The 50,673-nt window shown below is 46.3% G+C and overlaps 1 protein-coding gene across 2 annotated transcripts; it reads right to left on the bottom strand.

The window, feature by feature from the left end:
• Positions 1 to 2,205: 2,205 nt before the first annotated feature.
• Positions 2,206 to 26,467, bottom strand: agk (acylglycerol kinase). Of its 2 annotated transcripts, none has more exons than XM_007905094.2 (15): positions 26,293 to 26,467; positions 17,613 to 17,652; positions 16,188 to 16,267; positions 15,185 to 15,260; positions 13,604 to 13,696; positions 13,119 to 13,151; positions 12,189 to 12,283; positions 11,002 to 11,071; positions 10,221 to 10,300; positions 6,347 to 6,404; positions 5,696 to 5,843; positions 5,078 to 5,175; positions 4,685 to 4,755; positions 4,258 to 4,342; positions 2,206 to 3,003 (listed from the first exon to the last, which is right to left on the bottom strand). In XM_007905094.2, exons 1-15 carry the CDS (start codon positions 26,391 to 26,393, stop codon positions 2,878 to 2,880), a joined length of 1,254 nt encoding a protein of 417 aa, XP_007903285.1. In that variant the 5' UTR covers positions 26,394 to 26,467; the 3' UTR covers positions 2,206 to 2,877. The 2 variants fall into 2 exon arrangements, with proteins under 2 accessions (XP_007903285.1, XP_007903286.1); XM_007905095.2 differs by having other exon boundaries at positions 5,078 to 5,172.
• Positions 26,468 to 50,673: the final 24,206 nt, after the last annotated feature.

The following is a 50,673-nucleotide window of genomic DNA, read 5'->3' as shown; positions in this document are numbered from 1 at the left end:
CATTTGTCACCTCCCTCCCGGATTACTCAAACCACTCCTCGCTGGTCTCCCAGCTCCACAATTCAAAACATTCAGCTCATTCAGAACTCTGCTGCCCGCATACTCTGTTACTCGATTATTCCAAATTCTGTTCCGCCATCTCACCAGTTCTGGCCGGGCTCCACTGGCTTCCCATCACCGAACAGATCAACTTCAAGATCCTCATACTCGTGTTCAAATCCCTCCACTCCCTGGCACCTCCCTATCTCTCTGACCACCACCCTCCCCAATCCACCACCCAGCACCTCCGCTCGACTGGCACCTGCCTGTCCCTCGCACCCTTGGCTCCACCATGGGAGGTTGCGCTTTCAACCACTACTCCCTGAAACTCTGGAACACTCTCCCTCAATCCCTCCGCCTTGCCCCCTCTCTCCCCTTTTTCAAATCCTGTCTTATAGTCCCTCCCCAGTTCGGAGTCAGGCTCTGCCACTGCTAAGCTACCCTGTGTGGATGGTACTATATAAATGCAAGTTGTTGTTGTTGTTGACAAAGGAAGTAGCCTTAGACAAGTTTCCTTACTCCACGCACCTCCGTTTACCTAGCAGTAAGTAGGAATCTGGCTGTTGGTCGATAGAGTAATAATCCCTCTCCCTGTTTGTGAGACCCTGCTGTGCACAATTGGCTGTCGCATTTTGCCCATAAATGCACATTCAATCCACTTTACAATATACAGTATTCTGTGAAGAGTTTTGAGACATCTCAATGATGTGATAAGGTGCTATATCAAATGTAAGGTGTATTATTATTATGCAACAAGCATATAATAACCTGACAATCTAGGAACTAGGGTAACATTCTTAACTTTTGTGGATTGTGAAACTCATTCTTTAATTTCCTTTCTCTCCCCACCCATCCCCAACACCCTGCTTGCTGACCTCTGCAGTTCCACCTTCCACAAACTCCAGACCAGTCTGTATCTTCCTCACAATTTTCACCTTATCTTTGTATGGCTCTGATCCCCAATTGGATCAACTTTTAGATCTTTTTCCTTGCTTTCAAATACCCTTGTACCTATACACCACACAATCTCTGAAACCTCCTGTGGTCCTCCACCCTTTGCCTTGCCAATTCAGTCTGCTTCATGCTCCCTGCCCACTGCCTCACCATCATGTAAGCCTTTAGCCACTGCTCCCTCTCTCTGGAACTCTCCCAATATCACTCCTTATCCCTTCCCTCGGTTTTTAAATCCTGCCTGCAGGCCTACTTATTTGAGATAGTAAATCTCTTAACTGCACATAGCCTGCAATAAAAATATTCCTTCACAATTCAGCTGTTTGAATGCACATTAGTGGCTACATCGCTCTGATTAATCAGGAAGTGGCTTAATTGTAGCATGACGGCTCCTTCACTCTGCTCACTCAAAGGCGAATGACTGACACCTCAGTATACAGTCTGTTTTAACTGGTCATCAATATCGCGGAATTTTAACACATATTATGAATGTTACCAGACCTAAAAGGGTTGTTACGAGGAAAGACTACGTCAACTTGGAGTGTATTCCCTTGAGTTTAGAAGGTTGCGGGGTGATTTGATTGAGGTATTTGATAGAATAGATAGACGCTATTTCCTCTGGTGGGGGAATCCAAAACAAGGGGGCATAGTCTTAAAATTAGAACCAGGCCATTCAAGAGTGAATCAGGAAGTATTTTGTTGCTCAAAGGGTGGTAGAAATCTGGAATTCTCTCCCCCAAAAGGATCCATCCACACCTTCAAGAGTGAGGTTGATAGATTTTTGGTAGGTCAGGATATTCAGGGATATGGGGAGAAAGCGGGAAATTGGAATTGAAAAGATTAGTTGAGGTACAAATCAGCCATGATCTAATTAATGGCGAACAGGCTCGAAGGGCTGAATGACTCCCTTCTGTTCCTATGTTACGTTGCTGTGTCCAAACTGTAAATTCTTTGGCATCACTGGAGATGCGAAAGGGAGCAAAACGTAGTGATTTTGCAGTCCACATCATCACATGGAGGAAGCACAGAACATTTTACTGCAGTTGCACATTTCATCAATTCAGCAGATAATGTAAGGAGGCAAGTCGGTATCATCCTAGTTAAATACATTTAGTGTTGTGCTGTGATAAGTCAGAAGCTGTTGTCCCTTTGCACATGATCAAAGAGAAATTCCGTTACAGCTTGAATACAATAAAGCATCTTTCACACGTTTTAGAGGTTTCATTACCACAGTAATTTTAATGCCGAGCAGTTTCTTTTTCCTTTTTGTGCACGTGCATCAACTCATTCTGAAGGGTTTAAACCATGGAGACATACATATCAGGCACACGCAAGTTACAGTTATCTCATTTACAAGAACATTGACCACAAAATATACATTCCAGTATATTCTGTGAAGCGCTTTGAGGCATCTCAATGACATGTTAAAATAGATCTATTTCACCTCCTGTGGAAAGTCTGGTGTAACTCAGTATGAGACTGAATCACCAATTGCACAGTCATTTAATGTGTAGTGTGTGGGATTCAGTGCTGTGGACAGGGAATGTTCAGGAGCAGTAAGCACAATTTCTGAACGTACTGGGAATCTCACAATGCTCTTGTTATTTTCTGCTTTCAGACCTGCTGCAGAGGCAAGCCCACGAACCAGGCAGGGACGATGGCAATGTGGGCAGGAAAGCACCAAGGTGGAAAATGAGTGGGCAGGGCTCATTCTTCCCCCACTGCATCATTTCCATACATTAACAGGGTGAAACCCAACTCTGATCATTATATTGAAAGGCTGCGTATACGAGAATAAAACACTCCATTTCATGTTGAAAGCTTTAAATTCGACTGACAGCAACCTACGGTTTGGACACTAATACAGATCAGGCTCGGCACCTGGAACTATCGTTGCATCTGTTGCTTTTTGATGGAATCGCAGAAGAATCGGAGTTTACGTGGCAGCAGCTTCACGTCCACGGACATGGCCTCATAATCCTCGTTATCTATGCTAAAGAAGCCTTCTGTTCCCTGAGGAGACACAAGGGATCAGTCAACAATTCTGTTTGAGGCTGACACAACACTCTGCAGGACGTGGATTAAAACAACTCTCAGGGAACTTCTTAGTCCGTTCTTTGAATGAAATGTTAAACCGAGGTCCCGCCTGTTTGTTCAGGTGGATCCCATGGCACTATTCAAAAAGAGAAGGCAGTTTCTCCTGGTGTCCCCCCAAAGAAAAATTGGTCACTCCATGGCTGTTTGTGGGACATTGCTGTATGCAAAATACACAGTCAATCCACTTTACAGTATCTTCTGTGAAACGTTTTATGATGCCTCAACAGGGTAATATGGTGCTATGTTAAATGCAAGATTTATTATTATTAGCTCAGTTGCAGAGAATACAGTGGAAATTCACCTCACCAACATTATCACCAGGAATAATGTGGTTAGTTTTTCCAGGTGTTTTATTTCAATAATAAATGTAATCCAGAAATATGACCTCACCAGAGGGGGCAACTCACTGTAGTGGACCAAATTCCAGAGTTCATTTACTGACCTCCTGAATGAGTTTCCACTGAAATCTACATTGGGGAATCCTGGCTTGTTTGGCCGTACTCTTGCCTCCAAGTTACAATGTTGTGGGTTCAAGCCAGATTGGGACTTCGAGCTCATAGTTTCAATGTTACACTGCAATGTGACACTGAGGTGGCCCTACAATACTGGATGTGGCATCCTTTGGATGAGCTGTCCTTCAGATGAGAAGGTTACTGAGGTCCTATCTGCCTGTTCAGGTGTCTTTAAAGATCCCATGACACTATTCAAAAAGAGAAGGGAGGTTCTCCAAAAAGAAGGGACTTCAGACCTTCCAAGGCATTGAGCTGGAAAGGAGCCATGTGCAAGCTTACTCCCAGGTGCTCACTTTAATCCACGGAGCAGCAATGAAAGTCATAGTACTGCCATATCATGAGATCTCAGCAAGAGGCACCTGAGCTGGGAGTATAACACACCCAGTCTTATAAATGCTCGTAATCTCTGACCAACAACGTTTGTATAACGGCCTTTATATAGGGTAGCATCTCGGAGTGATTAACCAACAGAGCCATTCACAGACACTGACTGCTAACTGTCTGTTGAAGGTCACACCTACTCCTGTACGATCATACATCAGGCTGCCACTTAACACTGCTGGTTTAGGAGGCTGCACTCACGGCAACTCCACCATGAGCCCCGCCAGCGGCAGTTTCCCAGCCCACAATGCAATGCTGAAGGAACCCTCAACCTCACCTGTGGAAGCTGCAGCCTGCAACAACTGGCTTGGAGAATCTGGCTGCCCTCAGGACACATGTGTGGCTCAGAGATCTTCTGACTCCTGTCAAGAATCAAGAATAAACTCTGCTCATTACCCTGTCTGGGCCTTCTCGCGCAGTGAAACTTGTTGCGAAAAACAAGTTGTGTACAGAAATGCCTCACAAACAGCCAGGTACGCAGCTGGCTGCCGTGTTTCGGCCACAAAATAGTTAATTCACTTTACAATATATTCTGTGAAGCGCTTTAAGACGTCTCAACGACATGATAAGGCGCTATATCAAATGCAAGGATTATTATTATGACCATTAAAAGGAGCTCAAGCATTGCTACTGTTGCCTCACCCAGGGCATAGCTGTTGTTTCTTGGTTGATAAGCTTGAGACATGGAAAAAAATGATGCTTACCCTGTTGCTAAGAACTCCTCTTTGCTGAGAGTGGCGGGCTCAATACAAACAGTCATGGCATCTTGTGTACGCTGGAGAGACAGGCACAAGCAGTGAGATTGCTGGTTCCATACAAAGCTAAGCAGCACATGATGCAAAGGACACAAAACGATCCAGGAAGTGCAGCAGAATGTTCAAGAAAAACACAAGCTTTCAGCACAGGTAGTGGAGCAAGTAATGACATTGGGTTTTAAGAAACAAAGCACATTCTTGCAAATGAAAAGGACGAGATTGTGACATTGAAGGACTCTTTGGTAACTTTATCGATCCAATGAAACCCTCCCGCCTGAACACCGTGTCGTGCAACCCAAAGCAGGTGAGAGGAAGGGCAGCCCAGCTCCCGCGAGGTCTCACCGTCAGGTCCATCTGCTTGTTCAGTGTGCTTATGGTCACTTCAACTGCAGATGCCTCCACTTCATCCCAGTGCTCTGGCTCCATGGGCACCTGTTCTGCTGCAGAACAGAGAAGGAAGAGTAAACCACAAGCTAACGCTCGCCAGAGATCCACTTCTTTCAATCAGATTCTCCCCTTTTCTAAAGAATTCCCAGCTCCACCATCTTCTCGTCTCCTAAGGAGGTCACTCTGAAACTAAGCGCAGGAATCCTGGGAAGCAGTGAGTGACATCCAGCAGATGAGTATCTGTAGCAGAAAACCAAAGAAGTTAACACGAGGACCCAACTCCCCTCGAGGTTTCATCACATTTAGAGCCGCCCAGCCTCTGCCAGAACGCCCCCCTTCTCCTGTGTCATTATTTCACCACCACCCAACCAATAATAATAAGAATCCATGGATTTGATAAAATACCTTATCACATCGTTGAGACGGTTCAAAGCGCTTCACAAAATACTGTAAAATGGATTGACTGAGTGTTTTGTGGGCAAAACAGGCAGCCAAGTGCGCACAGCAGTGTCCCACATACAGTCAACCCCTTCCCCCCCCCACCCCGAGTGTATTATATTAAAAGTATCTCACCCTCTTTTGGAGATGAGAAGTACAACTCCAGTCTCCTCAAAATCCGCCTCCACAGTCCTGGCCTCGGGGGTTTCTCATCAGATTCCTCTGGCGGTCTCTCTGTGGGGCCCAAGTATGCCAGCGAAGCCCGGTAAACTTGTGGCCATTCCTACATCACAAAGGGTAACAAGATTTGGAGCTAACCATCTACAAGGCAACCCAATTCTAAAGAGTCTTTCTGGGGCACGGGTTTGCTTTTAGCCCGGGACCGCTTTTAATGCGGTCTCCTCTGAATCCACAATTTACTAAACATGCAAACCAGGTAACGTATTGTGTTACAGAATAGTCACCAGGTACAGTTCACTCCAGTTGCACACCGGCCTGTCTTCTCTGGGGCCCCAAGCTGACCAGGAGAATGAAAAGAGCACTTACTCTCCCATGAGCCATTCTACAAAATAGAAATGACAGAACAAGGATGCTGACACAGAGTACCTGAAATGGAAAGCGTTCTACAGGGTGACCAAAAAGTCATGATACCATTACATTGTCTAATAAGTCTTAAAGAAATGATTTGTTTTAGATAATAGGGTAGTTGTCACGATGTTTTGGTCAGCCTGTATTTCCCAGCAATAACACCCCTCACTCTGGTGAGAAGGGAATATGACCACTTACCTTATACATACTGAACAGGTGACAGGCCTTGTCTTTCAGAGGCCCGAGATACCAAAACCTGCAATGAGACAAAATTCAAACAGCAGTTACATGGTGCAGCACAGAGTGCAAGACAGACACAAGGGTAAAGGAGAAATGTGTGATCAACACTGAGGGGATTCATGGCAGAGAGGAGATTTACTCCATACATCTACTCTGTAAACACCCAGCACCTGGCTGGTGTGGACAGCAGTTTGACAGATCCCGTAGACACTCAATCACGATGAGATGTCATTGAAAATGTGCTATTGCTTTGCATGATTGACGTGAAAAGGTACAGTGCACAAAGTGACACAAAGTCACAAGGCAAAGCTGCACCATGGAAAGGGAGGAAGAATAGCTATCTCACAAGTCTGATGGTCTCTAGATCACCTGTGTTCAGTAAAAGCAGCATCCCGGCTCAACAGCGCCTAGGACCGAAGGTGTTGCACAAAGACACTCACACTACGCACAAACACACACATATACACAACAAAATTATATTTATAGAGCGCCTTTCATGTTGGGAGGATGTACCATTGCGCTGGACAGTCAAGGGTCAGGACCCGAGCATGGGGGAGGCGTGAGGTAGGGGTGAGGGAAGGCAGAGAGGTGGGAGGGCAACCAAAGGCATGATTGAAGAGGAGGGTCTCGAGACCGGCCTAGGAGGAGGCAAGGGAGGAAATGAGGCGAAGGGTCTGTGGGATGGAATGTGGGGGCAGAGAGGCTGAAAGCCCGGCCGTCGATGGTAGGGCGGGTCGGGCGGGAGACATGGAGCAGGCCGGAGCCCGCTAAACGGAGGGAGAGGGCAGGTAGGGAGTCGGCAGGTCAGAGAGGTAGGAGGGGGCAAGGCCATGGATGGCCTTGAAAGTGAGGACGAGGATTTTGAATTCTATCCTCTGAGGGATGGGGAGCCAATGGAGTCGGGCGAGGGTGGGAGTGATGGGGTCACGGAGCCTGGTGCGCGAGAGTACATGAGCTGCAGAGTTCGGATGATCTGCAGCTTGTGAAGGGAAGAGTTGGGAAGCTCGATGAAGAGGTAATTTCCATAATCGAGCCTTGATGTGACGAATATGTGGGTAAGCAGCCTGAGGGGTGAAGCAGTGATGGAGTCTGGCAATGTTGTGGAGGTGATGGTAGGCAGTGCTGGTCATGGCGTGGATGTGGAGGAGAAAGGGCAGTTCAGGATCAAACAAGACACCCAGGTTCCTGACTGGCTTAGTGAGGTTGAGTGTGCAGCCGTGGAAGCTGATGCTGCCAGCGCCCGAGGTGCGGAAGCGCTGATGCTAGCCAATCAGGAGGGCCTCGGTCTTGCTGATGTTGAGTAGGAGAAAGTTGTCCCTCGTCCAGGACTTGACGTCGGACAGGCAGTCGGTCAGGACGCCAGTAGTCCCGGAGTTGAGGGTGGAGGTAGAGAGATAGAGTTGGGTGTCAACCGTATACATGTGGAAATTTACCCCATGTCTGCGGATGATGTCACCAAGGGGGAGCATGTAGAGGGTGAAGAGGAGGGGACCGAGACAGAGCCCTGAGGAACACCGCACGAGGCGGTGCGGGGGCTGGAGGAGAAGCCGTTATCTGAGTCAAAGTTGAGGCGGTGTGAAAGGTAGGACCTGAACCAGTCAATGACAGAACCTTGGAGGTTGAGGTGGGAGGAGAGGTGGTGGAGGATTGAATGATCCAGTGTCAAAAGTGGCGGAGAGGTCGAGGAGGTAGAGGGAGCCCTGGTCACACATGGTCAGGACGTCACTTGTGACCTTGACCAGAGCAGTTTCCGAGGTTGGAGATGGGCCGGTAGCTGGATAGCTGTGTTGGGTCAAGGGAAGGTTTCTTTAAGGGGGGGGAGGTGATAGTGGCTGTTTTGAGGGGGTAGGAACAGTGCCAGATGACAGGGAGAGGTTGATGATGTCGGCAAGTAGTGGGGCAAGGAGGTGGAGCTGGAATTTGAGAGGGGTGGGGATGGATTCCAGGGAGCAGGTAGTGGGCTTCATGGAGGATATGGTGGTGATGATAGAGTAGGGGATGACGGGTTCAAAGGTTTTGGACTCGAGGAAGTCCAGCATTTTCTCGCAGTGAGAGTCGGAGGAAAGGATCTGCGAGGCGTGGCAGGCAGAGGAGCCGGGTGGTGGTGGAGATCAGGAGCCTGGGGTTGCCCTTCGCCTTGGCCGAGGCGAGAGTGGAGCGGTAGGTTTTGATGAGGTCCAGCCAGCTGTGCTTGAGACAAGTGTATTCGGCAGCCCGCACCTGGCCCTTGAGTGAGGGAAGCTAGAAGAGTGGAGATGTCAGAGATGAAGGTGGGGGAGGATTTGGGGGGGCAGTAAATTGGGAGAATTTTTAGTGAGAGATGGGAGGGATGGCAGAGGGTAAGGTGTTCAAAGGAGGGGAATGAGCCAGTGGAGTGGGGGGTTAGGGCAAGTGACGCCCTGGAGATGAGGGCCACACCACCGCCACGACGATTGGGGCATGGTAGTGGGTATAGCCGGGTGGTGTGGCCTCAGTGAGGGGGAAGGTTTCCGTGAAGGCCATAATATCAACATTCTCATCGACAACATAAACCCAGCTGAATGACAACAACTTGCACTTATATAGCACCCTCCATGCAGGGCAGATTCTCAGAATGCTTAACAACGGTGGAGTCTGACTCCGAGCTGGGGTGGGAGATGACCGGAAAAGTTGGGAGAAGAGGCAAGGGGGAGGGATTGAGGGATCGTGTTCCAGAGATTCAGGGCGTAGTGATTGATTGCGCAACCTCCAATGGTGGAGCGGAGGGTGCAAGGGACAAGCAGGAGGCCGGTGACAGTTGAGTGGAGGCACCAGGTTTTGAATTGGGGAGTGAGGAGGTTGAGAGATGGCGAGGTGCCAAGGAGTGAAGGAATTTGAACACAAGAGTGAGGAGCTTGAAGTCGATCTGTTCGGTGATGGGGAGACAGTGGAGCCTGGCCAGAACTGGTGAGATGGGGGTACGGAGTTTGGTCCGGGTCAGTATGCAGGCGGCAAAGTTCTGAACGAGCTGGATTTTTTGAATGATGGAGCTGGGGAGGAGTGAGTTTGAGTAATCCAGGCGCGAGGTGAAAAACACATGCACGAGGGTTTCGGCTGCATTTCGGGTAAGGTACAGTTGGAGGTAGGCAATGTGGCAGAGGTAGGCGGTCCTGGTCAAGGACTGGATGTGGGTAAGGAAGGACAACTGGGGTATCTAGATTGCGTACTGGTTCAGTGCATCTGAGGGAGAGCCCAGGGAGATTGTGGAGTTTACATCCGCAGGAGTGAAGACCTTGATGGGAGCCAAGAAATATGGCTTCCATCTTCCACATTCAACTATAGGAAGTTTACGCTCATCCAGGCCCTTATGTCTACCAGGCAAGTGATAAAACATTGGTGGACCTGGAGTTGGTACTGGAGGAGGCAAAGTAGATTTGTGTGTCATCCGCATACATGTGGAGGTTTACCCCCTGTCTGCAGATGACATCGCTCAGCGGGAGCATATAGATGAGGAAAAGAAGAGGGCCAAGGATGGAGCACTGGGGACCCCGCAGGTGACTCCAAGGGAGCGAGAGGAGAAACCATTTGCCGAGATGAAGTGGAGATGAACAAAGTGTTCAAAGGAATGAGCATGCTGGACACACTAATATTGGACAATGTTATCTGCACAGGCCTCTCTTCTCTCTGTCTATGTCAGTGGACAAAAAGTACAGAACATTGAAGTACATTTCCCTCTTCAACACTGCACAGCAGCAGCACTCTGGGACTGAGATCACGCTCCCCAGACAAGGGCACAACCATTTGAACCACATTTACATTTGAGCTTACCATTAACACAACACATTAACGCAGACGTTAACACATGTATACTTACTTGCTGAGTTTGCTACTCGCGTCTCTGTATGCTCCCCACCGGAGGCCAGTCACAGCAAACACTGGCTGCTCTTTGTCACCCTTGAAACAAGATGAGAAAAGCAATGAGTTTCACTAGTCGTTACACTTCATGTGGCCAGGAACAACAGGGCGAACAGGACTCACCGACAGCTCACTGCCCTACAAACCACTCTCCCCTCTGCATCTTCTGTTATTGTCCGAACACCCCTGCTCTGCTCCAAAATGTGAGTTGAAAGGTACAAAGCACACCTGATGTGTGGCCATTTAAACCCAGTGCCAGATCAGCAGAACAAGATCAAAAAGATCCCTGGTTTCACATAGGTCAACTAGGATTATGCGAATGTCATTGTTCTAATACCTCACACTGTAAATTGGTCTGACTGATTCTGGAGATTTGATGAATGTGCTCCCCATCATCTCCTCCCTGATCTGCTGCACACGCTGCTGTATGCTTCACACTGGATCATACCGCTCATTGTACCAAGGATACACATTAGGTCACACATGGGGTGCTTTCCACGTGGGATGTTAAAAATCCTGTGGCCCAATTGGAAAAGGTAAGAACTTCTCCAGGTGTCTTGGCCAACTATCCTTCAATTGTTCATCCACCAGTGGTCATTTGTGGGACAATGCTGTGCTCAGTTCTCAGGAGGGGTAGGGATAGAGAATGGGTAACTATTTGTTCTGGTCAAGATTGGGCCAAAATAAATATTTTTAAGTAAGAAGCATGAAATGAAGGATAAAATAGTTTACTTATTCACCTTAATCTCCAGGACATCCAAGGTAACAGTCTCTCCCTTCAGGATGGCAAGTGTAGCGTGCACAATGTGTCTGCAACAAGCAGAAATGGAGAGAATGACCAATAATGCGATAGTGACTGAAAATGGGGTGTTTATTAGCGCTCAATATTAATCCTTGCATTTGACAAGCACTGTCGGGAGGACACCTCAAAGCACTTCACAGGGTTTACTACAAGGTAATGTGACCCTGGATTTTGCAGACAGCATCACTATCCATGGTTGCACGTTTGCACACTCCACCTTACCAAGCTAGTCTGGAGCCTTGGTGTCTTGTTTGACCCTCATCTATCCTTTCCACCCCACATCCGTGCCATGACCCGCTCTGCCTTCCCCCACCTCCGCAACATTGCTCAGCTCTGCCATTGTCTCACACCGGGCGCCGAAACCCTCATACATGCTTTCATTACATCGAGGCTTGACTATGCAAACTCCTTGCTTGTCGGCCTCTCCAACTCTCCTCGCTCCATACCCTGCAGATCATCCAGTACTCATGTCCTCATGCCCATGTCCTCTCCCATACCAGGCTCCATGACCCTATCACCCCATCCTCGCCCGACTCCACTGGCTTCCCATCACACAGAGGATACAGTTCAAGATCTTGGTCTTCACCTTCAAAGCCCTTCATGGTCCCCAATAACTCTGCGACCTCCTAACCCCCTACCATCCTGCTCGCTCCCTCCGCTCAGCAGGCTCTGGCCTGCTTCACGTCCCCCACCTCGCTTGCCCCACTATTGGAGGCGAGCCTTCTGCCCCGCTGCCCCCACCTTCTGGAACTCCATCCCGCAGTCCCTCCGCCTTGCCCCCACCCTTGCCTCTTTCAAGACCCTCTTCTTCGACCTTGCCTTCGATCATCCTGCTGCCCCCCGCCCTCCCCATCCCAATCCCCCGTTCGGGTCCAAAACTCTTGACTGTCCAGGGCCTTGGGATGTCCTCCTGATGTGAAAGACACTATACAAATATAATTTTGTTATTGTTGTTAAAGGCTGGCCTGCTTCCTGTTGGGAGGCTACACAGAATTCACAGGCCCCTGCGCGCACATAAAGATCACTTGAGCAGCTGAGAATCACACCAGGTGGCTGCTGAAGAACAGAATCTTCATTCAGGACTATACATATTATTATTATTATTAATTCAGGACAGTAACTCACCGGGTTTTCTCATCAATGGCAGGATACAGTGTCTGACTCAGAGAGTTCATGTTCCCCAGTGGAATGAATCCAATGGGGATTTTGCTGAAGTTATTCTAGAAAGTGGAGTCGAAGCACAACAAACTCACCGTCAGTGTGAGTGAGGCTCAGGGGCGCCGGGGCGAGTGAGGGGTGCCAGGGAGGCTCAGGGGCGCCGGGGCGAGTGAGGGGCGCCGGGCCGAGTGAGGGGCGCCGGGGAGGCTCAGGGGTGCCGGGGCGAGTGAGGGGCGCCGGGGCAAGTGAGGGGCGCCGGGGCGAGTGAGGGGCGCCGGTGAGGCTCAGGGGCGCCGGGGCAAGTGAAGGGCGCCGGGGCGAGTGAGGGGCGCTGCGGTGAGTGAGGGGCGCCGGGGCGAGTGAGGGGCGCCGGGGCGAGTGAGGGGCGCCAGGGAGGCTCGGGTGCCGGGGCGAGTGAGGGGCGCCGGGGTGAGTGAGGGGCGCCGGGGTGAGTGAGGGGCTCCGGGGCGAGTGAGGGTGAGGATGTCAGTGAAGGTCAGGGTGTCAGTGGGAGTGAGGGGTGTCAGTCAGGGACGCAGGGGTCTCAATCAGCATTTGGATGGAATGGGAGGACACAGCACAACAGAGAAACGTTACAGGAATGTTCCACATCCCCTGCTATTCCCGCCTTCAGCCTTTCTGCCCCCATCCTTTGGAACTCCATCCTTGGATCCCTCTGCCTTGCCCCCTCCCTCACCTCGTTCAAGGCCCGTCTCTAGACCTTCCTCTTTGATTGTGCCACCCCCACACATTCTCGATTCCAATCTGTAGCCTGGGTGCAAACTCTTAACTGTCCAATGCCTTGGGATGTCCTTCCGACATGAAAGGTGCTTTTCAAATGTGATTTGTTGTTGAAAGTGACAGCACAAAGATGGAAGACAAGTGAACATAGCTTACCACATCTGCTCGCCGGAGTAGTCCTGTTACAACCTAATAATGTGAGAGAGGCAGGCAGTAAACATGTGCTACACAGTCAGTAATATCGCAACCCACTCGCACTAATCCCTTTCTATTCCACCAGCTGCAGACAACCCATCTCAAATCTCAAATTTGGTTCAGTGCAGATGTGCTAGGAAAAATCTTGACGGATTTACTGTATTTGAATTTATGTCAACTCTCTGCTCTTATACGTCAGTGACATCAGCTGCAGCTTCCTGCTCAGAGATTTCTCAGCACAAACCCACACAACAGGCAGCCTAGTATGTCCGCACTGTGTGATTTTTTTCTCCTTCACGGTATGGTACTGGCATATCATGTCGTCACACTGACCAAAAAACTGATGAAAATATTCCCTATCAGCTGAACTGGGACCCTTCCCCAGCACCCACACGCTGCCCCACTTGAAGCACAACCACAACAGTTGTTCTGCCACCTGTTCCTACCTCCTGCAGAGTGCCATCTCCACCAGCAACAATGATCAGATCAGTGTCTTCAACCAGCTCCAGCAGCTTCTTTGCCTGTCCTTCATAGTCTGTCTGTAACACAAGCCAAGGCAGACTCAAAGAGGGATACGAGGTGTCACTCGCTCCTTCCATAACAATGGTGGCATTGAGAATCATTTTAACCACTGTTTCAACCAACCAAGGGGAAAATAAGCAGAATGTATGTCAGTCAGCTGCTCCTTCACAGCAAACATGGACAATAGTGAGGGAGACAGCGAAGACCTTCAGTATGGCAGCATAGACAGAGATGCTAGTGAGGAAAGGTAGTAGTTTCATTTCTTTCACACTGGCTTGGTTTACTATCCAGTGAAGAGCCTCAGCTGATCTTAGCAACTTGCTGTATGGGGAATCATAGATTCCCAAACGTATAGTGACAATCCTCAGCACAGTGCTGAAGCCCCAGAGGGAACATGTGAGCCAGCAGGTTGCAGGTGGTGGCATTCACCCATCAGAAATCCAACAGTGCGATCAGGAATTGAAAGAAAACAAGAAATGCATCATTTATTGTCGTCATAAAGCGGTGAGTCACAGAGCTCCACCGACAACACTTACAGCAGAACGCAAATCTTCAAAAAACAAAGGCCCTGCAGCAGAGCACTCCTTTTCAAGCACAACAGTCCTGACTTCCAGTCTGAGGAGAGGGAGACCTGCACTTTTAAAGGAACATATTTTCAAACCGTTTCCCCAAACATATTTTCCCTCCCTCCATCTGTCCGCTCCCTCCGCGTAGCTCTGCAGGCACTAGCTCGCTCCATGTCCTCCGCCTTGCCCGCCCTACCATTGATGTCAGGCCTTCAGCCCCATCCACTGGAATTCCCTTTGCTTAGCCCCTTCGCTTCATCCCCTCCGTTGCCTCCTTCAAGGGCTTGCTCTTGCAAAGAGCTCTTTGATTGGGCCTTTGGTCACCCTCCTACCCTCCACCCCTCCTGATCACAACCTCCAGCTCCAGCTGACTGTCCAGTACCTTGGGACATCCTCCCAACTAAGTGTAATTTGATATTTGTGAACCCATTATGAAATTAGGGGCCAGAAGTTCCACCTGTGAAACCATTCTGTCCTAAAATTTACGAATTGTGTAAAAATATTAAATTGTCTATATTTGGAAACAAGTTCCTTCTCAAAATGGTGGAAAACTAGCTTCCAAATTAAGAATTTTAGCCTATTCCATCAAACTTAAATTTTAAGATGAGTTTAAGACATGGTAGAATTCTGGAGAAGAACATTTATGGGTACAAATATACGGCATATATATATTTATATAATCCACTTCACAGCAAATCCTGTGAAGAGCTTTGAGACGTCTCAATGACCGTGATAAGGCGCTACGTCAAATGCAATGATTATCATCATTATTATTAATAAGGGGCATTTGGCTCAATACACAAAACTGTGGAATTCACTCATGCAATCTCAATCGGGTGATCTCTCATTTTCTATACAATATCTCTTGGTTTCTTGCCCCTCACTCCCAGGTTTTAGCATTCTCAGTGTTATTTTAGGCATATAAATTCCTGCCCTTACCTTAACTACATTTACATCAAATCCAGAGAGGTGTAAAATTGGTGCTGCATTTTTCTCAAAGAGGTTTCTTGCTTTCCTACAGAGACGAAACGTACAAAACATTATCAGTCAGAGTATACTGACAGAAATACTGTTCTAACAGTAATAGTTGACAAAGGCAACACATGTTGTAACACTGTTATTCTCTTTATTGGCTGTTGGTGGGACATTGCTGTGCATAAATTGGCTGCTGCGTTCGCCTACACAAATACAGTCAGTGCACTTTACTGAAAATGCTTTGAGATGTTTTGGGACGATAAAGCACAATATCAATGCAAGGAAGATTCTGATGAAACAGTTGATGGCAAGCTGCTTCTCTAACATACAAAGGTCCATACTGAGTTAATAATAATGCTTGCATTTGATATAACGCCTTATCAAGTTGTTGAGATGTCTCAAAGCACTTCACAGGATATTTTTTTGGGGGCGATTTATTGGCCAGGACACGAGGAGAAAGAAATTCCCTTTTCTTTTCAATTAGTGCCAGGGGATCATTATATTCAGATGGGGCATCAGTTTAACGTCTTGTCTGAAGGACGAAACCTCCGACAATGCATCTCCATCCCTCAGAGAATAGAATTAAAAATCCTTGTCCTCACTTTCAAGGCCTTCCACGGACTTACCCCCTCCTACATCTCTGACCTGCTGACCCTCTATCAACCTGTCCGTTCCTTCCGCTCAGCAGGCACAGGCCTGCTCCATGTCTCCCATCCGACCCGCCCTACCTTTGGTGGCCAGGCTCTCAGCTTCTCTGCCCCCACTCTTTGGAACTCCATCCCCCAATCCCTTCTCCTTGCTGCCTCTCTTACCTCCTTTAAGGCACGGTTCAAGACCCTCCTTTTTGACCTTGCCTTCAGCTGCCTTCCCTCATGCCAACCCTGCCCCCCACGCTCAAGTCCTGATCCCTGACTGTTCAGCGCATTACAAATGTAATTTTGTTGTTGTTGTTGAAGGCATTACTTACCCATTGCAAGCAGCAGGATTGAGAAAGACTGTCGCTTTCTTAACTTTGGCACTGACTGGCAGAAGCTGGTCCCCATATTCCTAAACACAAACATAGAAAACTCAGTTCAAGAGGTAAATTCTAGGTGTTGACCCTGGATGCGGTCAAAGATAAAATTAAATCTTTCATTTGACCTGTAAAATTGGAATTTAAATATCTCTACAGTATTACGCAACAAACTGGCCTTACCCCAGACGTGGGGAGAAGAAGCAGTGATTTAATTACAATTTATTAATTATTAATTAAATTAATCACATATTTTAACAACTATCCAATCCGTTGGCTGAAAGGATTAGATGCTTACGTCTATATGGCTCCCAAATATTTAAATTCCAATTTCACAAGTCAAATGAAAGATTTACTGAACGGATCGATTTCAAGATCAATCTCTCAATCGTTTTTAAATCCCTTCATGCCCTCGCACCTCCCTACGTATCTGACCTGCTTAAACCCCAGGCCACCACCGCTGCCTCCAGCCTCCTGTTTGTCCCTCGTCCCCTCTTCGCCACCATCAGTGGCTGTGTCTTCAGCCACTACACCCCGAAACTCTGAAACTCTCTCCCTCAATCCCGCTCCATCTTGCCTCCTCCCTCCCCACCTTCAACTCTCACCTAAAGATGTTCCTTTTTGATCGTGATTATTGCCAGGAAGGGAAGGACCAATTTTATTGAGAAGATTGTGGCCAGAACACCAGGGGGCAATGGGATCTTTAAAGTCCACCTCAACAGGATCCTCAGTTTTTAACATCTCATCTAAAGGACAGCAACTCTGGCAATGCAGCGCTCTGCCAGCCCTGCCCAGGAGTGTCAGCCTGGACTGTGAGGTCTAAGTCCTGATGCGGAGACCTGTAGCTCAGTGGTTAGAGCACTCACCTCGCAAGCAAGAGACCTGGGTTCGGTTCTCGGCAGGGGGCGGAACCTTGGGTAAGTAAGTTTCCTTACTCCACATGCCTAATAATAATCCCCCAAGAAAAAAAATAATAAATTGGTCACTTCAATCCACGCCTGTTTGTGGGATGCTGTTGTGCACAATTGGCTGCCGCGTTTTGCCCACAACATACAGTCAATTCACTTTACAGTATATTCTGTGAAGCGCTTTGAAATGTCTCGAAGACGTGGAAAGGCATTATATCAAATGCAAGGATTATTTATTATTTTGTGCAACTTGAACCATAGCCTTCTGACTCAATGGTGAGAGCGCTATCGACCTGGACAGATGGACACGAATAGAAAATAATGAACTTATTTCCCAGAAGACAGCACAAAGAATAACACAAACTCCCTCCCTTTAAGAAATGCTCCTCCCCCACATGCTGACCCTGAATTGTTTGACTCAAAAGTGGCCAAGGGAAATACTACTCAGAGGAGAGTTCTCAGGCAGACTTACCTTTGCTTCCTGACATGCTGCCCTGCGCAAGAGGCTGTCACTGAATCAAAAAGAAAAGTGGGTTAAGAAATGCTTCAAGATTCACATCGTCTAAATCAACTGACTGAAAGGGTATCACCTGCAGGGCTTCCCCCAACAGCCACACTCACGGAAGCCATGCTGCATGAGCCAGAATCATACTCAGCTCACCATAGACCTCAACGTGTGAAACAACACTCCACTCTGATAACAGTGGTGAACATCCCAGATACTGCCAGTTATCATCCAGCGTTACTAATAAATAATATTTGAAAATGAATGACTATTATTACTTGGTTCAGGCTTTGTTTCAGCAAAAAAANTCCTGCACGAACAATACAATTATCTCAGTACCTCACATCATTGCAATATTAATCTATACTAATAAAGACAAAATGTTTGTCTGTGTGTCTGTCTGTCTGCCAATAATGCAATAACCGATTGACGTAGAGACATGATTTATACTTTATCGAAAAGGTCTTGCAAGGGCATGGACATATTTTCATGTCATGGGCATATTTTCAGGGATGTCTTATTGTTGATGAGCTGTGACCTAAACAAGATCATCACACATGTATGGACTCCAAAAAAGGATTCCTTCCAACAGGAGTCTTCCCACTGAGTCCTCCCAATTGGAGTCCTCCAACTGAGTTTTCCCACTAAGTCTTCCCACAGGAATCCTCCGAATAACATATTTTCTTAATCTTATGGGATAAAGATGCCTAGGAAGTGAAGGTAAAATCTTTCAAGGACAAATAAAAATGCCAAACGAAAGGGCAAAGGCCAATTAAATGAAACTGAAGAACAAAGAACATCACGGTTAGACTTCGACACAGAAAGGCATCCAAGAACATGGCAAAATGAGTTGCCTGCTCAAAGAACAGCACAGCCGGACTTGAATGCTGAAAAGCATGCAAGAACACAGCAAAATGATGCCCAGCAGCAGAGGTCACTCCATTTAGCTGTGCTCAACTATGCCTTGCAATAACTCGAGGACCTGGTGGATCATACAGTACGCCCCGTCAGTTATCATAGCTTTCATAGGATCTTCTATCGTTGATGAGCTATGACCCAAACAAGCTCATCGCACATGTATGGCATGTTTGTGAGTGGTATCACTGAAACCCATTTTCAAGATTGGATCCTTTGGTTGCAAGCATAGCTGCAATGGGTACAGCTAGCAACTAATAAAACAAGAAAACACAACACTGATATCCTCACTGGAACACTGTCTCCAATCACAGAAATACAGTGATACCCTCACGGTCTGCACTCACAGTAGCAACAATGATAAATTACATTTGTATAGTGCCTAACATGTCAGGAGGCTGTCCTAAGGCGCTGTACAATTAGGGATCCGCACTCGAGCTGGTGGCTGCGATTAGGAGTGGAAGGCGGAAATGTTGGGGGTAGGAGGCTGACCAAAGGCACATTTGAAGAGGAGGGTCTTGAGATGGGTCTTGGTGGGGCGGGCAAGGTGGGGGACATGAAGCAGGCCAGAGCCCGCTAAGGGGAGGGAGCGCATGGGTTGGCAGCGGGTAAGGAAGGAGATCACAGAGGTAGGGAGGAGCAAGGTATGAAGGGCTTTGAAGGTGAGCACCAGGATCTTGAACTGTAACCTCTGAGTGATGAGGAGTCAGTGGAGCCGGGCGAGGATCATAGAATCATAGAATTATACAGCACAGAAGGAGGCTATTCGGCCCATCGTGTCTGTGCCGGCTCTTTTAAAAGAGCTTCCAAATCAATCACACCCCCCGCTCTCTCCGCATAGCCCTGCAAACTTGCCCCCCCCCCCCAGATAATTATCTAGGGGGGTGATAATGGAGCTGATAGGGTCGCGGAGTCTGGTGCGGGAGAGAACACTACCTACACTCACAGTAACACTGTGATACGCACTACCCCCACTCACAGTAACATTGTGATACCCACTGCCCACACACAGTAACACTGTGATACCCACTGCCCACACTCACAGTAACACTGTGATACCCACTGCCCACACTCACAGTAACAGTGATACCCACTGCCCACACTCACAGTAACACAGTGATACCCACTGCCCACACCACACAGTAACACAGTGATACCCACTGCCCACACACACAGTAACACAGTGATACCCACTGCCCACACTCACAGTAACAGTGATACCCACTGCCCACACTCACAGTAACACAGTGATACCCACTGCCCACACTCACAGTAACACTGTGATACCCACTGCCCACACTCACAGTAACACAGTGATACCCACTGCCCACACTCACAGTAACACAGTGATACCCACTGCCCACACACAGTAACACAGTGATACCCACTGCCCACACTCACACAGTAACCACAGTCACAGTGATACCCACTGCCCACACTCACAGTAACACAGTGATACCCACTGCCCACACACACAGTAACACAGTGATACCCACTGCCCACACTCACAGTAACACAGTGATACCCACTGCCCACACTCACAGTAACACAGTGATACCCACTGCCCACACTCACAGTAACACAGTGATACCCACTGCCCAACACTCACAGTAACACTGTGATACCCACTGCCCACACTCACAGTAACACAGTGATACCCACTGCCCACACACACAGAACAGTGAAACCCACTGCCCACACTCACAGTAACACAGTGATACCCACTGCCCACACTCACAGTAACACAGTGATACCCACTGCCCACACTCACAGTAACACAGTGATACCCACTGCCCACACTCACAGTAAACAGTGATACCCACTGCCCACACTCACAGTAACAGTGATACCCACTGCCCACACTCACAGTAACACAGTGATACCCACTGCCCACACTCACAGTAACAGTGATACCCACTGCCCACACTCACAGTAACACAGTGATACCCACTGCCCACACTCACAGTAACACAGTGATACCCACTGCCCACACTCACAGTAACACAGTGATACCCACTGCCCACACTCACAGTAACACAGTGATACCCACTGCCCACACTCACAGTAACACAGTGATACCCACTGCCCACACTACAGTAAAAAAAAAAAACACTGCCCACACTCACAGTAACACAGTGATACCCACTGCCCACACTCACAGTAACACAGTGATACCCACTGCCCACACTCACAGTAACACAGTGATACCCACTGCCCACACTCACAGTAACAGTGATACCCACTGCCCACACTCACAGTAACACAGTGATACCCACTGCCCACACTCACAGTAACACAGTGATACCCACTGCCCACACTCACAGTAACACAGTGATACCCACTGCCCACACTCACAGTAACACAGTGATACCCACTGCCCACACTCACAGTAACACAGTGATACCCACTGCCCACACACAGTAACACAGTGATACCCACTGCCCACACTCACAGTAACACAGTGATACCCACTGCCCACACTCACAGTAACACAGTGATACCCACTGCCCACACTCACAGTAACACAGTGATACCCACTGCCCACACTCACAGTAACAGTGATACCCACTGCCCACACTCACAGTAACACAGTGATACCCACTGCCCACACTCACAGTAACACAGTGATACCCACTGCCCACACTCACAGTAACACAGTGATACCCACTGCCCACACACAGTAACAGTGATACCCACTGCCCACACACAGTAACACAGTGATACCCACTGCCCACACTCACAGTAACACAGTGATACCCACTGCCCACACACACAGTAACACAGTGATACCCACTGCCCACACACACAGTAACACAGTGATACCCACTGCCCACACTCACAGTAACACAGTGATACCCACTGCCCACACTCACAGTAACAGTGATACCCACTGCCCACACTCACAGTAACACAGTGATACCCACTGCCCACACTCACAGTAACACAGTGATACCCACTGCCCACACTCACAGTAACACAGTGATACCCACTGCCCACACTCACAGTAACACAGTGATACCCACTGCCCACACTCACAGTAACACAGTGATACCCACTGCCCACACTCACAGTAACACAGTGATACCCACTGCCCACACTCACAGTAACACAGTGATACCCACTGCCCACACACAGTAACAGTGATACCCACTGCCCACACTCACAGTAACACAGTGATACCCACTGCCCACACTCACAGTAACACAGTGATACCCACTGCCCACACTCACAGTAACACAGTGATACCCACTGCCCACACACAGTAACACAGTGATACCCACTGCCCACACTCACAGTAACAGTGATACCCACTGCCCACACACAGTAACACAGTGATACCCACTGCCCACACACAGTAACACAGTGATACCCACTGCCCACACTCACAGTAACACAGTGATACCCACTGCCCACACTCACAGTAACAGTGATACCCACTGCCCACACTCACAGTAACACAGTGATACCCACTGCCCACACACACAGTAACACAGTGATACCCACTGCCCACACTCACAGTAACACAGTGATACCCACTGCCCACACTCACAGTAACACAGTGATACCCACTGCCCACACTCACAGTAACACAGTGATACCCACTGCCCACACTCACAGTAACACAGTGATACCCACTGCCCACACTCACAGTAACAGTGATACCCACTGCCCACACACAGTAACACAGTGATACCCACTGCCCACACTCACAGTAACACAGTGATACCCACTGCCCACACTCACAGTAACACAGTGATACCCACTGCCCACACTCACAGTAACACAGTGATACCCACTGCCCACACTCACAGTAACACAGTGATACCCACTGCCCACACTCACAGTAACCAGTGATACCCACTGCCCACACTCACAGTAACACAGTGATACCCACTGCCCACACTCACAGTAACCAGTGATACCCACTGCCCACACTCACAGTAACACAGTGATACCCACTGCCCACACTCACAGTAACACAGTGATACCCACTGCCCACACTCACAGTAACACAGTGATACCCACTGCCCACACTCACAGTAACACAGTGATACCCACTGCCCACACCACAGTAACACAGTGATACCCACCCCCCCGCACTGCCCACACTCACAGTAACACAGTGATACCCACTGCCCACACTCACAGTAACACAGTGATACCCACTGCCCACACTCACAGTAACACAGTGATACCCACTGCCCACACTCACAGTAACACAGTGATACCCACTGCCCACAACACAGTAACAGTGATACCCACTGCCCACACTCACAGTAACCAGTGATACCCACTGCCCACACTCACAGTAACACAGTGATACCCACTGCCCACACTCACAGTAACACAGTGATACCCACTGCCCACACTCACAGTAACACAGTGATACCCACTGCCCACACTCACAGTAACACAGTGATACCCACTGCCCATCACAGTAACACAGTGATCACCCACACACAGTAACACAGTGATACCCACTGCCCACACTCACAGTAACACAGTGATACCCACTGCCCACACACACAGTAACACAGTGATACCCACTGCCCACACACAGTAACACAGTGATACCCACTGCCCACACTCACAGTAACAGTGATACCCACTGCCCACACTCACAGTAACACAGTGATACCCACTGCCCACACTCACAGTAACACAGTGATACCCACTGCCCACACTCACAGTAACACAGTGATACCCACTGCCCACACACACAGTAACACAGTGATACCCACTGCCCACACTCACAGTAACAGTGATACCCACTGCCCACACTCACAGTAACACAGTGATACCCACTGCCCACACTCACAGTAACACAGTGATACCCACTGCCCACACACACAGTAACAGTGATACCCACTGCCCACACTCACAGTAACAGTGATACCCACTGCCCACACTCACAGTAACACAGTGATACCCACTGCCCACACTCACAGTAACACAGTGATACCCACTGCCCACACTCACAGTAACACAGTGATACCCACTGCCCACACTCACAGTAACACAGTGATACCCACTGCCCACACACACAGTAACACAGTGATACCCACTGCCCACACTCACAGTAACACAGTGATACCCACTGCCCACACTCACAGTAACACAGTGATACCCACTGCCCACACTCACAGTAACACAGTGATACCCACTGCCCACACTCACAGTAACACAGTGATACCCACTGCCCACACTCACAGTAACACAGTGATACCCACTGCCCACACTCACAGTAACACAGTGATACCCACTGCCCACACTCACAGTAACACAGTGATACCCACTGCCCACACTCACAGTAACACAGTGATACCCACTGCCCACACACAGTAACAGTGATACCCACTGCCCACACTCACAGTAACACAGTGATACCCACTGCCCACACTCACAGTAACAGTGATACCCACTGCCCACACTCACAGTAACACAGTGATACCCACTGCCCACACTCACAGTAACACAGTGATACCCACTGCCCACACTCACAGTAACACAGTGATACCCACTGCCCACACTCACAGTAACACAGTGATACCCACTGCCCACACTCACAGTAACACAGTGATACCCACTGCCCACACTCACAGTAACACAGTGATACCCACTGCCCACACTCACAGTAACAGTGATACCCACTGCCCACACACACAGTAACACAGTGATACCCACTGCCCACACTCACAGTAACACAGTGATACCCACTGCCCACACTCACAGTAACACAGTGATACCCACTGCCCACACACACAGTAACACAGTGATACCCACTGCCCACACTCACAGTAACACAGTGATACCCACTGCCCACACTCACAGTAACACAGTGATACCCACTGCCCACACTCACAGTAACACAGTGATACCCACTGCCCACACTCACAGTAACACAGTGATACCCACTGCCCACACTCACAGTAACACAGTGATACCCACTGCCCACACTCACAGTAACAGTGATACCCACTGCCCACACTCACAGTAACACAGTGATACCCACTGCCCACACTCACAGTAACACAGTGATACCCACTGCCCACACTCACAGTAACACAGTGATACCCACTGCCCACACTCACAGTAACACAGTGATACCCACTGCCCACACACACAGTAACACAGTGATACCCACTGCCCACACTCACAGTAACACAGTGATACCCACTGCCCACACTCACAGTAACACAGTGATACCCACTGCCCACACTCACAGTAACACAGTGATACCCACTGCCCACACTCACAGTAACAGTGATACCCACTGCCCACACACACAGTAACACAGTGATACCCACTGCCCACACTCACAGTAACACAGTGATACCCACTGCCCACACTCACAGTAACACAGTGATACCCACTGCCCACACACACAGTAACAGTGATACCCACTGCCCACACTCACAGTAACACAGTGATACCCACTGCCCACACACACAGTAACACAGTGATACCCACTGCCCACACACACAGTAACACAGTGATACCCACTGCCCACACACACAGTAACACAGTGATACCCACTGCCCACACACACAGTAACAGTGATACCCACTGCCCACACTCACAGTAACACAGTGATACCCACTGCCCACACACACAGTAACAGTGATACCCACTGCCCACACTCACAGTAACACAGTGATACCCACTGCCCACACACACAGTAACACAGTGATACCCACTGCCCACACACACAGTAACACAGTGATACCCACTGCCCACACTCACAGTAACACAGTGATACCCACTGCCCACACTCACAGTAACACAGTGATACCCACTGCCCACACACAGTAACACAGTGATACCCACTGCCCACACTCACAGTAACACAGTGATACCCACTGCCCACACACACAGTAACAGTGATACCCACTGCCCACACTCACAGTAACACAGTGATACCCACTGCCCACACCCACAGTAACACAGTGATACCCACTGCCCACACTCACAGTAACAGTGATACCCACTGCCCACACTCACAGTAACAGAGTGATACCCACTGCCCACACTCACAGTAACACAGTGATACCCACTGCCCACACTCACAGTAACACAGTGATACCCACTGCCCACACTCACAGTAACACAGTGATACCCACTGCCCACACACAGTAACACAGTGATACCCACTGCCCACACTCACAGTAACACAGTGATACCCACTGCCCACACTCACAGTAACACAGTGATACCCACTGCCCACACTCACAGTAACACAGTGATACCCACTGCCCACACACACAGTAACACAGCGATACCCACTGCCCACACGCACAGTAACACAGTGATACCCACTGCCCACACACACAGTAACACAGTGATACCCACTGCCCACACACACAGTAACACAGTGATACCCACTGCCCACACTCACAGTAACACAGTGATACCCACTGCCCACACTCACAGTAACACAGTGATACCCACTGCCCACACTCACAGTAACAGTGATACCCACTGCCCACACTCACAGTAACACAGTGATACCCACTGCCCACACACACAGTAACACAGTGATACCCACTGCCCACACTCACAGTAACAGTGATACCCACTGCCCACACTCACAGTAACAGTGATACCCACTGCCCACACTCACAGTAACAGTGATACCCACTGCCCACACTCACAGTAACACAGTGATACCCACTGCCCACACACAGTAACAGTGATACCCAGTGCCTTCTCTCACAGTATCGCTGCCCCTCACCAGTGTCTGTTGTACACCCACTTTGCTCCGCAGCTGAGAGCACAGACCCCGAACGTGCTTTTTTTCCAGTGGTTGCGGACGGTCCTGAGGAGCCTCGCCATGTCCGCTGGTGTGTGTGAGGCCCTGTGAGCGCCGCTCCCGCCGCTCCCCCCGACAGTCCTGTCCGTCCACAAAGAGGTCCGACGGAGCGCGGTGCGCGCTCTCTGTGTTCCGCGGTGTCCCCGCAGTGCTGTGTATGGAGGGCTCAGCAGCTCAGGCGCTTCTGTGGAGAAAGGAACTTAGGCCAAACGTTGACTCGCTTTCCCCTCTCCGCAGCTGCTGCTGAGCTGCTCAGTCTTCACAGCTACTTCTGTTTTTCTTTCAGATTTCCAACATCTGTAGTATTTTGCGTTTTGTTGATATTCCAACTTATACTTAACTTAAAACCCAAAGCCCTTCGGTGGATTGTGACCGAATGATCATTTTTTTTTGAAGAGGTTATGATCCCCAGAAAAGCGATCCACTAATCCACTGACAACCGGGTTCCTATTTATTGCGGTAAACAAAGGTGTGTGGAAACCTTGGGACGAGAATGTCTGACAAACCTCTGTAATTACCACATGTTACAGCTAAAGCAGATGGTGAACAGCACTCACTGACATTTTCGACCTCAAGAAAACACCCAACAAAGATCCATGTGAAAGATCTTATTGTTAACCTAAAAGGCACAATAATCAAATACACGGTTACAATGTGGGACTGGAGAAGAAAAATAGAAACCTTCAGCAATTGTGAGAGGTGTAATACTCGCCTGGTGACTGTGTTGAGTGAAATCCTGCAGGTTTGATGCTTGAATCCTAATACTTTCCATTCGTCATGAATGACATGGATATTGGAAGAATTGTAAGCTCGTCAGGTGTATGGACAACATAAAATGTAGAGGCTGAATCAAAAGCTTTGCAATCGGATTAAGATCAGTAGTCAAATCCCTGACATTCTAGGACAAAAAAGGACAAAAGAAAAGTAGCTCAAGAGTTTGTACATTTAGAAACAATTTCAGGACCATGTTAAAATAATCACACACAAACTCCAGCTATCAGTGATTAACCAGTTTATTAGCTACAGAGAAACGTGTCAGTGAAGAACAATTTGTGTGTGAATCACAGATGTATGACTAAAGAAATCAACATCTGTTTAATAATCACTTTTAATTCATGAGAAACTAAACCCAATCCCTGCTTTGTTGAGGAATGAAGCTATCTCTTACAATGTCCACTTTAGAGAATGACTGTTATCGGCTAGTGGGAAAGAAAAAATAGCCTGTTAGTGGAGTTATAGCCAGCAAGAACTCTATACAGGCATAATACAATACAAACAACCAGTACAGACATAGTACAGTACAATAAAACAGGGCAGGCATGGTATAGTGCATGCTACCAGTGCAGGCACATACTATCTACAATCAGCTGATATTTGTAATGAGGCAGTACTGGTAGAGATTATATTGTACATATACAGTATAGACAATGCAGGTAGAGTTAATAACTCTGTATACACACACACAAAATAATACTTACACTGCACTTTCATACCAGGGATGTACATGCTACAGTTCTGTTTCAGGATCGTTCCAATACAATAGTGGGATTCTCTTGGTGCGCATAGAGTGGTTTTGGCTACACCGATGCTCTGTTCTTGAAATCATCCATCAAATGCCCACAAGTGCCAAGATTGCACCTCCAGCAAACAACATACCATGTATATAAATTAACAAGAGGCTTCCTTAAGAAACACCAACTTCAACTCGCAAGATGTTCACTCTTCTCTCCTTTATGATACGTTTCTCTTTGTCTTTCCTGGTTATTATGTCTCTTTACTCACGTTACGCACTCTTAAGAAAGTGTGTAACATGAGTAACACATTCGTTGCACACGCCCACTGCCAGGCACCTGTCTCCCTGCTCCAGCACTCACAGATCATTGAGGTTGAAGCTGAGCTTTCACAGCAGCGCTTTCCAAATAAAAGAGCGAGAGCAGGTGTTCAGAGCAACAAAGGAGGCCATCCTCAGCCATTTCATCTTATTCAGAAATGTCTCTGGGTCTGGACACATGTGATAATATCACTTCTGATATTCCTGCTGCCTCTCTGCCAGTACTGATCAGCTGCATTTTCCTCTGCTTTCCCAAGTCTAAGCATAAAATGAACTCTGAATGATATTTTTGTCTTTGTGAATGACCTGATACCTGATAAGCAAACTCTGAGGCTTCGGGCGACAGCTGCTGGAAGGCTATACCTGGAGTGTGAGTTCATGGACACGTTCGTAAATCCAGGGCTTGGGATCCACCTTGATTGGTTTGCAGAGTAGTGAGCAGCTGCTGCTACAGCTCCACATCTCCAAAGTGCAGAACCATCATTCAATGGGTAGGCATGTGTAACTGAGCTGTGGGAAGCAGGATGGTGAAGAGCTGTGCAGAGCTCTTTCATGCGGAGCTGTGCTGCTCACCAAGAACCTCATAAGGGGTTTCTCGTACCTGCCATCTACCTTGCGAGAGCACAAACCTGCACTGGTCTGATATCAAATAACCAACTAATAACTATCTTCCTAGGGTTGGGGAATAATAAGCAGAGTTTCCTTGTATTTGAGCTGGCTCCAAGGTGATGTGCTTGATGTGTTTATATCAGAATTGAGTCAATCCTCTGTGGTGGTCTTGTTTGTTTGTTTTTTAAACCAGGTGTGTCCGCAGTATTCCAGGACACTGCTGATAACAGACCAGTTAACCTGGCTCATCGGCAGACTTGGAGGGGCAGATCGTTATTGGGGACACAGACTCTTTCCAATCAGGTCCTGTTGACCCTGCAAGCCAAAGCCCAAATGGGTGGCCTACAGTGAACAAGCAGGAGGAAGCATGTCAGACAGCACTTTCAATGATTGTTTCACTGGAAAACCAACGCATACTCTGAGGTCTCTAAGCCTTGGTTCTCACCAACTTGCCTAATACTTGCTGGAATTAGGTTAGCAAGGTGTGCCCTCCAGGGAGAGAGTGTGCATTCCATTCCAGACATGGAAAAATCTGCACATGTAGGTGAAATGCATGTAAGGAACTCTCAGTCTGATTTGGATGCTATTTAACATGGTGGTGGTCTCTTGACCTGTCAGATACTGACCAAAACAAACAAACTAATATTTGTTTTATTTTCATTCATTCAGTTCCTCAGCCAAAGAATTGGTTAGTCCTGTTTGCAAGAATCCAAATGATAATCTGTGGCGAGTCTCAGGTCTTTCATTACTCTCAGCTCAGCCAGCTATCATGCTGCAGGGAAAGGCGAGTGTTTGTTGGAAAGGGGGTATCAGGAAGGACTACATTGTGACACGATCACTATGGCAAGGGACCTCTCCTGAGGTAAAAGGATAAGATGGGATAAAAACCATGTGCGAGGCTCTAGGCTCAGTAGAACACAGTTGTAAGGAAGCTGTGGGTGATTGAGTCAGGTGGATGATGACATGAGGAAAAACATGGATCTCCTGACTCGAAATTTGAAGGCAGTTTCCCAGTAGATTGTCCAGGCTCCTGTGGAAGAAGCACACAGGAACCATCATCAGATTGTTTTTCTCAAATTCTTTTCTGAAAACACTGACTCCTTCTGTCCCATAGTGGTTAGTGTGCTCACCTTGCAAGCGAGAGGATCTGGGTTCTATTCCCAGCCTGGGCAATGTTGGACAAGCTTCCTTACTCCACACGTCTCTATTTATTTAGCAGTAAGTAGGAACCTGGTTGTTAGTCGATTGGCGGATTGCTTTCCTGGGGGTAATAATCTCTCCCCCTCAAAAAAAATTGGTCACTCTATGCACAATTGTTTGTGGGAGACTGCTGTGCGCAATTGGCTGCTCTGTTTTGCCCATAAAATACAGTCACTCCACTTTACAATATATTCTGCGAATATATTTGAGAAATCTCAAGACATGATAGGGTGCTATATCAAATGCAAGGATTATTATTATATCAAATGTGAGGATTATTATTATATATAAAATGCAAGGATTATTATTATTGTTATTTTGTATTCTAGTTCTATGGGATCTGAACCTCACCCAAGGGACTATTTACATGCTTAAGTTGAGACCATAGTTTGGAAGAACTTAACTTCACTTCAAAGACTAATTCTTTTAAATTGTATATTCTGAGTAATGGTTGGTAAACAAACACGATGGAAATGTTACTTTCTGATTCAAATTCCATCTTTTCTGAGGCTTTGACCAGTGTTCATATATGATGTGTGTTCACAAGCTATTGGCGACTGTCCAAGCAACTATCACAAGATTAGTTTGATGAAGAAGACCCATCTGACCTCATCCCTCCAGAATACTGCTACTGCCCTCCCATCCCGTCACTGTCCGGCCTCAACCATACTTCCTGGCAATTTATTCCAGGCATTACTTGCCCTGGAGATAAAGTTTTGATCTGAGTTGACTTTTCAATCCCATTTAAAATTTGATAGACCTCTACAAGGTCCCTTCTGAGTCGTCTTCTCTCAAGACTAGCTTGTCTAATCATTGCTCATAGCTCATTCCTCCAACAATGAGGACCATTGCTCTTCTCCACAATGCCTCTGGGACCTGGGCTGACCCCATGGCAGACATAAATATCTGTCTTTTGCAGTGTCCATGCAGCTAGAAGCAACTCCTCTAATTACAGATTTCTCTCAACCTAGCACAGGGTAGATTCTTTATTCCATGGCATGTTTGAAAAAGAGAAGGCAGTTTCTTCCAGTGTCCTAACCAACAATCTCCAAAATAAAATGAGTCACTCATTTCATGGCTGTTTTGGGAACACTGCTGTGTGGTTTGGCTGCTGCCTACAAACTTGACAGTACATCCTGTGAAGTGCTTTGAATCATCCTCCTGCCTTGAAAGGCACTATGTTATGTGTAAGAATTATTATCATTGTGAAAAACAATTATGAAGAAGAAGATACAAACACCTTAAAGGAACTTCTGCAGATTCACAATCCTTTGATATATACATTATTTCCAGCTGCTGATGAAAGTTGTCATAATTCTACAATTTTTTTCAATTTTTATATGTTTGTGGTCATTTCTTAGGTATATTTACATCTTTGAGTATTTATTTAACATGAACACTCTAAACTTATGCTTATGTAAGTGACATAAATGTGGTGTACAATGAAATTAATGCATTATTTATCTTAAATTGGCCAACAATTTGCTATTGTCTTCGCAAAATCCTTCCTGTCTAATTCCCATTTTTGTAAACAACAGATACTTTGAATAAATACTTTATTTGATTTTGATGTATGCAAGTTCAATCTACTCAGGACTGTCTTTAGATTTTCTTTAATTGATGACATTTGCCCAAACCGTTCGTTTACTGACAATTATTGTGATCTGAAATTTAATAAACGTAAATTGACTCGATAATGTACATTTTTCAAACTATCTTGTGCTATTCGGGGCTACTTTGTAGGATATGGACAAGCTGGTTTGGTACATTCGCCTACAATATACAGTCATCACAACACCTTATAGAGTGATAGGGCAGTGTCTAACCCACTGCACCACCAAGTCCCAGAGGTGCCAATTTTTATCCTGATGCTGTACAGCATGTCTACCTACAGTCAAATTGCAAACGTTCAATAATCAAATGTAAACTGGAAGTATCTCAGTACCTTTGATATCCTCTATTGGCAACACCTCCGAGTCCCTGGGTACAAACTGGGCTGCTGTATACAGCAATGTCCCTGGCAGCTGGCTCTCCTTTCCCAATGGCATTTCCTTGTTCCTGTGAATCTCCTTCCTCAGAGCCGCTGCTTGCCTGCTGCCGCTGTTTATCCATCCGTTGCCTGCAGGTAATCAGGAAACAGACACCACTGAGGCATATTGGCTGTTATCACACTAAAGAATAGTGTATCAATGTGCTGCACCCCATAATACAGGAGAGGCCCATTCTTGCACTTTGCAATATAATAATAATGAACCTTGCATTTATCATGCCATTGAGACATCTCAAAGCACTTCACAGAATATATTGTCAAGATCCTCACCCTTGTCTTCAAATCCCTGCAGTCCTCTGTACCCCCCTACCTCTCTAACCTCCTCTCTCCTCAACACAGTGCCCATTGCCTTCGTTCCTCTGGGTCTGGCCTCCTCCTTGTCCCCCGAGTCCTCCGCTCCACCCTCGGCGGCCGTGCCTTCAGCCACTATGCCCCGAGGCACTGGAACTGCCTTATTCACTCCCTTCGCCTCGCCCCCTCTCTTCCTATTTTCAGATCTCTGCTGAAGACCTTTCTTTTCAACCGCACCTTTAATAATAAAAATAATAATCCTTGCATTTGATATAATGCTTTTCACGTCTTCTAGATGTCTCAAAACACTTCACAGAATACGCTGTAAAGTGAATTGACCGTATATTTGTGGACGAACGTGGCAGCCAATTGCGCATAGCAGTGTTCCCCAAACAGCCTTGGTAGGAGGGGGCAAGGCCATGGATGGCCTTGAAAGTGAGGACGAGGATTTTGAATTCTATCCTCTGGGGGATGGGGAGCCAGTGGAGTCGGACGAGGGTGGGAATGATGGGGTCACGGAGCCTGGTGCGCGAGAGTACACAAACTGCAGAGTTTTGGATGAGCTGCAGGTTGTGAAGGGAAGAGTTGTGAAGGCCGATGAGAAGGGAGTTTCCATAATTGAGTCTTGATGTGACGAATGCGTGGGTGAGGGTTTTGGCAGCCTGAGGGGTGGGGCAGTGGCGGAGTCTGGCAATGTTGCAGAGGTGGTGGTAGGCAGTGCTGGTCATGGCGCGGATGTTGGGAAAAATGGACAGTTCAGGTTCAAACAAGACACCCAGGTTCCTGACTGGCTTAGTGAGGTTGAGTGTGCAGCCGTGGTGGCTGATGCTGCCAGGGCCCAAGGTGCGGAGGCGCTGGCGTGAGCCAATCAGGAGGGCCTCGGTCTTGCTGACGTTCAGTTGGAGAAAGTTGTCCCAAGAGACAGAAGTTTCTCTTGATGTCCTGGCCAACATTCCTCCAAATTAATTGATCATTGGCTTTGAAGCTGTTTGTCGGTCTGCTATTTTAGACACTCACTGCACCTCACAACAATTATCCATGAAATGTTTGGACATTATTGACGTGATATCAAATGCAAGTATAACTATAAATTATCTTTGAAACACTTCAAGACGTTTTGATGAGATAAAGCACCATTAAAATCTCCCAACTACTGTTTAATTACCCTGTTGTTCATTTTGCAACAGTCATGTGAAGTAATATTTACAACAACAACAATTTGCATTTATATTGCGCTACTCACTCAGGTTTGGGTCCCAGAGCGCTTAGAGTTGCATTACAACAAAATGTAAATGCAACATATAAATAGCACTCTCTGCAGGGTAAGCAGGATGATAAAGTAACTGTCTTTGCCCTCCCTGCCAGGGAGCATCATACAACAGTGATATGGTTCTACACCCTTAATTTGTATCTCCACGATATGGCTCACACCCCATTTGCAGATTGTACTGGGTGGCCTCTGTAATCAATTTTCACTAATGTGTGCAAGAGCATATTGTTAAGTGTTTCTTGCTAATTGAGTTTGTTTCACAACGACAAGTACTACCAGATTGATCTTTAATGGATGCAAACTGGGAAGCTTCAATCAATCAGAGGTTTATTTTTGAATACCTCTGTGACCTAGGCTGAACCTTGTTTGTGTTACATATATTGAAAAATAACAGAGAGCTTGAATGAGGCAAGGTTAAGAAAACTCAACAGTTTGTAAACAAACTTTACGGTTTGTTCAGAATCCCAAACTCCTCGGAAATAGTTATCAACGTATTTCAACAAATAACAATGAATTACACAACCGTGAATTATACAAATAACTAATCAACTTTAAGAAATACTAGCTAACAGCCAATTTGTGGAGTCCTGTAGCTCAGTGGTTAGAACACTCGCTTTGCAAGTGAGAGACCTGAGTTCAATTCCAGGCAGAGGGCGAAACCTTGGGCAAGTTTCCTTACTCCACACAGAGCCTAATAATAATCCCTCCAAAACCAAAAACAATAATAAATTGGTCATTTTCAAGCTACGACTGTTTGTGGGACATCGCTGTGCACAATTGGCTGCCACGTTCGCCCACAAATATACAGTCAATTCACCTTACAGTGTGTTCTGTGAAGCGCTTTTGGACGTCCTCCCGACTTGAAAAGCGCTATATCAAATGCAAGGATTATTATTATTATTATTAAATATGAGGTTAATGTATACGCACTGAGCCAACTCTTGATTCAGAGGGTTTGTTCCTCTAACGCATACCTTTCTGATGTTATCAAGTAAAAAGTGAACAAAAGCAACCCTGTGCTCTTCCTTTTAAAGGCATTGTGACCATCCCCATTTTAGGGTATCCACTCCGAATGTATCTGCACCAATTACTTAATGTAATTGATGCCCTTACAGTGCAATCAGAATCCTCCCCTCAGTTGCCCAAAAAATACGCTTTCCAATCCTTCAGTTGCATATTAGAAAGTTAAGTTACCCGGCCCCGCCAAATTGTTGCAGCCGACGCCTTTGGAATCTTGACCGCACCATCCGGGTCACAATCTATTTAAATATTATTTGAACATTACACTGAAAACTGATGTACGCACACGCTAGTTCTTTTTCGAACATTTGGTATTTTGTCCAGTTTACCCAAGCTCATTCGGGTCAGACAATAACCACATTTAAACAATCAGTGCTTTAAACTACATAACAGAAACATTAAATACTTTCAACAGGTTAATGTTTCCAACACATACATCAAAGAACAGAACATATAATTATGAAAGACAGACAGGTTATCTAAAGGAGGGGTGACCTTGACAACACTTGCAGAGATCCCATGTCATATGTAGCAGGCAGTCCATCAGCTGGAGAGCTCCAGGCTCCACGTATGCTGCCATTACTATACTGATGCATTTTACATAACATCTTCCCTGAGAGCTTTTTTTTGTAACGAGAGTGCCTATTTATAGATACAATTCTAGGCGCATTAATAAAACCTCTCCACCCTGGAGGAACACTCCTAATGAAGAGACAAAATTCATAATTTAAATACCTGGGCTTCTCTCAAACTCCTTTCACAATAAGACACTACCATAATACACTGCAGCAAATGAGGACATGTGGAATGCCAAAAGGCAATTCAGAACACTGTGCCCACTCCTTCCACAAACCTTTCATTCAATCACCTTTTCAATTCCATTTTAAACCTCCATAAGGTATATAACCTTATAAGACAGTATATACCTCTATGTTGTCTTTTCCAAAGACTGAAGAGCCCTAGCTTGTCTAACTCACTTACCTTTCTCCATAGATGCTGCCTGACCTGCTGAGTGTTCCCAATGACTTCTGTTTTTGTTTTCCAGCATCTGCAGTATTTTGAGATTTATCTAACTATTCCTCATAGCTCATTCGTCTAACACCAAAGATCATCATTGTTCTTCTCTGCACTGTCTCTAGGGCTGAGGAGGCCCTCTTATGTCATGGTGACCAGAATTGTATGCGGTACTCCAAGTGCGATCTGACCAAAGCACGTTACAGCATGTGTATAATGTCTGGGGATCTAAACTCAGCTGATCCTCACATGTGAGATTTACAAATGGCACCAAATAGTGCGAGACCTAAGCCTCAGCATTAATGGATGTGTATGAGTCATGTGGATGAGTCATGTGACATTTCAAACGTGACCACTAATATTTGCATTTGATCACGTCAAAACATCTTGAACACTTCACACAATTCATTACTTTCAAGTGATATTATGTTGGAAAACAGGATATCTGATCTACTCCAGCAGTGAGATGAAAGACCAAACGTAATCATCCTAGTTATGGTGAAATTTGGATGAGCATTGTCCCAGACGCTGCCATTGTACCATACATACACACAAATAGATATACACACAATTACGCACAAGAGCGTGCAAAAATGTACACACATAAACAATAACACAGACATGAAAACATACCTGAGTGCCCAATTGCTTATTCAGAGCACGCTCGCACTTGTACACACATGTGCACACACACAAACACTCAAGCACACACACACAACAATAACAACAACAGCAGCAACATGCATTTATATAGCGCCCTCTATGCAGGGCGCTTAACAGTAGTGGGATGAGCAGGAGGCTGGTGCCAGTCGAGCGGAAGCGCCGGGTAGTGGATTGGAAAGTGAGGAGTAAGGAGAGGTAGGGAGGTGCCAGGGATGGAATGGATTTGAACACAAACCCTGGAGCACACACAAACAACAACAACAACAACAACAATAAGATTCCATTTGTAGAGCGCCTTTCACGTCGGGAGGACGTCCCAAGGCGCTGGACAGTTGGGTCAGGACCCGAGCAGGGGGGAAATGGTCAGGGTGAGGGGAGGGAAGGGAGGGAGCGAGGAGGGGGTAGAGAGTCGAGAGGAGAGCTGAAGGCACGGTCAAAGAGAAAGGTCTTGAGACCGGCTTTGAAGGAGGAAAGGGAGGAGGCGGCGATGGCACTGTGGGATGGAGTTCCAGAGCCTAGGGGCTGAGAGGCTGAAGGCCCGGCCACCGATGGTAGGGTGGTTGGGGCGGGGGATGTGTAGCAGACCGGAGCCAGAGGAACGGAGGGTATGGGCAGGTAAGTAGGGGGATAGTAGGTCGGAGAGGCACTCGAGTACACACACACACACAAACACTCAAGCACACACTCAAACTCTCGAGCACACACAAAAACACTCGAGCACACACACACTCAAGCATACAGGTCTACCTCTCTTGTGTCTTCCTCTGCTGCCGTCTCTCCTTGTTGTGGTTTACACAAGAAGTGATGAATGAGAGGGACATGGCCAGGATGACGATACAGCTCACCACAGACATGGCCACCGCCACACGGAATCCCCTGTCCTCTGGCTTCGGGATTGCTGAGGGAGTTAACCAGGACAGGTAAACTATAACAACTTACAGTTCAAACTCATACCTACCCAACTCATTCTTACGCCTTTAACGTAAAAGAACAGCATATATCGCCTCACAAAAATGAGAATAATTTGATGCTAGGTAAATGTCAGGTAGGCAGCAAATCTGCAACAATCTCCCAAGCAATGAAATGAAGAGCTCATTACTCTAAAAGGATCAGTGCTGAATTTGGATGAGAGATAAATATTAACACGGAGAGGTTCGAGAGAAGTTCCCTGAACTTATCTGAAATAATTAGAATAATAATCCTTGCATCTGATACAGCACTTTCATGTTGGGAGGATGTTTCAAAGCCCTTCATAGATTCCCTCTAAAGTGTTGTAACTATTTGTTGGTAAATGCAACATGAGAACTTCTAAAAACTGATTTGCAAAACAGATGTTGTCCCAGAATAAATAAATCAAACTTGTATTTTTATACATTAAAGCTACAAAGTGTCAGCTTGGCACAGTGGTAGCACTCTCACCTCTGAGTCAGGTTCAAGCTCCACGTCAGAACTTGGAATCACATAGACTAAGTTGACACTCCAATGCAGCGCTGGGGGGGGCTCTGAATTGTCAGAGGTGCAGCTCACCACAGATGAAACGTTAAACTGAGGTCCCATCTACTTGATTGAGGTGGATGTTAAAGATCATGGTGCTATTCGAAAAGAGAAGGGAGTTTCTCCTGGTGTCCTGGCCAACCATCTCCCACATAAAATTGGTCACTCATTCCATGGCTGTTTGTGTGACACTGCTGTGTGCAACTGATTGCTGTGATTCACCCACAAAATACACAGTCAATCCACTTTACAGTGTATCCTGTGAAGCGCTTTGAGACGTCTCAATGATGTGAGAAGGCCCGATGTTAAATGCAAGTATTATTATCCTGATTATAAGAAAAAAATATTTTGTTTCATCCTCTCATCCACAAGCAACGACAACGTATTACACTTGTATAGCGCCTTTCATGTCGGGAGGATGTCCCAAAGCACTGGACAGTCAAGGATGTGCACCCAAGCTGGGGGTTGGGATCAGTAGAGGTGGAGGGTAGCGAGGGTAAGGGTAGGAGAGTGACCAAAAGCATGGTCGAAGAGGAAGATCTTGAGATGGCTCTTGAGGCAAGGGAGGGGCGAGGCGAAGGGACTTTGGGACGGAGTTTGGGACTTTGGGACGGAGTTCCAAAGGGTGTGGGCAGAGAGGCTGCAGGCCCGACCACCGATGGTGTGGTGAGCCGGGTGGGGGACGTGGAGCAGGCCAGAGCCTACTAAGTGGTGGCAGTGGACAGGTTGATAAGGGGTTAGCAGATCACAGAGGTAAGAACGGGCAAGGCTGTGGAAGGCCCTGAAGGTGAGGATAGTGGTGATAGGGTCACAGAGCCTGGTGCGGGAGAAGACACAAGCTGTAGGTTTCTGGATGATCTATAGCTTGTGGAGAGAAGAGTTGGGAAGGCCGACAAGCAGGGAATTAGTGTAGTTGAGCATTCTTAGGGAAAAAAAATTGTTTGGTCCAGTGAAGTGCAGCTCAGGTTACAGAGTGAAGCTCCCTCGACACTATCCAGTTCAGGACTCCCAGACCAGTACAGCACAGATGAGATTCAGAATAAAGCTGCCTCTGCAATGCCCAATCCAGCGGTACCAGGTCAGGAACAGCACCAGGTAGATAAAGAGTAAAGTCCACACTTCACCATCTTATCCAAACATCCCAGGTGAAGTGCAGCACAGGTTACACAGAGAAAAGCTCCCTCTACACAATCCCATTAATATTCTGGGTATGAATCTAGGTATCAGTTGCACAGGTGCCCTCAGCTAATAATAATCCTTGCATCTTGTATAGCGGCTTGTCACGTTGGTAGGATGTCTCAAAGCACTTCAAATCAAACATGCAGTACAATTTCAGCCATGAAGCAAGTGATCAATTTTTGGGGGGTGAATTGTTAGCCCATGGGAGAAAATCCCTCCTCTTTTTGAATAGTAACATCGGATCTTTAACGTTCACCCAAACAGGCAGATGGAACCTAGGTTTAACATCACATCCGAAGAATGGCACCGCTGAAATGCAAAACACCCACAGCAATAGGATTATTATTAGCTGAGGGCACCTGTGCAACTGATACCTAGATTCATTAGAATATTAATGGGATTGTGTAGAGAGAGCTTTACTCTGTGTAACCTGTGCTGCACTTCACCTGGGATGTTTGGGTAAGCTGGTGAAGTGTGGACTTTACTCTTTATCGACTTGGTGCAGGTGTCAGCTCTGACTATGTGAGTTCAAGTCCCAACGTGGGATTTGAACCCATAACTTTCTGACTCAGGTGAGTGTGCTATCAGCTGAGCTAAGCTCACACTATGAGTGTGGTGATCAGTTTGTGCTTCATTGATCAGTGCTTTATCAAGACCATCACCCAATTAAATAGGATAGAGTTATGCAGTCTGTTGAATGTTCATTTACCTTCACAATATGGAACCTGAGTGCTCCATTCTGGCTTCCCGTCTACGAGGTGACAGGTAATCAGGAAACTACCCATTATCTGGTAACCTTCCTCACAGGAGAAGCTGACAGTTGATCCCAAGGAGGTGTCGGATGCCCCTTGAGTGAACAGAGTGCCATGGAGAGGAGTAGAAACAGCATGACAGTGACCTGCAAGCATATGGACAATCCTGTGGCGGTGGGCCAAAAGATAGCTTTGCTAACAATTTTGCACTCCCTCAGTACTTCATTGGAGTATAAGGATTATACCTTGTATCATAGGAAATTCCATTAGTATAACACTATTGATGGAAATGCCATTAATGTGATACTTTATATTAGGAAATCCTACAAATATAACATTCTACTGTGTAGAGTGGGAAATCCCATTAATATACCATTATACTGGATATTCTGTGAAACCCAATTAATATAACATTATGCTCTATATAATGGAAAATCCAATTGATTTTGTAATATTATACTGTGTTTAATGGAAAATAAAATTAATAATCCTTGCATTTGATATAACACCTTATCACATCATTGAAATGTTTCAAAGCGTTTCACAGAATACTTAAATAATAAATTGGTCACTCAATCCATGGCTGCAGCGTTTTGCTCACAAAACTTTACAGTGTATTCTGTGAAGCACTTTGAGACGCCTTGAAGACGTGATAAGGCGGTATATCAAAAAATATCAAATGCAAGGATTATATTGTAAAATGGATTGACAATGTACTTTGTGGGCAAAACGCAGGAGCCAATTGCGCACAGCAGTGTCCCACAAATAGTCGTGGTTTGAGTGAACACATTTTTTTGGAGGAATTATTACCCCCAGAAAATGATCTGCCAATCAAATGACAACCTACTTACTGCTAGGTAAACAGAGGCGTGTGATTGCTTAAGATTTCGCCCAACCTGTGAATCGAACCCGGATCCTCTCGCTTTCGAGGTGAGAGCATTAACCCCAATGCTATGGAACTCCACAATAAAGATAACTCAAAACAGATGATTTAAGCATATATTGATAAAATATTCTAGTTCTTGTGACTCTTTCTCCCCCTTGACCAACAACTTCAGAAACAGGCTGAAAGAGCCTGGGAAACATAAGATTGTTCAAAATGTTGCAAAACCTTGAAGCAGCTTTGGAGTCTGATAAATCATGCTTGCCTGAGTCTATAAAAGGTTATTATAGCTGGTCTCTGATGTTTCATTAAATATTTATCTGAATGCACCATTGTGCTACCTTTTAAGATGCTGTTGAAAGAGAAGCTAGAGTATGAACATCAGCCGACCAAAGTAATCGTTTTGACTAGTATCCACTGGTATCAGAAAGAAGTCTTGACCAAAATTACCTGGCATATGGCAAGATGGAGCCTAGGTCCCAAATACTGCATCCAGTACAGTATATTCTCTCATTCCCTTCCATTGGCAATTTACAGTGGGATCTGAGTACTTAACACTGAACTTGACTTCAGAACAGGAATGTAATAAACCTCTTGGTACTTTTCTTTATAAAATTGTTCTATTGTGTTGCGGCTTTAAACTTTTACTGTGCACACAAACTAATTTGGGGGCAAAACAAGTGCAGAAACACACCAGCTGCGGTGTAAGATTGGCTAAAAATCAAACCTATACTGCTACGTTTCACAGCTTGTTCTGTTTAACATCAATTTATGCTGCAAATCCTCATGCACAGTGCTGGGATGGCACTGTGGCAGTTTCGAATTGATTGAACATCTTGAGAAATGGGTCATTTTTCTCAGTTACTACTGATATTATACACATGGTTTCCCTGAACAACTCCACTTAAATTTAGCATCAGACTGATCAGAACTTTTTAATAATGCATTTCTGCAAAGTCAGCGGAGGTTTACGGGGGTGTGAGGATGTGGGGGAAGGCATGTGTTACCTGGGATGTTGCTCCTGTCTGTGCTGAAGCTGCTGGCCGAGCCAGCAAGGAAGAGAACCACCGAGAATGACCCAGTCATCTTTAAGTCCCTATAAAACAGCATCCATCGAACTTCAACTTAAAACAAATGGTTCTTATGTAGAGCAAAAACCCTTCAAGGTTAGATAAATTCGTGAATGATAAATTTCAGAGGAAGAATTTCATTGAGAAGGGTACCGGTCCTGCTGACAGCTGAACCACATCTCTTTGATCCAATCGCTATCTCACTTTGTTCAGTGCCTTGTCCAATTCTCTCCTTGAATAGCCAAAGCATCCCAAAAGCTCTTCAGTATTGCTGCTTCAGTGGTGCCCAGCCTTAAAGGGATGTTGGAAGTCTGCTTAGCTCTTATTCAGTGTACTCGGATCTGAACGGAAAACCACAGATATTTAAAGCTGCAATGCTCCACAGTTGAAAATGTGTAACTCCTGTCCCCTAGCAGCCCAGAACTTAAATAAATTGCTTAAAAAAAAGTTTTTTTCTCTGGCATTGTTTTGCACTGCTTGCCCAGGTAGGATCCACATCAGTTAGATACAGAGTAAGGTCCATGGGCAATGTCCTATCCAGCAATCCCAGGTCAGATACAGCACAGGTTAGATAGTAATAATAGTAATAATCCTTGCATTTGATATATATAGTGCCTTATCACGTCTTCAAAGCATCTCAAAGCACTTCACAGAATATACTGTAGAGTGAATCGACTGTATATTTCATGGGTGAAACGCAGCAGCCAATTGCACGCCAATTGTCCCACAAACAGTCGTGGATTGAGTGACCATACTTTTCTTTTTGAAGGGATTATAACCCGGAAAGCGATCCACCAATCAACCAACAATTGGGTTCCTATTTGCTGTTAGGTAAACAGAGGCATGTGGAGTAAGGAAACTCAGGTTTTGCGAAGGGAATCGAACCGGTTCCCCTCGCGACAAGCCTCATACAGAGTAAAGCTCCCTCCACTAGGACTTAAGCACAACATGGGTTACATAAAATAAAATTCCCTGGACTGGAGAATTCTTCTTTTTTCTTTTCTACATTATTGACTTGGATTCACAAACTGTGCAAGGTGATTCAATTTGCAGTTGATATCAAACTATCAACAACAACAACAACAACAAGATTCCATTTATTGAGCGCCTTTCACGTCGGGAGGACGTCCCAAGGCGCTGTACAGTTGGGTCAGCAATCAAGGACCAAATAAAATTGGCCATTCACTTGTTTGTGGGGCATTGCTGTGTGCAAATTGGCTTCCAAATTTACCCACAATGTACACACGGCCATTCCACTTCACTGTGAAGCAAGGAGAAATCCTGTAGCTCAGTGGCTAGAGCGCTCGCCTTGCAAGTGAGATACCTGGGTTCAATTCCAGGCAGGGCAAAACCTTGGGCAAGTTTCCTTACTCCACACGCCTAATAATAATAATCCCTCCAAAACAAAACAATAATAAATTGGTCATTTTCAATCCACGACTGTTTGTGGGACATTGCTGTGCGCAATTGGCTGCCGCGTTCGCCCACAAATATACAGTCAATTCACTTTATTCTGCGAAGCGCTTTGGGACGTCCTCCCGACGTGAAAAGCACTATATCAAATGCAAGGATTATTATTATTATTGTTATCTACTCTGTGGATGGATTGAACTTGACAAAGGGAAAACTAAAAAGACCTGATGGCACCATGCCTACACAGTAAGGGAAGCAAATAAATAAGACAAACAGGCTGCTGGGATACACTGCCAATCAGTTCTATGAATCAGGATTATTCCTACTCAGTTCCTGTTTACCCTGCAACCCAAGCTGTAATAGGAAGGGAGGTCCTAGCCGGATAAGCAGTGGGAAAATTGACAAATAATGTTCTCAGTGACAAGCAATGAACAGAAATAAATAGATAGAGAGACGGACAGACGGACAGATAAAGAGATGGATGGATAGCAATGGAATTGTAGGTGGTTACATTCCAATACTACATCCAACACACATTGCAGGGGTTCTCAAGCCTTGGCATTTGGCAACATGTACTAAATTGGGATTTTGAGATGTCATCCTAATGTGAAAGGCTCTAGAGAAATCAAAATTGTATTGTATTGGAATTCTCTCAAGAAGTAGGTAAGAAGAGTGCATCCCTCTTGGGAGAGAATCCACATTCCTTTCCACAGGAAAATTTCTGTGTGTAGATTGCAAACATATGAGGAACTGTGAGCCTGTTTTGGACACTCTTAAGCAAGGTGATGAGTTTCGGCAAAATAACCCTACAGTCATGCTCAAGTTATACAAATGCAATGCAAGTATTTGGCGCTGTTCTCTGGACTACCTCTAACGTCTAGACATTATAGTAATAGTAATTTCACCAATCCCCATTGTAAGAAGGATGGGCAATTAGGAAACACTAGATCAACTAGGACTTGAAAAGAGCCATCTCAGAAAGAATCTTTTAAAATGCTACTTGAATTGGAGAAAGTAAACGGAGCAATACTTTTAGATATGTCAAAGCAACAAGACAAGAAGACATCGTGTCAGATTTATGACAGGCACGTTAAAGACATCAGGAAGTTTCTTTACACAAAGGTTAATAAGCAGTTTTAACAGTTTAATTGGAAAGGGAAGTAAAGGCCAGGCCATTGGTTTCATTCAAGAAAAACACATTGAATAAATTGGATATACTGAGATTAATTGGGCTGAATATCCTTCATCACTTGAATGTCTTTTGTATGGTGTGAAGTCTTTCCCATGGCATCTAAGCATCTTCCTCCTCCAGGCACATTCTTTCTGGTGTACAATCACTTTGTTGTGGGTCTCACTGGAATAAATCAGGAATATGTAGCTGGAATCACAACATGCATTAGATCTACCAAATGTAAAAATAGCTGCACCAGACCAAACATAAGGATTCTTATTATTATTAGTATGGCGGATGAGCCTATGCAAAATCGTTTAGCTCTCCCTTCATGGCAACTTCATTTTAATTTGGATCACCTTTGACATTTATGTCCACTGTTAGTAAAATGTCAAGAGGTCAGTCCAGATTTTTTTTCGTACAAACTGCATGTAACATATTGCATTATACAGTACAATCCTGGTGCATACCAATTTTAATGCTGTACCTTCTCTGTATTGGTCTACCTTCTGAACTCTCTCTCAGGTCCTCCAAGTTGTTGAGTTGTCACACTCACTTCTTTGCCTATTTTGCCCACTGGGTGAAGAGTGGGGAATGAGGGGGGAACACTGCTGTATGCTGCCGTGTTTCGCCCACAAAATATACAGTCAAATCACTTTACAGTATATTCTGAGAAGCGCTTTGAAATGTCTCGAAGATGTGGTAAGGCGTTATATCAAATGCAAGGATTATTATTATTTTTTATTCTAACATAGACACACAGAATTGTGGAAAATTAAAAAGCTGTTTATCCATAGATCTTGAAAAGGACCGGTTTCCCCACTGACTGCATTCTTTACGTGTTGAAGAAAGTGAAGCTGAAGAAGGAGGGAGGGGGGAAAGCTGACCAAAAGCATGGTCGAAAAGAAAGATCTTCAAAGGGCTTTAAAGATAGGGTGAGAGGGGCGAATCTTCGGCTAAGTGATCATTATTCAGCTGCAAAACAGACTGGGGGTGTCAGGCAGCTACTGATTGCTGAAGATAGCACTCACTTGGATCAGCAGAACAAATTCAAACTCATTTCTCCAAATGTAACATCACATTTTAAAAACATGCGGGGCTTGATGGGGAGCAGCTATGGTGAAGAAGCAAGCAGTGTGGGTGCTTGTATGTGTCAGTAGGGGCACTGATTTTGAGGATGATTAATCCAATTTCCCTTCTGACAAAATCAGAAAAGACAAGGCTGCTGATGTGGCTCCTGTTCTTTTGCAGTCTATTTTGGCACAAGTCCAACTTTTAGCTTCTGTCTCAGTGACTCCTCTCACACACACAAACACGGTGCAGAGTTACACGAGTTTGTTTATGAGTACTCTTGTACATCTCATTTTCAGATTCCCTGAAGGATTCGCCCAACAGAGATCTGCTCTCTCTCTTATATCGTTGCATCTCTGTGGCCAGTCAATGCGGTGCACACAAAAACTGCCTTGCGTGTGACTCTCACAACATAAGCGGGTGGGGCAGAGATTGACAAGATCTTAGAAGCAGTGGAGAGGAGAGCAATGAGAATTATTCCCAGTGTGCAAAGGTTGCAAAAGGAAATTTCAGGACAGACATCAGGAATACAATATACCACATTTTGCATGCACAAGATGTCCCAAAGCACATTCACAATGCTGGATGGGCACCTGAGTTGGGGGTGGGGAGGGAAAAGATGACCAATAGTCTGGTCACAATGAGAGGAGGGAGTGAGTGAGTCGGAGAGATTTGGGATGGAATTCCAAAGAGTGGGGCCAGAATGCATGAAAGCCAATTACTCAGAGGAGAATTAATGACTGCAGCATTTTACAAGAAAGCGTGGGTGAGGCCAGTACACTGGACTCATTTAAACATCAACTTGATAGGATAGGTCTTCAGGAAGGATGAGGTCAAATGGCTAAAGGGCTTTATTCCAAACCAATTTTGTAATCTTGTGACACACCATTATGCATACATATATACAAGTATATGCATATACATGTATGTGCACACTCATACACACAGACACACACATACACTGCGGAACCCTTAAATTTCGGGATGCCCCTTTTAGAAATGTTTTACGCCTCAGCTCATGTGGTAACAATAACCTCAGATCTTTCCTTTTGGAACTGTTCAGAATAGATTCCTTTCTTTGTCCAGAACAAGTGGCCTTTTCTTCACTGTGTTGTTGGATAGTCAGCTGCTTTCAAATCCACTTTCAAATCCTGGCTAAAGACCTTCCTTTTTGATTATGCTTACGGTCACCTGCCCTCTCCCTCTTCCCCTGGCTTGGTGTCAAACTCTGCCACTGTCAAGCTCTGGGACGCAACCCCACATGAAGAGTATTGTTGTTGTTGTTGTTGTTGTTATCCAGCACTGCATGGGAGTGGCAGCCAAGACTGTTAAGTTCAGTCATGGCATGGAGCTTGAACCCACAACCTTCTATCTGAGAGGTGAGAACTTGTCTCGTGAGAGCACATTTTGTTTTTTGTGCTCAAAACTCAGTTTAAAACATTTCTATTTCACATACACCGATTTGTGCACAAGATCTGACAACCATCCATGAAGTTAATGATCAATTTATCTGGAAAACTGTTGGAACTGGGAAAATTCACTTCCCATTTTATAATTGTCAGAAGACAGCATTGTTATCATTAACCAAAGATAATTAGTTTTCTGGTCTCCCCACCTCTGTCTGGTGACAAACATCTCGTACCAGAACGCTTAGTTAGTTCAATTCATGGGTCTTAGCTGCATGGGTCTCCCTTAAAATTGCCAATGCAACCATTAACACCTGGTCTGGGCGGTTACTCCAATGCAGTGCTAGTGTAATGTCGCATTGTTGGATGTGCCATTTCGGATGAGACATTAAACAGAAATTGAACATATATTCAAATGCAAGGATTGTTTTTATTATGGCTGTTGGTGGGACAATTTTGTGCACAAATTACCTGCTGCATTCGCAGCATGTTTGGGGAGTGATTGCTTTTTACAATTACTGCATACCAACTTCACTGGAGTCACGAGTGAGAGCCTTGATGCAGAATGGAGGCAGATTTTAATACCAAAGGTTATTCAGAAAATTTACTTCCTCAGCAAGTTCTTTCATTTATAATTAACATTCAATTGAGATAGTGAGGCATGAGCTCACTAAGAGGAAGGCAAGATCATTACATAACTTCCTTATGGCCCAAATGCCATATATCTTAATATAGCAACAGCAACGTCCAGTTCTGTTACGTCTGCTGCTCATGAAAATTCTTTGAAAACCATAACTCTTCGCATCATGAGGTACAGAATCAAGTGCATAGGTTTTTGTTTCAAGAAACTGTCTTTGTATAACAAAAACAGAAGTCGCTGGGAATACTCAGCAGGTGAGGCAGCATCTATGGTGAAAGGAAAGTGAGTCAACATCTCAGGTCCACGACCCTTCATCAGTTCTGAAGAGTCGTGGCCCCGAAACATTGACTCACTTTCCTTTCTCCATAGATACTGCCTGACCTGCTGAGTATTCCCAGCGACTTCTGTTTTTTTGTTTCAGATTACCAGCAACTGCAATATTTTACGTTTTGAACTGTCTTTCTATGTCTTCTTTAAACTCTCAAGGCAGTTTAATCAAGAAATAAAAGCTGGGTGGGAGGATGCATTCAGTGTTGATTCATCCTGAACTATCTATTGAGAATGTGTTGCTCACTTTCTTTTTCAAGTGCTGCTCTCTCTGCAGCACTGTTTCTCTAAGCTATCGTCTCCCTCTGGGCCACGTGCTTTTTCTCTCTCTTGCCCTGCTCTCTCTCTTTCTCTCTCTCTCTGCACCTGTGCTGCTGTCACTCTCTCCCCTTGTGCCAATCTATCCCTGTGCTGCTCTCACCCTCTCTCTTTGTGCCAATCTATCCCTGTGCTGCTCTCACTCTCTCCTTGTGCCAATCTATCCCTGTGCTGCTATCACTCTCTCTCGTGCCAATCTATCCCTGTGCTGCTCTCACTCTCTCTCCTTGTGCCGATCTACCCCTGTGCTACTCTCACTCACTCTCTCCTTCTGCCAATCTATCCCTGTGCTACTCTCACTCACTCTCTCCTTCTGCCAATCTATCCCTGTGCTGCTCTCACGCTCTCTCCTTCTGCCAATCTATCCCTGTGCTGCACTCACTCTCCTTGTGCCAATCTATCACTGTGCTGCTCTCACTCCCTCTCTCCTTGTGCCAATCTATCCCTGTGCTGCTCTCACTTTCTCTCCGTGTGCCACTCTATCCCTGTGCTGCTCTCACCCTCTCTGCTTGTGCCACTCTATCTCTGTGCTGCTCTCCCCCTCTCTCCTTGTGCCACTCTATCACTTTGCTGCTCTCACACTCTCCTCTTATGCCAATCTATTCCTGTGCTTCTCTCACCCTCTCTCCTTGTGCCACTCTATCCCTGTACTGCTCTCACTCTCTCCTTCTGCAAATCTATCCCTGTGCTGCTCTCACCCTCTCTGCTTGTGCCACTCTATCCCTGTGCTGCTCTCACCCTCTCTGCTTGTGCCACTCTATCTCTGTACTGCTCTCCCCCTCTCTCCTTGTGCCACTCTATCCCTGTGCTGCTCTCCCCCTCTCTCCTTGTGCCACTCTATCCCTGTGCTGCTGTCACTCTCTCTCCTCGTGCCACTCTATCCCTGTGTGCTGTCACTCTCTCTCCTTGTGCCAATCTATCCCTGTGCTGCTCTCACTCTCCTTGTGCCAATCTATCCCTGTGCTGCTCTCCCTCTCTCCATGTGCCAATCTATCCCTGTGCTGCTCTCCCTCTCTCCATGTGCCAATCTATCCCTGTGCTGCTCTCACGCTCTCTCCTTGTGCCAACCTATCCCTGTGCTGCGCTCACTCTCCTTGTGCCAATCTATCACTGTGCTGCTCTCACTCCCTCTCTCCTTGTGCCAATCTATCCCTGTGCTGCTCTCACTTTCTCTCCGTGTGCCACTCTATCCTGTGCTGCTCTCACCCTCTCTGCTTGTGCCACTCTATCTCTGTGCTGCTCTCCCCCTCTCTCCTTGTGCCACTCTATCACTTGCTGCTCTCACACTCTCCTCTTATGCCAATCTATTCCTGTGCTTCTCTCACTCTCTCTCCTTGTGCCACTCTATCCCTGTACTGCTCTCACTCTCGCCTTCTGCAAATCTATCCCTGTGCTACTGTCACACTCTCTACTTGTGCCAATCTATCCCTGTGCTGCTCTCACTCTCTCTCCGTGTGCCACTCTATCCCTGTGCAGACAGACAGACACAGACACAGACACACAGGGTGAGAGAGAGAGGACACGAGAAGATAAGACCAATTGCATTTAGACAGTGCCTTTCACGTCGGGAGGACGTTCCGAGGGTCTGGACAGTCGAGGGTTTACTGACCAACTGTGTGATGGAGTGAAAGACACAGACAAACAGGACCGGCGACAGACAGAGCCCACAGAGCTCATGAGAGTTGTGAGAGAGACACAGAGAGTCATACACACAGAGCGATAGACAGAGACAGAGAGTGGGCGGTGGAGAGGAGATACACTCCCACACACACAGACACGTGGGTCACAGAGAGACTCACAGTCAGAAAGAGACTGAGACAGTCACAGGCGATCAGAGACATCTTGTGAGAGAAACAGGTGACAGAGTAATGTCAGAGAGACTGTGGAAGAAACAGTGATAGACAAAAAGACAGTGAGAAAGTGATTGCATGGAAGAGATAGTCACTTAGTAAGACAATCAGTGGGAGAGAAAGAGTCTGAGAAACCAAGACAGACTGTGTAAGTGATAGGAAGAGACACAGAAAGTGAGAGAGACACACACGGACAGTGAGAGACAGACAGAGGGAGAGACTGAGACAGTGAGAGAGCAAGTCATAGAGACAGACAGTGAGAGCAAGTCATAGAGACAGATAGTGAGAGCAAGTCATAGAGACTGAGATAGTGAGAGCAAGTCATAGAGACTGAGACAGTGAGAGCAAGTCATAGAGACTGAGACAGTGAGAGCAAGTCATAGAGACTGAGACAGTGAGAGCAAGTCATAGAGACTGAGATAGTGAGAGCAAGTCATAGAGACTGAGACAGTGAGAGCAAGTCATAGAGACTGAGACAGTGAGAGCAAGTCATAGAGACTGAGACAGTGAGAGCAAGTCATAGAGACTGAGACAGTGAGAGCAAGTCATAGAGACTGAGACAGTGAGAGAGCAAGTCATAGAGACTGAGACAGTGAGAGAGCAAGTCATAGAGACTGAGAGACGGTGAGAGAGCAAGTCATAGAGACTGAGACAGTGAGAGCAAGTCATAGAGACTGAGATAGTGAGAGCAAGTCATAGAGACTGAGACAGTGAGAGAGCAAGTCATAGAGACTGAGATAGTGAGAGCAAGTCATAGAGACTGAGACAGTGAGAGCAAGTC

Source organism: Callorhinchus milii, unplaced genomic scaffold (genome assembly GCF_018977255.1).
Source record: "Callorhinchus milii isolate IMCB2004 unplaced genomic scaffold, IMCB_Cmil_1.0 Scaffold5, whole genome shotgun sequence".
NCBI lineage: Eukaryota > Metazoa > Chordata > Chondrichthyes > Chimaeriformes > Callorhinchidae > Callorhinchus > Callorhinchus milii.
Note: the sequence above shows the minus strand (reverse complement) of the source record. Positions and strands in the feature narration are given on the sequence as shown.

Bases quoted from the DNA above. Each gene is read 5' to 3' on its own strand.
- agk (XM_007905094.2), bottom strand. From the start codon at position 26,393: ATGGCGAGGCTCCTCAGGACCGTCCGCAACCACTGGAAAAAAAGCACG. The intron at 17,653-26,292 runs GTGAGGGGCAGC...TTTTTGATTCAG, and splicing joins TGGGTGTACAACAGACACTG to TGACAGCCTCTTGCGCAGGG. The intron at 13,152-13,603 runs GTAGGAACAGGT...TCACATTATTAG, and splicing joins GAGATGGCACTCTGCAGGAG to GTTGTAACAGGACTACTCCG.